Below are 72089 nucleotides of genomic sequence, written 5' to 3'. Positions count from 1 at the left end.
TATATTGGTATTATCCAGTCACAGTATGGTAGTTTTTCTCTGTCACAGTATGTTGGTATTATCTAGTCACACAATAGTATTTTTTTCCTGTCACAGTACGGTGGTATTATCCAGTCACAGTATGGTAGTATTTCCCTGTCACAGTATGTTGGTATTATCGGGGCACAGTATGGTGGTATTATCCAGTTACACTATGGTAGTTTTTCCCTGTCACAGTATGTTGGTATTATCCAGTCACAGTATGTTGGTATTATCCAGTTACACTATGGTAGTTTTTCCCTGTCACAGTATGTTGGTATTATCCAGTCACAGTATAGTAGTTTTTCCCTGTCACAGTATGTTGGTATTATCCAGTCACAGTATGGTGGTATTATCCAGTCACAGTATGGTGGTATTATCCAGTTACACTATGGTAGTTTTTCCCTGTCACAGTATGTTGGTATTATCCAGTCACAGTATGTTGGTATTATCCAGTTACACTATGGTAGTTTTTCCCTGTCACAGTATGTTGGTATTATCCAGTCACAGTATAGTAGTTTTTCCCTGTCACAGTATGTTGGTATTATCCAGTCACAGTATGGTGGTATTATCCAGTCACAGTATGGTGGTATTATCCAGTTACACTATGGTAGTTTTTCCCTGTCACAGTATGTTGGTATTATCCAGTCACAGTATGTTGGTATTATCCAGTTACACTATGGTAGTTTTTCCCTGTCACAGTATGTTGGTATTATCCAGTCACAGTATGTTGGTATTATCCAGTTACACTATGGTAGTTTTTCCCTGTCACAGTATGTTGGTATTATCCAGTCACAGTATGGTAGTTTTTCCCTGTCACAGTATATTGGTTTTATCCAGTCACAGTATGGTAGTTTTTCCCTGTCACAGTATGTTGGTATTATCCAGTCACACAATGGTAGTTTTTTTCCTGTCACAGTATGTTGGTATTATCCAGTCACAGTACGGTGGTATTATCCAGTTACACTATGGTAGCTTTTCCCTGTCACAGTATGTTGGTATTATCCAGTCACAGTATGGTAGTTTTTCCCTGTCACAGTATATTGGTATTATCCAGTCACAGTATGGTAGTTTTTCCCTGTCACAGTATGTTGGTATTATCCAGTCACACAATGGTAGTTTTTTTCCTGTCACAGTATGTTGGTATTATCCAGTCACAGTACGGTGGTATTATCCAGTTACAGTATGGTAGTATTTCCCTGTCACAGTATGTTGGTATTATCAGGGCACAGTATGGTGGTATTATCCAGTTACACTATGGTAGTTTTTCCCTGTCACAGTATGTTGGTATTATCCAGTCACAGTATGGTGGTATTATCCAGTCACAGTACGGTGGTATTATCCAGTTCCAGTATGGTAGTATTTCCCTGTCACAGTATGTTGGTATTATCGGGGCACAGTATGGTGGTATTATCCAGTTACACTATGGTAGTTTTTCCCTGTCACAGTATGTGGGTATTATCTAGTCACACAATGGTAGTTTTTTCCTGTCACAGTACGGTGGTATTATCCAGTCACAGTATGGTAGTATTTCCATGTGACAGTATGTTGGTATTATCGGGGAACAGTATGATGGTATTATCCAGTTACACTATGGTAGTTTTTCCCTGTCACGGTATGGTGGTATTATCCAGTCACAGTATGGTGGTATTATCCAGTTACACTATGGTAGTTTTTCCCTGTCACGGTATGTTGGTATTATCCAGTTGCCCTATGGTAGTTTTTCCCTGTCACAGTATGTTGGTATTATCCAGTCACAGTATGGTGGTATTATCCAGTCACAGTATGGTGGTATTATCCAGTTACAGTATGGTAGTATTTCCCTGTCACAGTATGTTGGTATTATCGGGGCACAGTATGGTGGTATTATCCAGTTACACTATGGTAGTTTTTCCCTGTCACAGTATGTTGGTATTATCCAGTCACAGTATGTTGGGATTATCCAGTCACAGTATGTTGGTATTATCCAGTCACAGTATGTTGGTATTATCCAGTTACACTATGGTAGTTTTTCCCTTTCACAGTATGTTGGTATTATCCAGTCACAGTATGTTGGTATTATCCAGTTACACTATGGTAGTTTTTCCATGTCACAGTATGTTGGTATTATCCAGTCACAGTATGGTAGTTTTTCCCTGTCACAGTATATTGGTTTTATCCAGTCACAGTATGGTAGTTTTTCCCTGTCACAGTATGTTGGTATTATCCAGTCACACAATGGTAGTTTTTTTCCTGTCACAGTATGTTGGTATTATCCAGTCACAGTACGGTGGTATTATCCAGTTACACTATGGTAGTTTTTCCCTGTCACAGTATGTTGCTATTATCCAGTCACACAATGGTAGTTTTTTCCTGTCACAGTACGGTGGTATTATCCAGTCACAGTATGGTAGTATTTCCCTGTGACAGTATGTTGGTATTATCGGAGCACAGCATGGTGGTATTATCCGGTTACACTATGGTAGTTTTTCCCTGTCACAGTATGTTGGTATTATCCAGTCACAGTATGGTGGTATTATCCAGTCACAGTACGGTAGTATTATCCAGTTACAGTATGGTAGTATTTCCCTGTCACAGTATGTTGGTATTATCGGGCACAGTATGGTGGTATTATCCAGTTACACTATGGTAGTTTTTCCCTGTCACAGTATGTTGGTATTATCCAGTCACAGTATGTTGGTATTATCCAGTTACACTATGGTAGTTTTTCCCTGTCACAGTATGTTGGTATTATCCAGTCACAGTATAGTAGTTTTTCCCTGTCACAGTATGTTGCTATTATCCAGTCACAGTATGGTGGTATTATCCAGTCACAGTATGGTGGTATTATCCAGTTACACTATGGTAGATTTTTCCTGTCACAGTATGTTGGTATTATCCAGTCACAGTATGGTGGTATTATCCAGTCACAGTATGGTGGTATTATCCAGTTACAGTATGGTAGTATTTCCCTGTCACAGTATGTTGGTATTATCGGGGCACAGTATGGTGGTGTTATCCAGTTACACTATGGTAGTTTTTCCCTGTCACAGTATGTTGGTATTATCCAGTCACAGTATGGTGGTATTATCCAGTTATACTATGGTAGTTTTTCCCTGTCACAGTATGTTGGTATTATCCAGTCACAGTATGTTGGTATTATCCAGTTACACTATGGTAGCTTTTCCCTGTCACAGTATGTTGGTATTATCCAGTCACAGTATGGTAGTTTTTCCCTGTCACAGTATATTGGTATTATCCAGTCAGAGTATGGTAGTGTTTCCCTGTCACAGTATGTTGGTATTATCCAGTCACACAATGGTAGTTTTTTTCCTGTCACAGTATGTTGGTATTATCCAGTCACAGTACGGTGGTATTATCCAGTTACACTATGGTAGTTTTTCCCTGTCACAGTATGTTGGTATTATCTAGTCACACAATGGTAGTTTTTTCCTGTCACAGTACGGTGGTATTATCCAGTCACAGTATGGTAGTATTTCCATGTGACAGTATGTTGGTATTATCGGGGAACAGTATGATGGTATTATCCAGTTACACTATGGTAGTTTTTCCCTGTCACGGTATGGTGGTATTATCCAGTCACAGTATGGTGGTATTATCCAGTTACACTATGGTAGTTTTTCCCTGTCACAGTATGTTGGTATTATCCAGTTGCCCTATGGTAGTTTTTCCCTGTCATAGTATGTTGGTATTATCCAGTCACAGTATGGTGGTATTATCCAGTCACAGTATGGTGGTATTATCCAGTTACAGTATGGTAGTATTTCCCTGTCACAGTATGTTGGTATTATTGGGGCACAGTATGGTGGTATTATCCAGTTACACTATGGTAGTTTTTCCCTGTCACAGTATGTTGGTATTATCCAGTCACAGTATGTTGGTATTATCCAGTCACAGTATGTTGGTATTATCCAGTCACAGTATGTTGGTATTATCCAGTTACACTATGGTAGTTTTTCCCTGTCACAGTATGTTGGTATTATCCAGTCACAGTATGTTGGTATTATCCAGTTACACTATGGTAGCTTTTCCCTGTCACAGTATGTTGGTATTATCCAGTCACAGTATGGTAGTTTTTCCCTGTCACAGTATATTGGTATTATCCAGTCACAGTATGGTAGTTTTTCCCTGTCACAGTATGTTGGTATTATCCAGTCACACAATGGTAGTTTTTTTCCTGTCACAGTATGTTGGTATTATCCAGTCACAGTACGGTGGTATTATCCAGTTACACTATGGTAGTTTTTCCCTGTCACAGTATGTTGGTATTATCTAGTCACACAATGGTAGTTTTTTCCTGTCACAGTACGGTGGTATTATCCAGTCACAGTATGGTAGTATTTCCATGTGACAGTATGTTGGTATTATCGGGGAACAGTATGATGGTACTATCCAGTTACACTATGGTAGTTTTTCCCTGTCACGGTATGGTGGTATTATCCAGTCACAGTATGGTGGTATTATCCAGTTACACTATGGTAGTTTTTCCCTGTCACAGTATGTTGGTATTATCCAGTTGCCCTATGGTAGTTTTTCCCTGTCACAGTATGTTGGTATTATCCAGTCACAGTATGGTGGTATTATCCAGTTACAGTATGGTAGTATTTCCCTGTCACAGTATGTTGGTATTATCGGGGCATAGTATGTTGGTATTATCCAGTTACACTATGGTAGTTTTTCCCTGTCACAGTATGTTGGTATTATCCAGTCACACAATGGTAGTTTTTTCCTGTCACAGTACGGTGGTATTATCCAGTCACAGTATGGTAGTATTTCCCTGTGACAGTATGTTGGTATTATTGGGGCACAGTATGGTGGTATTATCCGGTTACACTATGGTAGTTTTTCCCTGTCACAGTATGTTGGTATTATCCAGTCACAGTATGGTGGTATTATCCAGTCACAGTACGGTGGTATTATCCAGTTACAGTATGGTAGTATTTCCCTGTCACAGTATGTTGGTATTATCGGGGCACAGTATGGTGGTATTATCCAGTTACACTATGGTAGTTTTTCCCTGTCACAGTATGTTGGTATTATCCAGTCACAGTATGGTGGTATTATCCAGTTACACTATGGTAGTTTTTCCCTGTCACAGTATGTTGGTATTATCCAGTCACATTATAGTAGTTTTTCCCTGTCACAGTATGTTGGTATTATCCAGTCACAGTATGGTGGTATTATCCAGTCACAGTATGGTGGTATTATCCAGCTACACTATGGTAGTTTTTCCCTGTCACAGTATGTTGGTATTATCCAGTCACAGTATGTTGGTATTATCCAGTTACACTATGGTAGTTTTTCCCTGTCACAGTATCTTGGTATTATCCAGTCACAGTATGGTAGTTTTTCCCTGTCACAGTATATTGGTATTATCCAGTCACAGTATGGTAGTTTTTCTCTGTCACAGTATGTTGGTATTATCTAGTCACACAATAGTAGTTTTTTCCTGTCACAGTACGGTGGTATTATCCAGTCACAGTATGGTAGTATTTCCCTGTCACAGTATGTTGGTATTATCGGGGCACAGTATGGTGGTATTATCCAGTTACACTATGGTAGTTTTTCCCTGTCACAGTATGTTGGTATTATCCAGTCACAGTATGTTGGTATTATCCAGTTACACTATGGTAGTTTTTCCCTGTCACAGTATGTTGGTATTATCCAGTCACAGTATAGTAGTTTTTCCCTGTCACAGTATGTTGGTATTATCCAGTCACAGTATGGTGGTATTATCCAGTCACAGTATGGTGGTATTATCCAGTTACACTATGGTAGTTTTTCCCTGTCACAGTATGTTGGTATTATCCAGTCACAGTATGTTGGTATTATCCAGTTACACTATGGTAGTTTTTCCCTGTCACAGTATGTTGGTATTATCCAGTCACAGTATAGTAGTTTTTCCCTGTCACAGTATGTTGGTATTATCCAGTCACAGTATGGTGGTATTATCCAGTCACAGTATGGTGGTATTATCCAGTTACACTATGGTAGTTTTTCCCTGTCACAGTATGTTGGTATTATCCAGTCACAGTATGTTGGTATTATCCAGTTACACTATGGTAGTTTTTCCCTGTCACAGTATGTTGGTATTATCCAGTCACAGTATGTTGGTATTATCCAGTTACACTATGGTAGTTTTTCCCTGTCACAGTATGTTGGTATTATCCAGTCACAGTATGGTAGTTTTTCCCTGTCACAGTATATTGGTTTTATCCAGTCACAGTATGGTAGTTTTTCCCTGTCACAGTATGTTGGTATTATCCAGTCACACAATGGTAGTTTTTTTCCTGTCACAGTATGTTGGTATTATCCAGTCACAGTACGGTGGTATTATCCAGTTACACTATGGTAGTTTTTCCCTGTCACAGTATGTTGGTATTATCTAGTCACACAATGGTAGTTTTTTCCTGTCACAGTACGGTGGTATTATCCAGTCACAGTATGGTAGTATTTCCATGTGACAGTATGTTGGTATTATCGGGGAACAGTATGATGGTACTATCCAGTTACACTATGGTAGTTTTTCCCTGTCACGGTATGGTGGTATTATCCAGTCACAGTATGGTGGTATTATCCAGTTACACTATGGTAGTTTTTCCCTGTCACAGTATGTTGGTATTATCCAGTTGCCCTATGGTAGTTTTTCCCTGTCACAGTATGTTGGTATTATCCAGTCACAGTATGGTGGTATTATCCAGTTACAGTATGGTAGTATTTCCCTGTCACAGTATGTTGGTATTATCGGGGCACAGTATGTTGGTATTATCCAGTTACACTATGGTAGTTCTTCCCTGTCACAGTATCTTGGTATTATCCAGTCACAGTATGGTAGTTTTTCCCTGTCACAGTATATTGGTATTATCCAGTCACAGTATGGTAGTTTTTCTCTGTCACAGTATGTTGGTATTATCTAGTCACACAATAGTATTTTTTTCCTGTCACAGTACGGTGGTATTATCCAGTCACAGTATGGTAGTATTTCCCTGTGACAGTATGTTGGTATTATTGGGGCACAGTATGGTGGTATTATCCGGTTACACTATGGTAGTTTTTCCCTGTCACAGTATGTTGGTATTATCCAGTCACAGTATGGTGGTATTATCCAGTCACAGTACGGTGGTATTATCCAGTTACAGTATGGTAGTATTTCCCTGTCACAGTATGTTGGTATTATCGGGGCACAGTATGGTGGTATTATCCAGTTACACTATGGTAGTTTTTCCCTGTCACAGTATGTTGGTATTATCCAGTCACAGTATGGTGGTATTATCCAGTTACACTATGGTAGTTTTTCCCTGTCACAGTATGTTGGTATTATCCAGTCACAGTATAGTAGTTTTTCCCTGTCACAGTATGTTGGTATTATCCAGTCACAGTATGGTGGTATTATCCAGTCACAGTATGGTGGTATTATCCAGCTACTCTATGGTAGTTTTTCCCTGTCACAGTATGTTGGTATTATCCAGTCACAGTATGTTGGTATTATCCAGTTACACTATGGTAGTTTTTCCCTGTCACAGTATCTTGGTATTATCCAGTCACAGTATGGTAGTTTTTCCCTGTCACAGTATATTGGTATTATCCAGTCACAGTATGGTAGTTTTTCTCTGTCACAGTATGTTGGTATTATCTAGTCACACAATAGTAGTTTTTTCCTGTCACAGTACGGTGGTATTATCCAGTCACAGTATGGTAGTATTTCCCTGTCACAGTATGTTGGTATTATCGGGGCACAGTATGGTGGTATTATCCAGTTACACTATGGTAGTTTTTCCCTGTCACAGTATGTTGGTATTATCCAGTCACAGTATGTTGGTATTATCCAGTTACCCTATGGTAGTTTTTCCCTGTCACAGTATGTTGGTATTATCCAGTCACAGTATAGTAGTTTTTCCCTGTCACAGTATGTTGGTATTATCCAGTCACAGTATGGTGGTATTATCCAGTCACAGTATGGTGGTATTATCCAGTTACACTATGGTAGTTTTTCCCTGTCACAGTATGTTGGTATTATCCAGTCACAGTATGTTGGTATTATCCAGTTACACTATGGTAGTTTTTCCCTGTCACAGTATGTTGGTATTATCCAGTCACAGTATAGTAGTTTTTCCCTGTCACAGTATGTTGGTATTATCCAGTCACAGTATGGTGGTATTATCCAGTCACAGTATGGTGGTATTATCCAGTTACACTATGGTAGTTTTTCCCTGTCACAGTATGTTGGTATTATCCAGTCACAGTATGTTGGTATTATCCAGTTACACTATGGTAGTTTTTCCCTGTCACAGTATGTTGGTATTATCCAGTCACAGTATGGTAGTTTTTCCCTGTCACAGTATATTGGTTTTATCCAGTCACAGTATGGTAGTTTTTCCCTGTCACAGTATGTTGGTATTATCCAGTCACACAATGGTAGTTTTTTTCCTGTCACAGTATGTTGGTATTATCCAGTCACAGTACGGTGGTATTATCCAGTTACACTATGGTAGTTTTTCCCTGTCACAGTATGTTGGTATTATCCAGTCACACAATGGTAGTTTTTTCCTGTCACAGTACGGTGGTATTATCCAGTTACACTATGGTAGCTTTTCCCTGTCACAGTATGTTGGTATTATCCAGTCACAGTATGGTGGTATTATCCAGTCACAGTAAGGTGGTATTATCCAGTTACAGTATGGTAGTATTTCCCTGTCACAGTATGTTGGTATTATCGGGGCACAGTATGGTGGTATTATCCAGTTACACTATGGTAGTTTTTCCCTGTCACAGTATGTTGGTATTATCCAGTCACAGTATGGTGGTATTATCCAGTTACACTATGGTAGTTTTTCCCTGTCACAGTATGTTGGTATTATCCAGTCACAGTATAGTAGTTTTTCCCTGTCACAGTATGTTGGTATTATCCAGTCACAGTATAGTAGTTTTTCCCTGTCACAGTATGTTGGTATTATCCAGTCACAGTATGGTGGTATTATCCAGTCACAGTATGGTGGTATTATCCAGTTACACTATGGTAGTTTTTCCCTGTCACAGTATGTTGGTATTATCCAGTTACACTATGGTAGTTTTTCCCTGTCACAGTATGTTGGTATTATCCAGTCACAGTATAGTAGTTTTTCCCTGTCACAGTATGTTATTATCCAGTCACAGTATGGTGGTATTATCCAGCTACATTATGGTAGTTTTTCCCTGTCACAGTATGTTGGTATTATCCAGTCACAGTATGGTGGTATTATCCAGTTATACTATGGTAGTTTTTCCCTGTCACAGTATGTTGGTATTATCCAGTCACAGTATGTTGGTATTATCCAGTTACACTATGGTAGCTTTTCCCTGTCACAGTATGTTGGTATTATCCAGTCACAGTATGGTAGTTTTTCCCTGTCACAGTATATTGGTATTATCCAGTCACAGTATGGTAGTTTTTCCCTGTCACAGTATGTTGGTATTATCCAGTCACACAATGGTAGTTTTTTTCCTGTCACAGTATGTTGGTATTATCCAGTCACAGTACGGTGGTATTATCCAGTTACACTATGGTAGTTTTTCCCTGTCACAGTATGTTGGTATTATCTAGTCACACAATGGTAGTTTTTTCCTGTCACAGTACGGTGGTATTATCCAGTCACAGTATGGTAGTATTTCCATGTGACAGTATGTTGGTATTATCGGGGAACAGTATGATGGTACTATCCAGTTACACTATGGTAGTTTTTCCCTGTCACGGTATGGTGGTATTATCCAGTCACAGTATGGTGGTATTATCCAGTTACACTATGGTAGTTTTTCCCTGTCACAGTATGTTGGTATTATCCAGTTGCCCTATGGTAGTTTTTCCCTGTCACAGTATGTTGGTATTATCCAGTCACAGTATGGTGGTATTATCCAGTTACAGTATGGTAGTATTTCCCTGTCACAGTATGTTGGTATTATCGGGGCACAGTATGTTGGTATTATCCAGTTACACTATGGTAGTTTTTCCCTGTCACAGTATGTTGGTATTATTCAGTCACACAATGGTAGTTTTTTCCTGTCACAGTACGGTGGTATTATCCAGTCACAGTATGGTAGTATTTCCCTGTGACAGTATGTTGGTATTATTGGGGCACAGTATGGTGGTATTATCCGGTTACACTATGGTAGTTTTTCCCTGTCACAGTATGTTGGTATTATCCAGTCACAGTATGGTGGTATTATCCAGTCACAGTACGGTGGTATTATCCAGTTACAGTATGGTAGTATTTCCCTGTCACAGTATGTTGGTATTATCGGGGCACAGTATGGTGGTATTATCCAGTTACACTATGGTAGTTTTTCCCTGTCACAGTATGTTGGTATTATCCAGTCACAGTATGGTGGTATTATCCAGTTACACTATGGTAGTTTTTCCCTGTCACAGTATGTTGGTATTATCCAGTCACAGTATAGTAGTTTTTCCCTGTCACAGTATGTTGGTATTATCCAGTCACAGTATGGTGGTATTATCCAGTCACAGTATGGTGGTATTATCCAGCTACACTATGGTAGTTTTTCCCTGTCACAGTATGTTGGTATTATCCAGTCACAGTATGTTGGTATTATCCAGTTACACTATGGTAGTTTTTCCCTGTCACAGTATCTTGGTATTATCCAGTCACAGTATGGTAGTTTTTCCCTGTCACAGTATATTGGTATTATCCAGTCACAGTATGGTAGTTTTTCTCTGTCACAGTATGTTGGTATTATCTAGTCACACAATAGTAGTTTTTTCCTGTCACAGTACGGTGGTATTATCCAGTCACAGTATGGTAGTATTTCCCTGTCACAGTATGTTGGTATTATCGGGGCACAGTATGGTGGTATTATCCAGTTACACTATGGTAGTTTTTCCCTGTCACAGTATGTTGGTATTATCCAGTCACAGTATGTTGGTATTATCCAGTTACACTATGGTAGTTTTTCCCTGTCACAGTATGTTGGTATTATCCAGTCACAGTATAGTAGTTTTTCCCTGTCACAGTATGTTGGTATTATCGGGGCACAGTATGGTGGTATTATCCAGTTACACTATGGTAGTTTTTCCCTGTCACAGTATGTTGGTATTATCCAGTCACAGTATGTTGGTATTATCCAGTTACACTATGGTAGTTTTTCCCTGTCACAGTATGTTGGTATTATCCAGTCACAGTATAGTAGTTTTTCCCTGTCACAGTATGTTGGTATTATCCAGTCACAGTATGGTGGTATTATCCAGTCACAGTATGGTGGTATTATCCAGTTACACTATGGTAGTTTTTCCCTGTCACAGTATGTTGGTATTATCCAGTCACAGTATGTTGGTATTATCCAGTTACACTATGGTAGTTTTTCCCTGTCACAGTATGTTGGTATTATCCAGTCACAGTATAGTAGTTTTTCCCTGTCACAGTATGTTGGTATTATCCAGTCACAGTATGGTGGTATTATCCAGTCACAGTATGGTGGTATTATCCAGTTACACTATGGTAGTTTCTCCCTGTCACAGTATGTTGGTATTATCCAGTCACAGTATGTTGGTATTATCCAGTTACACTATGGTAGTTTTTCCCTGTCACAGTATGTTGGTATTATCCAGTTACACTATGGTAGTTTTTCCCTGTCACAGTATGTTGGTATTATCCAGTCACAGTATGGTAGTTTTTCCCTGTCACAGTAGATTGGTTTTATCCAGTCACAGTATGGTAGTTTTTCCCTGTCACAGTATGTTGGTATTATCCCGTCACACAATGGTAGTTTTTTTCCTGTCACAGTATGTTGGTATTATCCAGTCACAGTACGGTGGTATTATCCAGTTACACTATGGTAGTTTTTCCCTGTCACAGTATGTTGGTATTATCCAGTCACACAATGGTAGTTTTTTCTTGTCACAGTACGGTGGTATTATCCAGTCACAGTATGGTAGTATTTCCCTGTGACAGTATGTTGGTATTATCGAGGGCACAGTATGGTGGTATTATCCGGTTACACTATGGTAGCTTTTCCAATGTCACAGTATGTTGGTATTATCCAGTCACAGTACGGTGGTATTATCCAGTTACAGTATGGTAGTATTTCCCTGTCACAGTATGTTGGTATTATCGGGGCACAGTATGGTGGTATTATCCAGTTACACTATGGTAGTTTTTCCCTGTCACAGTATGTTGGTATTATCCAGTCACAGTATGGTGGTATTATCCAGTTACACTATGGTAGTTTTTCCCTGTCACAGTATGTTGGTATTATCCAGTCACAGTATAGTAGTTTTTCCCTGTCACAGTATGTTGGTATTATCCAGTCACAGTATGGTGGTATTATCCAGTCACAGTATGGTGGTATTATCCAGTTACACTATGGTAGTTTTTCCCTGTCACAGTATGTTGGTATTATCCAGTCACAGTATGTTGGTATTATCCAGTTACACTATGGTAGTTTTTCCCTGTCACAGTATGTTGGTATTATCCAGTCACAGTATAGTAGTTTTTCCCTGTCACAGTATGTTATTATCCAGTCACAGTATGGTGGTATTATCCAGCTACACTATGGTAGTTTTTCCCTGTCACAGTATGTTGGTATTATCCAGTCACAGTATGTTGGTATTATCCAGTTATACTATGGTAGTTTTTCCCTGTCACAGTATGTTGGTATTATCCAGTCACAGTATGTTGGTATTATCCAGTTACACTATGGTAGTTTTTCCCTGTCACAGTATGTTGGTATTATCCAGTCACAGTATGGTAGTTTTTCCCTGTCTCAGTATATTGGTATTATCCAGTCACAGTATGGTTGTATTATCCAGTCACACAATGGTAGTTTTTTCCTGTCACAGTATGTTGGTATTATCCAGTCACAGTATGGTGGTATTATCCAGTCAAGGTATGGTGGTATTATCCAGTTACAGTATGGTAGTATTTCCCTGTCACAGTATGTTGGTATTATCGGGGCACAGTATGGTGGTATTATCCAGTTACACTATGGTAGTTTTTCCCTGTCACAGTATGTTGGTATTATCCAGTCACAGTATGTTGGTATTATCAAGTCACAGTATGTTGGTATTATCCAGTCACAGTATGGTGGTATTATCCAGTTACACTATGGTAGTTTTTCCCTGTCACAGTATGTTGGTATTATCCAGTCACAGTATGTTGGTATTATCCAGTTACACTATGGTAGTTTTTCCCTGTCACAGTATCTTGGTATTATCCAGTCACAGTATGGTAGTTTTTCCCTGTCACAGTATATTGGTATTATCCAGTCACAGTATGGTAGTTTTTCTCTGTCACAGTATGTTGGTATTATCTAGTCACACAATAGTAGTTTTTTCCTGTCACAGTACGGTGGTATTATCCAGTCACAGTATGGTAGTATTTCCCTGTGACAGTATGTTGGTATTATCCAGTCACAGTATGGTGGTATTATCCAGTCACAGTATGGTGGTATTATCCAGTTACAGTATGGTAGTACTTCCCTGTCACAGTATGTTGGTATTATCGGGGCACAGTATGGTGGTATTATCCAGTTACACTATGGTAGTTTTTCCCTGTCACAGTATGTTGGTATTATCCAGTCACAGTATGTTGGTATTATCCAGTCACAGTATGTTGGTATTATCCAGTTACACTATGGTAGTTTTTCCCTGTCACAGTATGTTGGTATTATCCAGTCACAGTATGTTGGTATTATCCAGTTACACTATGGTAGTTTTTCCCTGTCACAGTATGTTGGTATTATCCAGTCACAGTATGGTAGTTTTTCCCTGTCACAGTATATTGGTATTATCCAGTCACAGTATGGTAGTTTTTCCCTGTCACATTATGTTGGTATTATCCAGTCACACAATGGTAGTTTTTTTCCTGTCACAGTATGTTGGTATTATCCAGTCACAGTACGGTGGTATTATCCAGTTACACTATGGTAGTTTTTCCCTGTCACAGTATGTTGGTATTATCTAGTCACACAATGGTAGTTTTTTCCTGTCACAGTACGGTGGTGTTATCCAGTCACAGTATGGTAGTATTTTCCTGTGACAGTATGTTGGTATTTTCGGGGCACAGTATGGTGGTATTATCCGGTTACACTATGTTAGTTTTTCCCTGTCACAGTATGGTGGTATTATCCAGTCACAGTATGGTAGTATTTCCCTGTCACAGTATGTTGGTATTATCGGGGCACAGTATGGTGGTATTATCCAGTTACACTATGGTAGTTTTTCCCTGTCACAGTATGTTGGTATTATCCAGTCACAGTATGGTGGTATTATCCAGTCACAGTACGGTGGTATTATCCAGTTACAGTATGGTAGTATTTCCCTGTCACAGTATGTTGGTATTATCGGGGCACAGTATGGTGGTATTATCCAGTTACACTATGGTAGTTTTTCCCTGTCACAGTATGTTGGTATTATCCAGTCACAGTATGGTGGTATTATCCAGTCACAGTACGGTGGTATTATCCAGTTACACTATGGTAGTATTTCCCTGTCACAGTATGTTGGTATTATCAGGGCACAGTATGGTGGTATTATCCAGTTACACTATGGTAGTTTTTCCCTGTCACAGTATGTTGGTATTATCCAGTCACAGTACGGTGGTATTATCCAGTTACACTATGGTAGTATTTCCCTGTCACAGTATGTTGGTATTATCAGGGCACAGTATGGTGGTATTATCCAGTTACACTATGGTAGTTTTTCCCTGTCACAGTATGTTGGTATTATCCAGTCACAGTATGGTGGTATTATCCAGTCACAGTACGGTGGTATTATCCAGTTACACTATGGTAGTATTTCCCTGTCACAGTATGTTGGTATTATCAGGGCACAGTATGGTGGTATTATCCAGTTACACTATGGTAGTTTTTCCCTGTCACAGTATGTTGGTATTATCCAGTCACAGTACGGTGGTATTATTCAGTTACACTATGGTAGTTTTTCTCTGTCACAGTATGGTGGTATTATCCAGTCACAGTATGTTGGTATTATCCAGTTACACTATGGTAGTTTTTCCCTGTCACAGTATGTTGGTATTATCCAGTCACAGTACGGTGGTATTATTCAGTTACACTATGGTAGTTTTTCCCTGTCACAGTATGGTGGTATTATCCAGTCACAGTATGTTGGTATTATTCAGTTACACTATGGTAGTTTTTCCCTGTCACAGTATGGTGGTATTATCTAGTCACAGTATGGTGGTATTATTTGGGCACAGTGAGTTGGTCTATTGTTGTTGATGCCGAAAAAAAAGAATCCAAGTAGACAGTGGTCAGTGTAAATTGTGTAAGATGTATTTTTTAACAGTCGACTGAAAAATATATATATATTTTTATACACTGTTAAACATAAAACCCCAAATTAAACAATAGGTTATGTTCTTATGTCAAATTCCCTTCTTGGGGTGTAGCGCAGGGTCAGGCAGGTCTGTAACCCAGAATTTGACACTTATTAACACCTTGTGGGCCTCGTACACAAGACCCTGCAGAGAGCAGCCTTCAGTCTGTCTGCTGTCAGCTCACTGGCGCCCCCTGGGTTAGGTCCGTCCCTCACTAGCTGTCAGTACGGGCCGCGGTTCATACTGTGCAGTTAGGGCGCCAGTCCCCGGTATTCGGGAAGTACTGAGCACATACCGGATCCATTACTGACTACCGGGGGGGCTGACCAGGCTCAGGCCTCGCCTCCCCCCCTGTCACTTCCTGTCCCGGGCCGGCCGGTGTTTACTGCTCCTCCCGGATTAGGCCTCTCGGGGCCCCGATGGATTTTACATAGTGTGAGCGGTGCTTGCAGAGATTTCTCGCTTGCAGACGCTGCGGACCGGTGTCCTGGGCATGTCCTCGACCGCGCCATGCCCGGCGCTCTGCTGCTGCCGCCGTCCTCTGCACCCCGGGCCTGTCCCGGAGCCTCCGCAGCAGTTCGTCCCGGGGCCTCCAGACCCTGCGTCCGCCTCCAGCTTCCAGCTCTATCGCCTGCACCACTTCCACCTGGGGCTGGAGCTGCGGCCGGACACCAGGGACCTGTCCGGCTGCCTGGTGCTGGAGGTCAGCCCGCTGGTGCCCGGAGGCCCGGCTCTGGTCCTGGACACGCACCCTGTGGTCAGAGTGAGCTCTGTGCGCTGCCGGAGGGGAGGCCGACAAGGCAAGAATGCCAGTCCTAGATATTCCCACAGTGCCAACCAGACCTGCGCTAAGACTGAGGAGCCCCGGACTGGTAACGCCCTGGGCGTGTGCCCACCTCGCCGGGGGGCGTCTGACTCCTCTGGCAGCTCTCAAACCACTGAACAGTTATGGTATGTGGCACAAGAGCCGGGCACACCGGACTGCTCGCCCATAGTGACCCCAGAGCCCCTTGACCTGTCCGTTTCTCGTAACCACACGTCCCCAGGTGCTGAGATGTCTTGTTCTCCCTCTGGACCAGGTGGCCCCATTGTGAATGGTCATCGGCCCCCAGCATCTCTACTTACATCTCTAAACCCCTTAGCTGCCCCATACTCTCCCACCGCTGACCTGTCCTTCCACTCCTCTTCCTCATGCTACACCTTGTCACCAGATCCTCTGGTCTCTCCCACCCTTGAGGGCACTTTTGCTCCATCAGTCACCCCTCCCCACTTTCCACCTATGGACATTCCTGGCATGGAGGAATTTCCTAGCACTTTTAGCCAGCCCTGTGGCATCCATAATGCCAGCGATTCTGGGCCTCCTCACTGCACCTGCTGCTTTCCCCTGGACTTTAGGGTCGATGAGTTGACAGATTACGGCTCAGCTCTCACCATCACTGTGCCTGAAACTTTACAGACCAACGAGACGTTCCAGGTCATCGTACACTACGTCACCGGAGAGGGTCCTGCGGTGAGTCTCGCATAGCTGAGAATATAAAATCTATGGAAGTTTTCTGAATTGTTGTCTATGGGGACTGCCCTCCTGGGTGTCGGGGGCTGCTGATTTGTCAGTATAATGGTGGTCTTGTGCAGTTTGCTGAGGCAGCTTAAACCACTTATACTCTCCTCCGTTCTATTTCCCTGTGATCAGGTATGGTGGCTGGATCCTGAACTCTCCTATGGAAGCTCAGAGTTGTTTGTCTTCACTCAAGGACACTCTGTTTGCAACCGCTCTTTCTTCCCCTGCTTTGATACGCCCGCTGTAAAGTGTACTTACTCCGCCTCTGTTAAGGTATGTTGTAGATCTTGGACTGAGAAATGGTAATTTTATGGCATAGTTTCATTTTAAAGCCTCAAAATTGTGCATTTAAAGCACAGATTGACTGTTCAAACCAAGTACAGATGCTTGGTGCACCATGACGTGGCCATACATTTAACCCCTTCACAGCCTATGACGTATAGATACGTGATAGGTGGTGTCCCTGCCTTTGATGCGGGTTCCGGCGCTGAGCCCGCATCTTTCCGGCACATAACAGCTGATTTGATCAGCTGTCATGTGCCCTTCACAGTCGCGGGTGAAATCGCGGTCCATTGGCAGCTGTTAACATGTCAATCTCTGATAGCGGCATTTAACTTGTGCAAACTGGATGTGTGTCACAAGAGATGCCCATTGGCGCCCCTGTCACGTGATCGCGGGATGCAGATGGATTGCCATGACAGCCAGGCATCTTCAGGAGACCACCGTGCTTGTTGTTGCAGATCTCCAATGAACGCCAGCCCGTGGCCAGCGTTCATAGGTGATGATTTCTGCTTCACATAGCAGGGCTATGTGTAGCACAGGCAATCGGAAGATGGCTGCTTTAAGTCTCCTAAGGGGACTATTGAAGCAGGTGAAATGGTGATTTTATTTTTTTTTTCACTACGTAAAAAATAAAACTATCCATGTTTGGTATATGCGTACTCGTACTGACCTAGAGAATCATAATGGCAGGTCAGTTTTAGCATTTAGTGAACATGGTAAATAAAAAAAACAATTGCACTTTTTCACTTTTTTTGCAATTTCACCACACTTGGAATTTTTTTTCCTGTTTTCCAGTACACTATATGGTAAAATCAATGGTGTCATTCAAAAGTACAACTTATCCCGCAAAAAAACAAGCCCTCATATGGTTATATTGATGGAAAATAAGTTATGGCTCTGGGAAGAAGGGAAGTAAAAAAAACAAAAGCGGAAAATTGCAAGGTCGTCAAGGGGTTAAGTGCACCTACTTGTTTTCCATCTATATCAGCCCTTCTCTGTCTATATGAAGACAGAGCTGTCAATCAAAGAGGGGGTTGGAGATTGAGGGGAAACAAGCAGGTGGGAAGATGCATTTAAATGTTTCACCACGTTGTTGTGCACCGAGCACCTCTACTTGGTGTGAGCAGTCATTCCGTGCTGACAGTACTTTTAAAGTGAGTCTGCCAGCACAATATGACTGTTCACACCAAGCACAGGCACTTAGTGCACACTTGGTGTGGCCGAGCATTTCAGTGCACTCTCCCACCTACTTGTTTTCCATTACAGGTGCTTCTTACTAAATTAGAATATCATCAAAAAGTTAATTTATTTCAGTTCTTCAATACAAAAAGTGAAACTCATATTATATAGTCATTACAGAGTGATCTATTTCAAGTGTTTATTTCTGTTAATGTTGATGAGTGGACTGCTGCTGGAGTCATTGCTTCAAGAGCCACCACACACAGACGTATCCAGGACCTGGGCTACAAGTGTCGAATTCCTTGTGTCAAGCCACTCATGACCAATAGACAACGCCAGAAGCGTCTTACCTGGGCCAAGGAGAAAAAGACCTGGACTGTTGCTCAGTGGTCCAAGGTGTTGTTTTCAGATTAAAGTAAATTTTGCATTTCATTTGGAAATTAAGGTCCCAGAGTTTGGAGGAAGAGTGGAGAGGCCCACAATCCAAGCTGCTTGTGGTCTAGTGTGAAATTTCCGCAATCAGTGATGGTTTGAGGAGCCATGTCATCTGCTGGTGAAGGTCCACTGTGTTTTCTCAAGACCAAAGTCAGTGCAGCCGTCTACCAGGAAATTTTAGAGCACTTCATGGTTCCCTCTGCTGACAAGCTTTTTGGAGATGGAAATTTCATTCTCAAGCAGGACTTGGCACCTGTCCACACTGCCAAAAGTACCAATACCTGGTTTAAAAACAACAGTATCACTGTGCTTGATTGGCCAGAAAACTCGCCTGACCTTAACCCCATAGAGAATAATAACACCTCAGCAGTGCCACAGGCTGATCGCCTCCATGCCACACCGCATTGATGCGGTAATTGATGCAAAAGGAGCCCCGACCAAGTATTGAGTGCATTTACTGAGCATACATTTCATTAGGCCAACATTTCGGAATTTAAAAACATTTTTCAAGCTGTTGTTATAAATTATTCTAATTTACTGAGATAACGACTTGTGTTTTCATTGGCTGTAAGCCATAATCATCATTAACAGAAGTAAACACTTGAAATAGATCACTCTGTTTGTAATGACTATATAATATACGAGTTTCACTTTTTCTATTGAAGAACTGAAATAAATTAACTTTTTGATGATATTCTAATTTTGTGAGAAGCACTTGTATATCCACCCTCCTCTTTCTTCATTGACTGCTCTAGATGACATCAGGCAGAGAAAAGTGGACATTGATGGAGGTGGGAATAAGATTGTTGGATAATACTCTGAACTTCCCTGCCACGCCAATGGTGCACATGGTGCCTGTGCTTGGTTTGAATAGTTCTTTTGTTATACTGACAAACTCCTTTTTAAATAGTTTTATCACAATGAAATTTCCACAAGGTAGATGCTAAGGTCTGATTGTTGAAGCACTCACCAATCACTAGAATGAGCCCCCTATTCCTTCGCACTGAACGACTGCATGGAGGAGATGTGAATTTAGTGGTGGCTGGCATGAGAACAGCTGCTACCTTTGATGGAGCAGATTTACGTAAAGTGTCTAAATCTTTAGAAAGTGTAAACTAGAAAATGTAAAAAATGCGCCAAATTTATCAGTAGTTTGTGCATCTTTAGTCTACATGACATATTAGTTGATTTACTTTGCGCCAACATTTTTGCGGCATTTTGGTGCAGTGTCTCATCTGTCACAACCTTTCTCTGGGAGCCAAGCCCCAATTATGGTAAGCCATTCACCCCAAATTAAGCTAGGCTGAAAAACTGTCTAACACGCATCATAAATGTCTGGACAACAACACCTTATTAGCTCCAGGCTGCTGCACAAAATGGTGAATTGACTCCATTCTTCCAGTCACAGCGCAGTGTCTTCCGGTGGTGTGACTGAGTAGAGAAGGCTGCAGCTGATCAAACTATCACTGGTTGGCTGCAGCAGTCATGTAACATAATAGTCAGATCAGATGGGGAAAAAAAGGACTCAAGAACCAGAAAAGATAAAAATAATCAAAACTTTATTGAATACAGAAAAGGATAAAAAATCCACAAACACACCGAGATTAAAAAGATAACAATGGGAAACCACAATAGGACAGCACAGACCTATAGTACAGAAAATGCATAAGGTAAATGCTACAATATAACCATAGCTAGGAACAAATGGTCACATAGAGATCTAATCTTTTAAATTAGTGACCTGCAAGACAACCTGCGCATAGTCAAGGCTAAGTAATAAAAATCATATACAGTACCTATCTGTGGGTGATAGTGCTGCCAGCCCCTAGGCACGTTTCGGCGTAAGCCTTCATCTGGGGGTTGCATCACACAAAAGGAAGTAGGTATTTAAATATTCAAATGATGAATCATAGCGGAGAACACATAGGAAGGCGTGGTGTTAGACCAATCAAATCGCTTAATACAATTATACGGTGTATTGATACCACCGGGACTACATATGTAGATGTGTACTTAATTGCCTAGTTTGGGGAGGATACTAGCTCAGATGTTTTGATGTTGGGAGTGTTTAAGCGTCGAACGGCCAATCAAATCATGGATGGGTGTATCCTAGTGTAAGGAATACGGGCCGAGTACAAAGTATAATCCCTCCCCTCGTACCCTCCCCATATGCATCTCAATGTGACCGACGCTGTCATACATGGATGTGCACGCCCCACTGCCGACACATCCCACAAGCTCGTCACAGCTGGAGGTGCGACCCCGAGGCCGCACCCACCCACTTGAGCGCAGACCTGGTCACATGATCGGACCGCCGGCCATGCTGATACTGAGGGATACCTCCGCCCACACGGCGGTGCGCAATAGACACCTCAGTCTGCGATAAAAAGATATTGTCGGTAAGCACCATAACCGTGAATCAAAGTTGAATGTCAAAGAACCAGGTCCAGTGCATGCTTTCCAAATGTATAAAGCAAAAAAATTAATATTTTGCTCATGTACAGTGGTATTGTGGAGCCTATGGCAATGCTAAATAATTACAAATAAGAAAAAGGAAAACCACAGCGTATAATGAGATGGCAGGTACCAATAGCCACACATATCACTGGTCATGTATTCAGATACCAATGGCCATATATACCACTGACCACATATACCAAACAATACAAATATACAAATGTTTGGATAATCTGTAAAAAACCTATGGTCCACATATAGCATATAGAATTTAACGGACATAGTAAAAAATACAGGGTGGTCCAAAAGTAGGTGGACAGAAAGTGTAATAAGGTTATGCTTAATGAAACTGAAGAAAATCCAGTAATTTTAGATAACATTATGTGGAGTGATGAAGCTTCTTTCAAATTATCCGGCCATATTACCAGACATAATTGTATTTATTGGTATAATGAGAACATGCATTTAACATTACAGCAACAACTAAATGAGCCTGGTGTTAATCTTTGGGGTGGTATTTCAAGTTTTTGTGTTTTAGGACCAATATTTTTTGATGGAACAGTCACAGGAGATAAGTATCTCAAAATTCTAATGAAACAAGTTGTTCCCTAGTTACAGCAACAGCCTAATTCAAATGACCTTTATTTCCAACAAGATGGGGCCCCTCCACATTATGCAAGAGCAGTCCCCGAGTATCTTGATGAAACATTTCCTAATAAATGGATTGGCCGAAGAGGCCCACTTGATTGGCCGGCACGTTCACCAGACTTGACCCCAATGGATTTTTTCTTTTGGGGAGTAGTCAAGGACAAAGTTTATAGTCGAAAACCAAAAAGCATCAGTGATTTGAAAAATTACATAAGAGATGCATTTCAAGAAATTAATACCCAAAGAGACTTGTGCAAAAAAGTTTGTCGAAGCGTAAGGCTGAGTTCACACGATGCGTTTTTCATGCGTTTCCGCGGCGTTTTTGCAGTTGCGGAAACGCATGAAAAACGCATGGTAGAAGGGCAGCAATGTTCCCCAATTGAAATCCGCATGTGCTGTGCCCATGATGCGGATTTTTCGGCAGCGTAAACGCTGCGGTAAAAAATCCGCAGCATGTCAATTTTGTGGAAACGCTGCTCTTTTACCGCCATTGACTTGCATTAGACCGCATGGAATCCGCATCACTGTATATGTTGATGCGCTTTTCATGCGGTCTAATGTGCGGATGGTACCCGGGTGTGGAGGAGAGGACTCTCATCCAGACCCAGGTACCATTAAAAAAAAAAGAATAAAATAAAAAATATATATATTCTCACCTTCTGACGGCCCGCGCGGCGCTCCTGCTTGATTCCCCGCACTTCGCGGTTGAATGAAGAAGGACCTTCGCTGACGTCAGAGTCATGTGACGGGTCACGTGACGCTGACGTCGGAAGGTCCTAAAGTCTTCACTGCCGGCAGCCGGGACCGAGCGAAGCAGGACACCGGGGGCCATCAGAGGGTAAAGTATATATTTATTTTTCATTTTTTGACATTCACACAGTATATAAATCCATGCCGGTTGCATGGATTTATATAGTGTGAAGTTGACAAGCACTTTCCAAGTGATGCTAAAATCGCTTGGGAAGCGCTTGTCAACCCGCATGCGGAAATGAAAGTGAAGACCGCTTCATTTCCCCATGTCCCTGGCAGGAAACCGCATGTACAATCCGCATGCGTTTTTTCCTGCCAGAGAGATGCAGAAACGCTCAGGAAAAAATCCTGAGCATTTCTGCATCGTGTGCACATACCCTAAGAGGCAGACTTCAAAGCTGTGCAAATTGTAATGGAAAACAGTTTGAGCACCTGGGTTGATAAAATTTAAGGGCTTTTGTATTATTGTTCAGAATAAAATGTCAATGTTATGCTTGTGTTAGTAAATATAATTTAAGATATAAATCATAATAAGTGTTATTATTTTCTGGCCACCTACTTTTGGACCACCCTGTATATATCTACAACATTCTCAACATACCCAATAAAGTGCAAACCTGCTCATAGTATACACCCTACATGAATGTAGTCATTGTGAATAGTCTCACCACGATATAAATGTATCCTATAGGAACATACAGCTACGGTATACAGAATAAAAAATAAAATGACAATAAACCACCAAGATTGATACAATGTAAGTCCGAAAGGGAGTATGTAGTTCTTCATATGTGGGGAAAAGACTTGTACAGTCCATAATATAGATTCCTAGGACATCAAATCCAGATGGATGGCCCCCACCAAAGCAAAACGTCTTCCAATGGCCCTGTATTAGTGCCTACTTGAAAAAATAAAAATAAAAATATAGAAGCTAAAATCAAACAAACACTTTTAAAAGGTGTGATAAAAATTAGAGCAGATAAATCAGAGAAATGGCACAAAACTAATAAACTCTTTTAAGCCGCGTAGTTATAAGGATTTCCGGGTCCAAATCCATTTGGTTTCCAATTGTGCTAGGGGACCGGAGACACTGCCTTCACGTACCCCCAGCACAAAACGGTCAATCTCCCTTACTTTCAGATCCTTGGGATTGCTTTGATGGTATGCCTTAAAGTGCCTTGGAAGAGTACGATGCTGATCTATATTCGTCTCTTCTTTGGCTGCAATTATATTCCGGACGTGTTCCCTCACTCTTGTTTTTAAAGCTCTAGTTGTCAATCCGATGTATATTTTGGAACTAGGGCAGGTTGCACAATATATAACAGCTTTTGTTGAGCACGTAATAGTTTGTGTGATTTTAAACTCTTGGCTACCATCCGAAGAGTGGAATGTGGTGGCCTGCTCGATGTTCGGGAATGCCACGCTCTTCCCACAAGGGGAGCATCCCCACTTGGATCTCTTAGGTTGAGAAAAGGGTAATATCCTCTGGTCACTTTTATCGTAATGACTCCGCAGAAGGGAGTCTCCCAGGTTCTTACTACGCCTGCTGTAATACTGGGTTTAGATGGTAGGTATAATTTCAAAGTCTGATCTGCTAAAAGGATGGGCCAATATTTCGCAATGCATTCCTTCATAAGATCCCATTGCGAGTGATATCTGGTGATTAATCTTACCTTTCTGTCAGAAACCCCCCGTACGTGTGGTATGGATAAGTTCTTATCGGTTATGTTTCCGTTCCCTGTTGTATGCTTGTTTAATTGATCTGTTGCTTTATCCACGTTCGCGAAATCTGTTCTTAAGTACCATTGCTTTTTCCTCGAAGTCTGTATCGGAAGAGCGAATACGACGTGTACGTAAAAATTGTCCAGTAGATAGAGATTTTATAACCTCTTTAGGGTGTGCTGATTTTGCGTGTAAAACGGAATATAGAGAGGTCTCCTTCCTAAAGAGGTCTGTTTGTAATAAACCATCCTGGTCCCATTTTACAGTTACATCGAGAAAATCAATACTCTCACGGTTAAACTTATACCTCAACCGTAAATTGAGGCGGTTGCAATTGAGATGTTGGAAGAGTATAGCAAGATCCTGTGGACTTTCCTGCCAGATCATAAACACATTGTCAATGTACCGCGCCCAAAAAAGGACGCGGTCCGTTCACGGGTGCCGACCTGACAGGAACAGGTCCCTCTCCCACAGCCCCAGGAACAGATTGGCGTAGGAGGGCGCGAAGGCCGCCCCCATGACTGTCCCCTGGAGCTGCAGGTAGAGGGACCTGCCAAAAAAGAAAAAATTATGTTGTAAAACAAATTCAAGAAGTTCCACAATGAACTTTAATTTCCATCAATGTCATTTTGGTCATGGACAGATAATATGATATTGCCCTTATGCCATCCTGTTGACGGATACTGGTGTACAACGCTTTCACGTCACAGGTCACCAAGATGGCATCATCATCTAGATACAAGGAATCAATTTTCTGTAGGAATATACGACGGCAGAGTTTCTACTAAAGGTTTCAATTGGACATCTATATATTTGCATACATTTTCCAGGAAGTTGCCCACACCAGATACAATTGGTCTACCCGGTGGTACTTTGCTATCCTTATGCACTTTGGGTAATAAATATATTGTTGGAATTTTAGCTTCTTTCACTATGAGAGCATCATGCAATTGTTTGGAGATAACATATTCTCAAATGCCAATGCAAGAATATACCTGAGTGATTCACTAAATGCCGATAATGGATTGTAGGTAAGTTTACGATAGCACTGCCTGTCCCTTAACTGTCGATGTGCCTCTGCCTCATACATGGGGCAAGTCCAGATCACGATGTTTCCACCCTTGTCCGCAGGCTTGTACATAACATCCCATAGTTTACTCAAATGGTTGAGACTATTCCTTTCTTCAGATGTAAGGTTGTCATTGAAGATCTTACCAGGGATGGTCCCGAATTCCTCCGAGACCAACTCTACATAATAGTGTGACCTGACTGCCTGGAGACACAGCAGGGGGATTGCAGGAACAGTGGTAGTTCAGGAGATAAGTGTGTATTGTTTTGAATTTGTACTGCAGACTGCAGCTATTAAAAGGTGGTTGTCCATTAATGGACATCTCCTTTAAGGCAGAAATCTAGCACAGAAGTGTCTATGCATTAGATTCATATACTATATGTTCAGTTTATTCTTTCTTCTCTTCTGTTAGCCAAACTGCACAATACTTTTTGTGCTATTTTGGCTAACTTGTCTCCATAGAACACTTACATAGGGTGTCATAGTCTGATAACGGCTATTATATGATTTAAAGGGAATCTGTCAGCAGGTTTTTTGTATTTAATCTAAGAGGAGCATAATGTAGGCACAGATACTCTTAGGCTATGTGCCCACGATGCAGAAATGAAGCAGAAAATATCTGCAGCATTTCTGCATCTCCCTGGCAGAAAAAACGCATGCAGATTGTGCATGCGTTTTTCCTGCGGAATACATGCGGATTCACATGCGTATCCACATGCGTTTCCGCATGCAGATTGACAAGCTCTTTCCAGGCGATAGCATCACTTGGAAAGTGCTTGACAACTAGGTCACACTATATAAATCCATGCAAACAGCATGGATTTATATAGTGTGACCGTAAAAATACAAAACATAATGCTATACTCACCCCCGATGTCCCGGTGTGTGCTGCAGCGCTGCTTCCTCGCTGGTTCCTGGCTGCCGGCATATCGCGAGACAGAGCGGTGAAGGGCCTGCGGTCACATGACTGTGACGTCACCGAAGGTCCTTCAGCGCTGCCGGCATTCAGAGAGAAGCCTTCGGAATGGTGAGTATAAACTTTATTTGTTATTTTATTCTTTTTTTACAGGTACAATGGTACCCAGGTCTGGATGAGAGTCTCCTCTCCTCCAGAACTGGGTACCATCCGCACATAGAGACGCATAGAAGCCGCTTGTACAAATGTACAGTTGCGGTTTCTATGCGTCTCAATGCAAGTCAGTGGCGGCGCTTCCGCAAAATTAATTGACATGCTGCGGATTTTTGTACGCAGCATAAGCGCTGCGGAAAAATCCGCAGCATGTGCATAGAACATGCGGAATCCCCTTGGGGACCATGGGGTGCGGATTACCTAGCGTTTCACAAGCGTTTACGCAGCGGAAATTCCGCAGCATAAACGCTTGAAAAACGCTACGTGGGCACGCAGCCTAATTCCAGGGATGTGTCACTTACTGGACTGTGTGCTGTAGTTTCAATATAATCAGTGTTTTATCTGCAGGAGATTATCACTGCAAGACTAGGTATCCTTTGCCAGGCAGTCTTATCTTTTTAACCCCGCCCCTGTAATGATTATTCAAAGTTTACTGTGTTGTTGGAGATTTGTGATGTAATATATGATCTGACCAGTAGAGTGCAGCGGAGAGGCCAGAGTTGCAACGCAGGGGTTTGGCAGTTGGTTACAGTTGCTAGGGGAGTTGAAGGACAGATTGAAGCTTCGCATCGTTGGAAGAACGTCTGAATAGAGTGGTGCGACCCTGGATCTGTTTTTGGTGACTCTGGGACGTATTGTTCGGCTTGACATGAACCAATTCGAGGAGGACAACCATCTTGGGGCTGTATCTCAAAGGACTTAGAGAAGCCCTGCGCTGGAGAGATCGGCATTCTCTAAGAGATTCAAGTCAGCGTTTCTGATTATTCTGGACTCAGCCCAGCAAGGACCATTGTACTTCAGTCTCAGGACATACCGGTACCCTCTTACATCTAAATATATATGCGCATATATAAATAGCTTTATAGGTCTAGTTAGGAGAAGAGGCCTCTTCTGTAAGAGACACTTAAAAAACTGCTCCGAGTAGGCGATTACTAAAGTGCTGGCACCACACTGTCGTTATATGGATTTATGCATAGAAAGGGTTAATCTCGTGCATTTTGCTTGCATTTAACGGTTAGTTCTGTTAAGTGTAACTGCATATACTCTTAGTCGGTATTATTTAGAGTAACTCTTGTCATTGTATTTGTTATTTCTACGCTGTTTTACCTACCATCCTTTCCTTTGTTTTATAAACTGATTAGTAAATATCTCCAATATATTATCTAATGTTTGTGTGCGTCAGCTGATTGCTGCTGTACCCCTCGTCCTGTGGCCGTCCCTCATCCACGTTTCAGTCCACACCACTGATTTTTAGCTTGCTGCCAATCAGTGGTGTGCGGGTTATACAGAGCTCAGCATTCTGACCACTGCTACATCTACAGCAGAGAAAACAGGGACTCTATCCTAACTACACCAAGCAGCCCAGTAAGTGCTATATCTCTGGAATCAGGCTCTCTGCCCCTATGATCTCTGATTACTTGGCAAAAACCTGCTGACAGATTTCCTTTAATACCCATAGTGGAGGGGTTTCCGTTGCTTGTATCTAGGGCATGTATCACGTCTGGTATTTGGACATATGTTCATCATACTTTATGCTTGTATACAAGTCAAAGTAAACACTGATGCCACATCTAGAAGTGTTACTGAACTGTAACAGCATGGCACTTGTCTTATACTATTGCAGACAGGACACCTGTGGCTGGTTTTCCACCCAGAAAAATCTATGGTGTATAATAGTAGCAGCGGTGTGGGTTGGAAATACATAGTATGTGAATTTATGCATATGTCACTGTGGAGTTCTCCTTTTGCATTGTAAGGGTATGTGCACACTAAGTTGTTTTTTTTTTTTTAGAAATAATTTTTGGAGCAGATACAGATCGTAAACTCTCTAAAATCCTCCTCAAAAACACCAAACTCCTCCAAAACCTTGAGTTGCTGCTCCAAAATGTCAGCAAAAGACTAAGGACCTGATTCTTCAAAGCTTTTAAGGCAGAATTCTTGCTTAAAAATCTTTGAGAAGTCGCAAAATTTTGGTGCAACGCAAAGCTGCGTTAACATTTTGGAATTTATTTGTTCTCACACCATTTTTACCCAGCTCTCACAAAGTGAGCAGAGCTGGGATGAGACAGGGTGTGTTAACCCCCCCCTTGTCAAATTCATGAGGAGCGATGGCCTTCTTTACATCATAAATCTTACTCTAGTCCCCGACTGGAGTAAGGATTGTGGCAAGGTGCACGCCACTTTTCAGATCTGCCTAATTCATGAATCTGGGCTGATTCCAGCATGCCCCTTATCAAGACAGGTGAGCAAGTCGGCAGTCTTGATGAATCAGAGCCTTTGGTTGCACATAGAATAAGAGAATATGTGAGATTACGCTTTGGTTTTTCTACTGTTTCATGTCTTTTCATTAGGAATTGTGCTGACCAATTATTTCAGTTAACCAGTAGATTAGTGACTTTTTGACCACCCTGGTAATGTACTTGGTCAGTCTGTATGAGAGCACTATTGACATGGCTGTTTCTGTATTTTATATACAGTACAGACCAAAAGTTTGGATACACCTTCTCATTTAAAGATTTTTCTGTATTTTCATGACTATGCAAATTGTACATTCACACTGAAGGCATCAAAACTATGAATTAACACATGTGGAATTATATACTTAACAAAAAAGTGTGAAACAACTGAAAATATGTCTTATATTCTAGGTTCTTCAAAGTAGCCACCTTTTGCTTTGATGACTGCTTTGCACACTCTTGGCATTCTCTTGATGAGCTTCAAGAGGTAGTCACCGGAAATGGTTTTCACTTCACAGGTGTGCCCTGTCAGGTTTAATAAGAGGGATTTCTTGCCTTATAAATGGGGTTGGAACCATCAGTTGTGTTGTGCAGAAGTCTGGTGGATACACAGCTGATAGTCCTACTGAATACACTGTTAGCTGCTTTTTTCTTGCCATAATACAAATTCTAAGTAAAGAAAAACGAGTGGCCATCATTACTATAAGAAATGAAGGTCAGTCAATGCGAAAAATTGGGCAAACTTTGAAAGTGTCCCCAAGTGCAGTTACAAAAACCATCAAGCGCTACAAAGAAACTGGCTCACATGAGGACCGCACCAGGAAAGGAAGATCAAGAGTCACCTCTGCTTCTGAGAATAAGTTTATCCGAGTCACCAGCCTCAGAAATCGCAGGTTAACAGCAGCTCAGATTAGAGACCAGGTCAATGCCACACAGAGTTCTAGCAGCAGACACATCTCTTCAACAACTGTTAAGAGGAGACTTTGTGCAGCAGGCCTTCATGGTAAAATAGGAAACCACTGCTAAGGACAGGCAACAAGCAGAAGAGACTTGTTTGAGCTAAAGAACACAAGGAATGGACATTAGACTAGTGGAAATCTGTGCTTTGGTCTGATGAGTCCAAATTTGAGATCTTTGGTTCCAACCACCGTGTCTTTGTGTGACGCAGAAAAGGTGAACGGATGGACTCTACATGCCTGGTTCCCACCGTGAAGCATGGAGGACGAGGTGTGATGGTGTGGGGGTGCTTTGCTGGTGACACTGTTGGGGATTTATTCAAAATTGAAGGCATACTGATCCAGCATGGCTACCACAGCATCTTGCAGCGGCATGCTATTCCATCCGGTTCGCGTATAGTTGGACCATCATTTATTTTTCAACAGGACAATGACCCCAAACACACCTCCAGGCTGTGTGAGGGCTATTTGACCAAGCTGGAGAGTGATGGGGTGCTACGCCAGATGACCTGGCCTCCACAGTCACCAGACCTGAACCCAATCGAGATGGTTTGGGGTGAGCTGGACCGCAGAGTGAAGGCAAAAGGGCCAACAAGTGCTAAGCATCTCTGGGAACACCTATTTTCATAGTCATGAAAATACAGAAAAATCTTTAAATGAGAAGGTGTGTCCAAACTTTTGGTTTGTACTGTATGATTCAATACTTTACTGCTGTTTTTCTGTTGTTTATTTTGTAATGTAATGATAGACCTCACATTTCGTGCTAGTTCAGTGCTTTCAACCCTGTCCTTTAACCGATATCTGATATTTTCCATGGCCCAAGTCCAGTTGGCCTCTTGGATATTATTTGAAAGGTCAGTAGCCTGTTTCCAGTGCCTTTTCTGCAGCTGTTGTATGTTGTCTGTGAAACATCTAGACATTTATTTAACTCTCATGTACAGCACCATTAAAGCACCACTGCAGCGTATTTTATTTTGACGCTGAAGTGGTGCCACTAATGTAAGTTCCCTGACCACAGTATTATACTCACCAGCCATCGTCTTCAGCTGTTCCCAGAGCTTCCCAAGTCCCATTCTGCCATCTTGTGAGCACAACTTCTTACCGACTGGACATCAGAGGTAACGGTCACAAGCTCTCAGTGTAAGTCTGAGATCTTCATTCTGGCCTTGTTCTGGCTCTCATAGACTTACAGTGAATAGTGACTTCTAGATCATACAGCAAACACTGGAGCGATCTGGCAGGTCACAACGTGCAGAAGACTAGGGGGGAGCGGTGCCGAGAACGGATGAAGATGGCGGCTGGTGAGTATAATACTAGGTACAGGTAACTTAGATTAGTGACACTATTCCAGTGGTAAACTAAAAAAAAAAATCCGCTGGAGTGGTGCTTTAATTTCACAGTGCTTTATGGACATCATCACTGTCCCCATTGGGGCTCACAATCTACATTCCCTATCAGGATGTCTTTGAAGTGTGGAAGGAAATCGGAGAACCCGGAGGAAACCCATACAAACTCCTTGCAGATGTTGTCCTTGGTGGGTTTTTCTGATAAGTAAGAACAGGAACTTTTTTTTCATCACTGTTTTGGATCCAGTTTTCATCGGTTTTTGGTCCTCCGTTTTTATCCACCAGTGTTTTTTTTTTTTTTTTTTTAAATTTGATTTTTCATGACACAAATACATAACATACATCTAATCTGGTACATAGAGAGGTAAGAGTGCCCGTACGCAGACTAGGCCTATAACAACTCTATTCACATATTTAATTGGTATAACATATAACAAACAACAAAATAAATCAGTCGACAGTATGTGTTATATCTCATTGAAGCTATCATGGATAATTAATGCATTTATATCTATGCTAGAAGTCCTGGTCCATTGATTGTTCTCCTCACCATTCTCTTCTTCATTTTAAGTTAACCGAAGTGGACCCAAGTTATTTTTGAGATCTTCTAGTATATAACGTGCTGTAGATGTAAAGGGTTCTACCATTTTCCTTTTGTCCTCTATTGAACAGCAATTTATAATAAACTGTTTCCATTTTAGAAGGAATTTGCCTGCTTGCTTCTCTTTATTACATAGGGCATCTTGTTGTTCTACCTCCATGTAATGCTTCATTTGTGCTATTAGTTCCGTAATGTGGGGGGATAATCCTCAGAGTTTTATCAGTGATTTTTCACTGATAGCAAAAAATAACTAAATAAATAAACTGCAAAGCTTTTCCTATACATTGCAGTGTTAACCACAGACAGCATACGAGTAATGTCGCTGATTTTCACGGACCCATAGTCTTGTATGGGTTATTTTGATCTGTGTCTCGGATCAATAATAAACATGTCTCTGATTGTAGGTGGGCCACTCAGTCCACATAAAAACCACGGACATGTGAACAACCAATAGATTATAATGGGTACGTGTTCTCTTTGTGAAAACCACTGATAGAACACGTACATTATTCACAGACTTGTGAATGAGACATCACTCTGGGGTAAAGCCTGCTGTAGAAGATTGTACTGATAAGGCTACGGCCCCACTATCAGTATTTGGTCAGTATTCAATCAGTATTTTGTCTCAGGAGTGGATGATAAATACAGAATTGGTGACTTGTTTCTATTATACCTTTTCTCTGATTGTTCCTCACCTGGTTTTGGCTCCCACTCCTGAGAAAAAATACTGACCGAATGCTGATAGTGGGGCCGTGGCTTTAGCCGAATGCTCAGAGGAGGAGACAGATGCTGATCCTTTCACTGCCATCACCTGTACTCTAAATGAGTACATTCTTATATCAATGCTACCTGAAGGCAGGCAAATAGACTTGGGAAAAGTTGTTGTTTGGAAGCCACTTAAAAGTGAAAACAAGTCCCTAATAAAGTTAATTGTAAAGTTTTATAACTTTCCATGCTGGTCAAGTTTATTAAAAAAGAAAAAATGAAAGTTTAGTTACTCTTTAAGAACTTAATCGACAATGCAATGAGTGTGAATACAGTTTCTATTTGTCAAATCCTATTTAAAATATTTCTTTTGTGTGGAGTTTCTGAAAGAAGTTAATGTTGAAAACGTCCTGTCTAACAGTATCAGTATCTAGTGGTAATGTTCTATAAACTATTACTAGAATTGATTAAAAAGATTTCCGCTGCCCTGGTCCGGCGCCCAGTCCGATCCTCAGACCTGGGTTATCTTCACTTAAGCAACTGGCATCTTGGGCGCCACTGGCGATAACTAGGCCCTGTGTGGCGCATGTTATGATGTTGCTAGGATTCTGGCCTCAAAAGTGAAGACTGTCCTGGTTCAGTTGCCAACGAGTACTGAACTGGGTACCGGACCAGGGCATAGTTTTTAAATGTGTAATATGACCATTCATTTTAATATCTTTTCCTAGGCGCCTGCTGGAATTCGGGTCCTCATGAGCTGCACACACAGTTACTACATCGAAGAGATGGGCATCTTTCAATTCTATATGGAACATCCCGTTCCTGCTTATCTAGTGGCCCTGACTGCCGGTCATCTCCTTCCAGCTGATATAGGTCCCAGGTAAGAGTCATTCTTTCTACATTACAGCATAATTATAGCAGTAACATTTGCTGTATTTTTGGACTATAAGACACCTACCCAAGTTGAAACAACAGAAATTAGGAGAAAATATGGCCTATTAATTATGACTTCTCTGTTATTTAAATATTGTATTGGCTTCCAGACCCCACAACAAGAATATTCAGCTGCACTGTTCTCTAATCCGCAGCCCCCATTTTTCTAGTAGAGCCACCTAGGTGCAATAGCTCCTCACAGTGTGACGGTGTAGGCACTTTTATTAGATTTTGGATGCATTCCTATAGGGGACTGAAGGCTGTTGTCTAATACTATACACTGAGGCCTGTGTTAAAGAGCATCTGTCACCACTTTTGAGCTATGCAACCTATTAATATGGGCATACAGGTTATAGACTCCTGAGGACAGTGTTCCCTGTATGTGTCATGTCAGATGCATTGTTGCTGGTAAATCATCATCTTTTATCACTTTATATAAATGACTTCTTCCAGGCTATGGGGAGGACCCTGCCCAGCAGATGGCTCTGCCTCCGCACTTCATTATCATGTGAATCTCCTCCCACAGTGATGTCTGGTTTTCTTCCTGTAATCTCGCGCCTGTGCAGTCCCAGTGCCGCCATTCCTCTTCAGTGTTCGCCCTACTCTGGGCATTGGCTGTGATCCCATCCTATCCTATCTATATACTCTTTTGCTTCCTCCCCTGCCCAGGAGATGTGGTATGATCAGACCATGGCCCTGCACAGTCAGACACAGCCATTACACAGTGCACAGCAGGGGCACATTTATAAGATTATCTCAGCACAGGAACATTTTCTTTAAACACATCCAATTGTGGAACTTATTGAAAGATCTATTGATTTAAAATGTTGATTAATATTAACTTTGGTTGTGGGACAACCCCTTTAAGTGTCTGGAATGGTGAAAGACTAAGCTGTTGTCTTCTAGAATTTTAGCAAATCAGTAGATAATAAAGTAGACCAGTACAGAAATGACATTCATGCAGTGACACTCGACAATACTTATTTGTAGGTCCTTGCAGACAGTAATCCAAAGTGGAGAAGGTAAGAAGGCCACTGCTTGACTTAGGCCATTCTCTTGAGGATTGGGGGAGATGGCAGAGAAGGTGGCGGAACAGTTCCTGTGCTGGAGGATCTGTATAGTGCGATAGGCATTTTAGAATCAGCCAGGGCAGAAGTAGAGGCAGTCACTAAGGCTTCCGTCTCATGACAATGGCATCTTCAGTTCAGGATCATGTCACTTGGGGCACTGAACGGCGGCTTCAAAAACTGCAAGAAGAAACTTCACACCGCTCCATGGAGTCTCATACACCAAAGGCATCCGGCTGCTTCAGAGGACAGATTCTGCCCTCCTGTCAGCAGTTACTTTTTCTGACAAGTAGAAAAAGAGAAAATCCAGCTTCTGGCAAGAAGAATATAAAAATCAAAGCATTTATTGAAGCATGCTTCAATAAATGCTTTGACTTTTATATTCTTCTTGCCAGAAGCTAGATTTTCTCTTTTTCTACTTGTACTCCACGTTTGGTCAGAACGTTTTTCGTGCCTCTGGACTACTGGAATGGTGAGCTGGTCAAACCTTTCACTTTTTCTACTTTTTCTGACAGGCTTCCAAATGATCAGCAGAGCACTTTGCTTGCTCTGCCGATCATCAAGGAGGTGGTCAGGGGAGTCTGGTGCTGTCAGGCCCCTCTCTCTTCGGACTATAAAACAAGGATAATTTTAGTAAGATTTTTTCTTGCTGATAACTGCACCTTTTTATATAGTGTGAAAAATATTGTGCTTGTCTTAATCGTTATTTAATTTTCTATTTATCATAGAAGTCGAGTATGGGCTGAACCTTGTGTGCTGTCTATGGCTGTGGGTAAACTGGCAGGCCGGGTAGAACAGTGGCTTCAAGCTGCAGAAACATTGTACGGTCCCTACATCTGGGGAAGGTGAGACAGTACTGTTTATAACGTACAACTTGAACTTATTGTCAGTATACAATGTGATGTGGTTTGTGAATATTGTATATCATAAAATCAATCTGAACAAATTTTTAGAAGAAATTTTCATTGCCATTCTGAGCTCTGCACAATAGGAACACCTGAATAACTTAAAAAAAAAAAATCATCATTAGATGTCATATAGCTTATTTTTGGTGACAATCGTCGTGAAGGAATTCACCTGATTTCCTTCCTCTTGGTGGAAACATAATCTAGATTTACCTCTATGAATACAGCACGATCTAGCCCTGCAACATCGAGTAGCTACCGTTGCTTAGACCTTATTTTAGGCACAAACCCTTGCTATACAATACAATGCTGTAGCTCTGCTAAATGTCCACATTAATAACTTCATAAATTAGAGGTCTCATAAGCATTAGACTATCACATAATACTAAAGCCTATCTTATAGCCTAAAGTCAGCATTATGCCAATTAGTGCAATGTTGTGATAGGGCTGGACAAGTCCATCAGTGGCAAACATGAGGCACCGCTTGCTGAGACACGTGTACTATAGAGAATCTACAGTATATCTTCATTTATTGCATTTGCTTGTATAAGTTGCTATTCACATAAACATCTTCGTTTCCAACTTGGGGTTCATAAACTGTGGCTTTACACCATAAAACAGCATACTGAGCTTCCCTTTGTCCTTGTTGGTTTTATGACACTAACACTTGAATGTGGGACTAGATATGTGCATATATGCTATGCAATTTGTCATTCTGTATGGAAGAAAAATGGAAGAATCTGGTGGTATTCATTTGGGCACTCACTTGCAGTATTGTAAAGGGTTTCTGATCCCTTACTCACTATTGTTAGTGTTTTATAGCATCAGTTTAACATGAACAGATGTGGAAAATCTTCAGATCTAATGGGCACAGTGGGGCCATGTCCCTAAGGGTCTCCTGCTATTTTTGTGCTACATGCTCTCTCTCTGTGTATGTATAAATAGTGTGTGTATATGAATAATATATTATTACACACATACAAATTTTTCCACATCTGTACATAATAAATATATATTTATTGTTTACGGATGTGGTAATAATTGTTGGTACCCTCCTGTTAAAATAAAAGAAAGAAAACACAATGGTACCTGAAATAACTTGAAGCTGACAAAAGTAATTTTCAATATCCAGTAATGAAAATCAGACTTTGCTATTGATAGGTGGTTCAACAGCAGAAAAAAAAAATTAAAATGGCCTGGACAAAAATGATGGTACAATTGGGAAAAAATGAAAATAATTTGACCATAGGGGACATGTTAAACTAAAATGTGTCCTGTAATTAGCATCAGTCAGTCTGCCTATTTATAGTGTGATAAGTAGTCACTGTGATGTTTGGTATCATAGTGTGTGTCACACTGAATATGAAAGAGAAGATTAGAAAGAAAATTATAGACAAACATGTTAAAGGTAATGGCTATAAGACCATAGCCAAACAGCTTGATGTTCATGTTACTACAGTTGCACATATTAAGAAGTTTAAAATCTATGGGACTGTATCTAAACTCTCTACGTGGCCGCTAGAGTAAAATTGATGACAAATTGAAAAGACAGATAACTGTCATCCCAGAACACCTTCAAAAAGTTTAGAGGTGAACTCCACGGTCAAGGTACATCAGTGTCAGAACGCACCATCCGTCGCAGTTTTGGCCACAGTGGACTTTATAAAAGACAACTGACAAGGAAGCCACTGTTGAAAGCATATCATAAAAAAGTGGGACAGGTATTTGCGAAAATGCATATTAACAAGCCACATTATTCTGATAAAATGACCTTTGGACAGGTGTGACTTGCCATAAAGCTCCAGTTTTGTCTCATCAGTTCTCTGTTCACAGAGGCTAAAATGAAGCATACAAAGAAAAGAACATTGTACCTACTGTGAAACATGGAGGAGGCACAGTTATGTTTTGGGGCTGCTTTGCCTTGGAATCGTTACAGGGTACAATTAAATTCCAAGACTATCAAGGCATTCTGGAGTGAAATGTGCTGCTCAGTGTCGTAAAGCTTGGTCTGTGTCTCGGGTTATGGGTCCTCCAACAGGATAATGATCCAAAACACTCTGCTAAAAATATCTAAGAATGGCTAAGAACACCGCATTGGACTATTCTGAAGTGGCCTTCTATGAGCCCTGACCTAAATCCTATTGAACATCTGTGGAAGGGGCTGAAATCTGCAGTATGCAGAAAGCACCATTCGCACCTGAGACTGCTGGAGCAGCTTAATAAATAGAATAAAAGGATACATTAACTATGTGCTCACCCAAAATAAATATTCAAACTTTTATTTACAAGCAAGACAATTTAGACATGATTAAAACCTAACATAAAATCAATACCATGATTGCAGATATGGAATACAATAATATACACAAGAACAGGAATGTATCAAAAATAGGATAATAGATAAATAAGGTACACCAGGGGAAAATATTATTATTGTACCAAGCCCAGATTATGCATGTAATTTCATTGCACATAGAAACTACTAAATTTCAAAACCCAATGTATACATGGTATGTGAGCATACACAGCATCAGTACTTTAATAACAGTATTCCATCAATATAATGTACATGGTGTAATAAGCCTGAATAGATTACATCAATATTGCTATCTCATACAAGAATCAGTAAATAAATAACCGCTCTATATGCAATACATGCAGCTCCCTGCATATATAATGAACGAAATATAAACTGGCTGGAAATGAACCTCCCAATTCTATAGTAACTTATGTACAATAATAACTATCATAATCAAGAGGAACAAAATCATCATGTGCAATATGCAAAATCCCCAGAGCTCACACCCTGGAGCAGCTTGCACATGAGAAGTGGGCCAAAATACCAGTTGACAGGTGCAGAAGTCGCATTGAGAGTTGCAGAAACCGATTGATTGCAGTGATTGCTTCAAAGGTTGTGCAATAAAATATTAAGTTAGGGTACCATCATTTTTGTACTGGCCATTTTCATTAGTTTTATTTTTCTTCTTCTGTTGAACCTCAATTCAAAACCAGTGTCTGATTTTCATTATTTGATATAAATTTAAGTTGAAAATTAATTTTGTCAGTTTCAAGTTTTCAGTGACTACTGTGGGTTTTTATTTAATAGAAGGGTACCAACAATTTTGTCCACATCTGCCTATATATTTGTTTCCAAAAATATTTCCTGTAGAACTATTAGTTGAGCAAAATGATTTGCAGGACACTAGTCCGTTGTGCACATCAGAACTTTGTGGCAGCTGGACCAAACTTCCTTGGTCGGCTCTCTAAAGTTCGCATTGCTTTGGTACAATTCCCACAGAGTACAAACGTGGACACCGGACAAGTGTCCTGCAAATGTTTTTGCTCAGCTCCAAGAACTGTTGTACATTGTTTACCTCAATGCATCCCCTTTAAGAGTCTCTCAACAATCGTCCTCCCTTCCTTCATTCTAGGTACGATATAGTCTTCCTGCCCCCATCCTTCCCCATAGTTGCCATGGAAAATCCCTGTCTGACATTCGTCATTTGCTCCATCCTGGACAGTGAGGATTTCCTTCTAATTGATGTTATTCATGAAATTGCACATGGCTGGTTCGGGAATGCAGTGACAAATGCCAGCTGGGAGGAAATGTGGCTGAGTGAAGGCTTGGCAACCTATGCCCAGCGCCGCATCACCACTTTGGTATATGGTGAGTAAACTTTACGATGACTCTACTTTTTATGAGAAGTGACTTTTGTGCACTGCATTTTTCTCATACAGATTGCTTTTATTATATATATGTTTTACACATTGTCTACATTACCTTTACTTGTTTGTCCCTCATTCTATTGGTCAGGTGCTTCATTCACATGCCTAGAAACCACTTTCCGTCTAGAAGCGTTGCACCGACAAATTCGAATACTGGGTCAGGATACACCTTTCAGTCGATTGCAGGCTAAACTGGATCCAGGTAAAAGTTAGCTCTATAGGACATTTTAAACTTTCATGGGGTAAGGCTATGTGCCCACATTGCATTTATGAAGCAGAAAATTTCTGCTGCATAAATGCAAGTCCTCTCCCGGAAAAACGCATGCGGAATTCCGCACGCGTTTATCGCGCATTTTTCGCGCGTTTATCACGCGTTTTCCACATGCGGAATTGCCTTGCGTTTTTTGTGCATTGGACAAAGGCAATTCCGCTTGCGGAAACGCAAAATTAAATGACATGCTGCGGATTTTTGAACGCGGCATAAACGCTGCGGAAAAATCCGCAGCATGTGCATAGAACTTGCGGAATCCCATTGGGGACCATGGGGTGCGGATACACATGCGTTTTTCAAGCGTTTACGCTGCGGAAATTCCGCAGCATATACGCTTGAAAAATGCTACGTGGGCACACAGCCTAAGTGATTTTTTTTTTCAGCCGTGAATTGCTACAATTTCATTGCAGTTTGGTAGCAAAAACCGCATGTGGCTTGTGCTTAGGATTCTCTGTGGTTTTCTCTTATACATTGAAGGAATTGAAAGAATGACAATCTGCAGCATTGTTATTTTCAGTGTAGAATTTTTTTCTTTTCATGAAGATTTATATCCCTAAATCCTACAATCATAAAATAGTTAAGATGTGCCAAAAGCCTAAAGGGGGTCTGAAGTGTAAATTTGGGATTACAATTTTATCGTAACATGCAAATGAAGGTGCTCAGTGCAGGGGTGGCTAAATGCCTTGGTGCACAATTCCATCGACCTACAGTGTTCCTCCAAAAAGAAGGCCTATCCTGAAAATAAGCTGTAGCATAATTTTACAGGATTTTTGGAGTATGCTTGCTATATAAGCCCTAATCAAAAAAAGAAAAAGCCCTAGTTTCAGTCAGGGTTGGGAGGTGGATAACTGGGCAATTGCCCAAGGGCCCCCGGCTTTTCTATTCCGAAGTTAACATTGCTTAAGGACTTTTGGTGACATCATGGTCATGTGACCAGGATGTCACCAATGGTCCTTTAACTGTGAGAGTCTAGAAGAACTGAAGAGGAGACAGGCTGTTATGTATATGTTTGTGTGGTGTGTGTGTTGATATGATTATATTTGAATAAATGTTGATTTTCTGTTCAAGAATAAATGTGGACTGTTGCTCATGGAAAAAAATAAAACATCCCCTAAAAATAAGTCCTAACCCATCTTTTGGAGCAAAAATTAATATAAGACCCTGTCTTATTTTCTGGAAGCATGATAATTGGATAATCGCCACTCCTTTTACGTTGATTGATGGAGCTGACTTGCCCACAGCCAGCTCAGTCTGATCATTGTCCTTGTGTAGGAGAGGGCACAAAAATCACTCTCTCCTTGCTGATGGAATTGCTCAGATATAGCTGTGTAGCAAAGTCAATTGCAGGGAAAGACTGATTTTTGTGAGTACTTTTCTGCAATGAAGTGAAAACAGAGGATAATAATCTTTAATAATAATTTTTTTTTTATATAGCGCTAATATATTCGGCAGTGCTTTACAGACATTATCATTGTCATTGCTGTCCCAATTGGGGCTCACAATCGATATTCCCTATCATTATGACTTTGGAATGTGCGAGGAAACCGGAGAACCCGGAGGAAACCCACGGAAACACGGGGAGAACATACAAACTCCTTGCAGATGTTGTCCTTGGTGGTATTTGAACCCAGGACCCCAGCGCTGCAAGGCTGCAGTGCTAACTAATGAGCCACCGTGCTGCGAGCAATGTCAGGAGCGAGGAGAGAGTGATTTGGGTGCACTTCTGTACAAGGACAGAGATCATGTAACAGCTTTATGTTCAGACAGTGCTGTCTCTAGGCTATCAGCTGTCAATCAACATAAGAGTAGCAGTATGCTAAATAAGTGTGTGGGACGGTGCATTTGTTGATTACAATAAAGCTATTTTTTGGCGCAACGGAGAATAGATTTAAAGCCAGAACTATTGTTACTGTTGCTCCATTAGCTACAAGGCTAGGTGGTTAGTTTGAAGTGTAAATTTAGGGTGACAGACTCTCTCTTTAATACAAATCATAAAGCGTCAGATTGAGTTTTTGATGTTGAATCGAATCTACGTCTCAGAAAAGTAACCCTGTTTAAGACTGGCGCATTGTATTCTCAAAAGGTGAATTATGCCATACTTCAGATAGATTATCCTTAATAGATATTGCTGTAGATTAGGGTGTGAAGGGGGGTTAGACTATTTAGGGTATATTCATATGTTGCGTATTTGTCGCATTTTTCTCTCTGCATGTTTTTGCATCAAAAAAATGCAGCATTTTACCGTCCCCATCAAAGTGAATATCTCTAAAATCTCATGCACATGCTGCTTTTATTTTTCTTTGCAGATTTGAAGCAATTGCAGATCTGCAGCATGTAAATTCTTTCAGCGTTTTTGCAGTGTTTCATCCACTCACTTTGCAGTGTTTCATCCACAGTGTTTTTCCTGCAAAGAGACACATTTTTGATGCAGAAATGTCTGCAGTAAATACTTAACCTATGCACATACCCTAAGGATATGTTAACACATGTGCATATACATAGAAGATTTATTTATTTTTTTAAGACATTCAGCCACACACTGCTGGAAAAAAAAAAAAATGAGGTCAGTAGTCGCCATGCGTTGTGGCTTTAAAATCTGCAGCATGTCATTTTTTTGCAAATGTTTCGCCATGTGGAACAGGGTCACAAGGACTCCCTGATCTTTCCCAAGAAGAAAATATTAATGTTTCTTCATGTCACAATTGTACTTGAAGCTGTTAAAGTTGACCAGCGTCACTAAGATTGCTGCTTTTGTATCTGATGTGTAAGTTATCACTTTGCAATCCTCTGTGTTTCTCCACAGGTGTGAACCCTAGTAACCTCATGAATTTGTTCACATATGAGAAGGGCTTCTGCTTTGTGCACTATCTGTCCCAGTTGTGCGGGGACCAAGACAACTTTGATGCCTTCCTCAGGGTATTCTAATTTAACATACTTTATTCCTTTAATGGTGGCTATTGTCACACAGTAATCCTCATATCCTTCTCATACAGGATTATATTGAGAAATTCAAGTTTCGCAGTGTTGTAGCTCAAGATCTGCTGGAGTCTTATCTCAGCTTCTTCCCTCATCTGAAGGGGGAGAGTCCAAAATACAGTGAGGGTGAGTCACAGACTATGGTAGCATGCATGACTTAAATTATAATTGCCAAAATCCTTATGATCTGTTTTCCCCACCAGACCTGCAGTTTGAGCGCTGGCTGAATGCCCCAGGGCCTCCGATGACCCAACCAGATCTTTCTCAGGGATCCATATTCACTTCCACCGTGGAAGCTTTGAGTGAACTGTGGATGGCTGAACCTTTAGACATTGAAGCTGCTGCCAATTTTGCCAATATTTCGGACTGGCAAACTTTTCAGACTGTGCTGTTTTTGGACAAGCTTTTAGATCAGTCTCCATTACGGCCAGGTGAATTCATCTGATATTTTTATGTTATTTCAATAATTGTGATGATTTCATATTATTAGTACACAGACGTCTTTCCTTACAGTTATTCACATTTAACCTTATCTGCCAATTGGATTTCTAAACAGTCAATTTGTCCAAGCCCTCTGGTAACTTATGATCATCCTCCATAGACTACATTATACTACATAGATTGGTATCATCTGCAAAAATAGAAACAACACTATATTAATCACATGTTCTATATCATTAATAAATAAGCTGAAAAATAGCACTGAATCTTGGGGTACACCGCTTACAATGGGAAACAACTCAAGAGTAGCAGTCATTCGTAGTATGGGCGAAACCGAACTGTAAAGTTTGAGGTCTGTACCAGACACCTTATGTTTGTGCACAGACCCTGAACAAGGACTTCTCACGGAAGTTTGTTACTGTTTGGGTTCGGCATCCCGAACAAAGCTTGTTGAAAGGCTGCAGCACAGCCAATCAACAACCTTTTCTGCTGTGGGCACTTCTGGCTCCATCACACCTATGCCAAGTATTGGCATGGCTGTGATTGGCCGGCGCAATATGTAAAATTATGTTTGATAACAAGCGCAGGTAAAACAGACAGCTGCGGGCTGCAGCCCTCAGCTGTCTGGTTTATCTTGGCTGGTTATCAAAAATAGAGGGCTCCCACGCCGTTTTTTTTAAATTATTTATATAAATAATAAAAAAAAAAATGGCCGTGGGGTTTCTCCTATTTTTGATAACCAGCCAAGGTAAAGCAGACAGATGGGGGCTGGTATTCTCAGGCTGAGAAGGTCCATGTATATTTGGCCCTCCCCAGCCTAAAAATAGCAGTTCTTTGCTTGGCTCTTCCTGCTTGCCCTGGTGCGTTGACAAGCGGAATACTATTTTGGGGTTGATGTCAGCTGTGTAATGTCTGCTGACAGGAGTTAGTAACAGAGAGGCGTCTATAAGACACTCCCATTTCTAACCCCGTAGTCAAAAGTAATAAACACACACACGTAGAAAAGATCTTTAATTGTACATACTACTCCCCGACCCTCCTTTACCCATTTAGTATCTTTAAAAAATAAAAGAATCCAAAGAGGTCCGCCGTAAATCCATCCCATGACATCAGTAAGGTGTGAAGACTCAAGGTCTTCCGTGGGCGTAATCATACTCGGACAACACAGGGTGAGGGTTAAACTGCGTAGCAATACTTTATTGAACCACAAAGCGGACAATAAACACACAGAACAGTCCCATCAAATACCCAAGATGGTACAACATTACACAGTCTCACCCTTCCTTCTCTGCCCGCCTGGGTTAGAACAGCTGCGACTTTGGAGACTTCCAGAGCCGACTACCTCAACCAGTGGTCCCCCGCTTCTGGCGGGCCCCCACAGAGAGGAGCTAGCGTCAAGCTTAGGGAGGTAGCAGTCCATTAAGGTACAAGCCCAGGAGACCCGAGGGTCCCACCCTGGCCTCTCCTAGAGTTTCCATGGGGTCAAATGACCGGTGGGTCCCAATCTGATTTCTCTGAATGTCTCCGTGGGTTGCAGGTGACCGGTGGGCCCCTTCTGGCAACCCCAAACAACATATCCATGGGGCCAGGTGACTTCTTTGTCCCCTTCTGGTCTCCCCAAAATGTATTTTTGGTCTCTCTAATGGTCAAATGGAACAGATCCGTTTCTTTCCAGTCAGGGCTGATACTATTAGACTAGAATCATATAGAATACAAATCTGCGTCTCTTTGGGTGCCATGCTATCCATCTACTTTCCAGAAGGATGTCTCTCATTCTCCTTGTAAAGTCTTTCTGATGCTCCTTGATTCTCTGTCCCAAGTCTGTCTGCTACAAAAACACTTGTCCCTTCTGCTTCTCTGGACTCAGCTACCTGAATGGTAGAACTGCTCTCACTTTCCTCCCCCAAAGCGAAGTGTGCATTAGTGGAGGTATCTTTCTCAGGTGACCTCATCACCTGGGTCTACATGTGAGAGTCCATGTGGTGAAGGCTCCGCAAGATCTTCTTTCAACACTTACACAATGGGCCTAGACGATTTTTGAACAATGATTAGAGGCTCCTGAAATACTAATGAGATTAGTGGAATGCTGGACACTTTACAAGTTAAATTAGTGTACATAAACTGACGAGCAAACTGAACATTAATAAAACACAGCCAGCAATCTGTAATAAAACACAATAAGGTAGTTCTCTTGGATTAACAAATCTAATCGTCTGGCTAATTAAGATTTTAAGTTGTATCGTCACATAAGGTTATCGCAGCTCATAGCCAATGAACCTTACTGATATGAGGCGCTGTCAGTCAGTGCTGAGGGCACCGTTACAGACGCCACTCTCTATACACAGATTGGTGACTGAATCCGCACCGGCGCTGCCTCCGTGACTGAAACCTAAACGCTGCCGGGAGGAACACAATTCATTTCCTCACTGCTCTAATTGCAGTTGCCGGGCGGGTTGAGAACGCTATGAACCTGCAGATTTACTCCATATCTGCAGGTTAATAGAGTTTATTCACTTGACAGGTTCCCTTTAAATTCTAACATAGACCTTAGTTTACATAATAAGAGGCATTTGATAAATGAATTGGCCTCGATTAATTAAGATTAATTAAGATCAGTATTTTTCTCGCCGTTCTTGATGAGAGGGGATATTTGAATCAGAGGCGCCTGATTCATTAAGAGGCTCAGATTCTTATTGAATTAGTAAAGTCTTAGAAGTGGTGTGCACCTCCATGCACCTTGCCACAAATCTTACTCAAGTCGTGGACTGTAGTAATATTCATGCATAGGGTACGCCACAAATCATCATGAATTAGATGAGCTGGCATCGCCACGCCCTGTCCATTTTGGTGAGGATGGCCGAAACTGAAAACGCCAAAAGTCGATCATTTTTTGCGTAACCTTGTGACTTTTCAAAGTGTTGTATGCCAGATTTCTGGTCTAAACAGTTTGATGAATCAGGGTCATAGTGTTACTGATCTTGCACTGATCACGAATTATGATCTGTGTTATAATACAGAACAGTGTTTGCAGGACTAGTCCGAAAAAAAAGTATACTGTGGTCCATTTTGCAGACAGAATTTGCCCTTTCAAGTGAAATGTCCATTGAAAAAAAACAAACATCACATGGATGGCATAAGTCTGGTGACTGAGTCCCTTTACCCAGGACACAAACAATTTTTATTGTTGTGTTTTCATTTTTCCTCCTCTTCTTCCAAGAGACATAACTTTTTTTTATTGTTCCATCAATTTAGCTGCATGAGGGCTTGTTTTTTTAGGGACGAGTTCTAGATTTTGAATGACACCTTTCACTTTACCATATAACGTGCTGGAGATCAGGAACAAAATTCTCACTGATGTTAAATGGTTAAAACAAAAAGAAAAGCAATTCCAACACCATTTTCTCCAATAACCCCTCACGACAGCACCACAGGAGGATGTCACCTCCACCCTAATAGGAACAGGAAACACTAAGAGGTCAAATAGCCACTCCCACATTCTCTCTCCAGTGTTTTTTCCTGTCCCTATGGGGATGAAGAAGTCATTCTGTGGTGCTCTGTGCCGGCGGCAGACACTGGGGTAAGATTGACTGTAGCCGGGCAGTGGAGATCGACTGGGCATACCTATCCTCTCCAACGCTGCTCCTGTCTCCTAAAGGACTCAGGAGTCCCCTTGCAGTCTGCACCTTTGGATAAAGTTTGAGGGGTTCTTCAGGCTGGAGGCCTCTCTGAGGTCTCCAGTCTATCCCCCCACCCTCACGATCCTTGCCAGAACAGGACAGCGTGACGCCGGGCTCCTCTGCTCATACTTCCGGCTTATTCTGCGCTGAAGCGCATGTGACGCAGACCCGGTCGCTGGAAGTTACGTTAGATGCTGGGTGTCTTTGTATGACGTCACTTCCGGTTTTGTGTTCAACGCTGAAACGCAGCGGTGCTAATACACCGGATAGGAGAAATTGCGGTAGAGATGACCGCTGATGATTGCATGGGTCATCCCCTTGCTCTCACAGCTGGACATTCTGGGGGAGGAGTACCTCTAATGAAGAGGAAGGCGCTGGGTCCAGTCGCCTATACAAGAGCCCCAGACAGAAGACACCCTAAGGTGGGACCAATCCTTTTGTGATTTGCAGTACAGACCAAAAGTTTGGACACGCCTTCTGATTTAAAGATTTTTCTATATTTTCATGACTTTGAAAATTGTACATTCACACTGAAGGCATCAAAACTATGAATTAACACGTGGAATTATATACTTAACAAAAAAGTGTGAAACAACTGAAAATATGTCTTATATTCTAGGTTCTTCAAAGTAGCCACCTTTTGCTTTGATGACTGCTTTGCACACTCTTGGCATTCTCTTGATGAGCTTCAAGAGGTAGTCACCGGAAATGGTCTTCCAACAATCTTGAAGGAGTTCCCAGAGATGCTTAGCACTTGTTAGCCCTTTTGCCTTCACTCTGCGGTCCAGCTCACCCCAAACCATCTCGATTGGGTTCAGGTCTGGTGACTGTGGAGGCCAGGTCATCTGGCGTAGCACCCCATCACTCTCGCTCTTGGTCAAATTGCCCTTACACAGCCTGGAGGTGTGTTTGGGGTCATTGTCCTATTGAAAAATAAATGATGGTCCAACTAAACGCAAACCGGATGGAATAGCATGCCGCTGCAAGATGCTGTGGTAGCCATGCTGGATCAGTATGCCTTCAATTTTGAATAAATCCCCAACAGTGTCACCAGCAAAGCACCCCCACACCATCACACCTCCTCCTCCATGCTTCACGGTGGGAACCAGGCATGTAGAGTCCATCCTTTCACCTTTTCTGTGTCGCACAAAGACATGGTGGTTGGAACCAAAGATCTGAAATTTGGACTCATCAGACCAAAGCACAGATTTCCACTGGTCTAATGTCCATTCCTTGTGTTTTTTAGCCCAAACAAGTCTTTTCTGCTTGTTGCCTGTCCTTAGCAGTGGTTTCCTAGCAGCTATTTTACCATGAAGGCCTGCTGCTCAAAGTCGCCTCTTAACAGTTGTTGTAGAGATGTGTCTGCTGCTAGAACTCTGTGTGGCATTGACCTGGTCTATAATCTGAGCTGCTGTTAACCTGCGATTTCTGAGGCTGGTGACTCGGATAAACTTATCCTCAGAAGCAGAGGTGACTCTTGGTCTTCCTTTCCTGGGGCGGTCCTCATGTGAGCCAGTTTCTTTGTAGTGCTTGATGGTTTTTGCAACTGAACTTGGGGACACATTCAAAGTTTGCCCAATTTTTCGGACTGACTGACCTTCATTTCTTAAAGTAATGATGGCCACTCGTTTTTCTTTACTTAGCGGCTCTTTTCTTGCCGTAATACAAATTCTAACAGTCTATTCAGTAGGACTATCAGCTATGTATCCACCTGACTTCTGGACAACACAACTGATGGTCCCAACCCCATTTATAAGGCAAGAAATCCCACTTATTAAACCTGACAGGGCACACCTGTGAAGTGAAAACCATTTCCTGTGACTACTTCTTGAAGCTCATCAAGAGAATGCCAAGAGTGTGCAAAGCAGTCATCAAAGCAAAAGCAGGCTACTTTGAAGAACCTAGAATATAAGACATTTTCAGTTGTTTCACACTTTTTTGTTAAGTATATAATTCCACATGTGTTAATTCATAGTTTTGATGCCTTCAGTGTGAATGTACAATTTTCATATTCTTGAAAATACAGTCATGGCCAAAAGTATTGAGAATGAGACAAATAGTAATTTTTCCAAAGTTTACTGCTTCATTTTTTGTAATGGCAATTTGCATATACTCCTGAATGTCAGAGTGATCAGCTTAACAGCAATTAATGTACTTGCAAAGTCAATATTTGCCCAGAAAATGAACTTTAACCCCCAAAACACATTTCAACATCATTGCAGTCCTGCCTTAAAAGGAGCAGCTAACATCGTTTTAGTGATTGATCCATTAACACAGGTGTGGCTGTTGATGAGGACAGGGCTGGCGATCAATCAGTCATGATTAAGTAAGAATGACATCACTGGACACTTTAAAAGGAGGCTGGTTCTTGGTATCATTGTTTCTCTTCAGTTAACTATGGTTATCTCTAAAGAAACACGTGCAGCCATCATTGCACTGCACAAAAATGGCCTAACAGGGAAGAGTATCGCAGCTACAAAGATTGCACCTCAGTCAACAATCTATCGCATCATCAAGAACTTCAAGGAGAGAGCTTCCATTGTTGTCAAAAAGGCTCCAGGGCGCCCAAGAAAGACCAGCAAGCGCCAGGACTGTATCTTAAAACTGTTTCAGCTGCGGGATCGGACTACCAGCAGTGCCGAGCTTGCTCAGGAATGGCAGCAGGCTGGTGTGAGTGCTTCTGCATGCACTGTGAGGCGGAGACTCTTTGAGCAAGGGCTGGTTTCAAGGAGGGCAGCAAAGAAGCCACTTCTCTCCAGAAAAAACATCAGGGACCGACTAATATTCTGCAAAAGGTACAGGGAGTGGACTGCTGAGGACTGGGGCAAAGTCATTTTCTCTGATGAATCCCATTTTTGATTGTTTGGGACATCTGGAAAACAGCTTATTCGGAGAAGAAGAGGTGAGCGCTACCACCAGTCTTGTCTCATGCCAACTGTAAAGCATCCTGAAACCATTCATGTGTGGGGTTGCTTCTCAGCCAAGGGAATCGGCTCACTCACAGTCTTGCCTAAAAACACAGCCATGAATAAAGAATGGTACCAGAATGTCCTCCAAGAGCAACTTCTCCCAACCGTCCAAGAGCAGTTTGGCGCCCAACAATGTCTTTTCCAGCATGATGGAGCACCTTGCCATAAAGCCAAGGTGATAACTAAATGGCTCATGGAACAAAACATAGAGATTTTGGGTCCATGGCCTGGAAACTCCCCAGATCTTAATCCCATTGAGAACTTGTGGTCAATCATCAAGAGACGGGTGGACAAACAAAAAACAACAAATTCTGGCAAAATGCAAGCATTGATTATGCAAGAATGGACTGCTATCAGTCAGGATTTGGTCCAAAAGTTGATTGAGAGCATGCCAGGGAGAATTACAGAGGTCTTGAAGAAGAAGGGGCAACACTGCAAATATTGACTTGCTCAATTAACTCATTCTAACTGTCAATATAACCTATTGGTACTCATAATATGATTGCAATTATATTTCTGTATGTGATATAAACTTCAGACAAACACTAATAAAAACCAGAGGCCAGCAGATCATGTGAAAATATAATTTTGGTGTCATTCTCAAAACTTTTGGCCATGACTGTACAGAAAAATCTTTAAATGAGAAGGTGTGTCCAAACTTTTGGTCTGTACTGTACATGGAGGGTTTAGGTTGTTCCCGCTCCGCGTCAGCAGACCCCAGCACTCTTCCAGTAAGTTGTCTGGCATTGGTGGTCCTTCTCCATGGTGCAGGTTACTGTATATGATATTATTTCTCTTATCGCTTCATTGGGGGACACCGAAAACCATGGCAGGAAATCCAATCTTCCCTGGCCTCTTTTCCCAATCCACTCGCACTCCCATTATCCCTCCTGCTCCTAAGAAAAGAAAGATTAGCCAGGAAGAAGAAAGGGACTCGGACTCTCAGGAAGACATGTCCATACCAGAAGAACTTCTAGAGGAAGGCCAACTAAGCCCAGCCTCAGAATCTGTTCAGGATAGAAAATATTATTTTTCTTCCGATCATATGGAGGAACTACTTATGGCAGTGAGGAATACCATGGAGGTGGAAGAAGTGGAAACTACCCATATGGTTCAAGAAGAGATGTTTGGCAACCTCCGGTCAAAGAAGATTTTGTTGTTTCCCATACACAAGAACATCCAGGACCTAAGTGTGCATGAATACGGATTCCCCAGAGTAGAGGCTGAATATTCCTGCTGAGCTAAGAGACAGGTTTCCAGTGGATGAGGAAACTGCAAAATCTGGTCTGAAGTACTAAAAATACACATTCAGGTTTCAAGAGTGACCAAAAATACAACCTTGCCATTTGAAGATTCCTCCCAGCTGAAGGGTCCTCAAGAACACAGTATGGACTGCCTTTAAGAAGATTCTGGGAGAATTCAGCAGCCCTTAACACGTCGTCTCCACGTGCATCAATGTCCCGTTGGCTTGTTCAGCTAGAAGAACATCTTTCTATAGGTACTCCCAGAGAAGATATTCTAGCATCCTTACCTCTCCTCCAGAAAGTCACAGGTTTTTTGGCAGACGCATCAGCAGAATCTGTAAGGGTCGCGGCAAGATTGTCAGTTCTGTCGAATTCTGTGAAACGTGCGCTCTGGTTAAGATCATGGAGTGGTGATGTAACTTCGAAGATGAAGCTTTATTCTATTGCCTTCAAGGGAAAGTACATGTTTGGACTAGCCCTCGACGACCTAATAGAGAAGGTCTCCGACAAGAAAAAATCTCTGCCTGAGCCAACACGCTCCAGGAAGAGATCCTGTCGACCTTCTCAGGAACAATCACCTCAGTACAGAGGTAAAGGAAAGTCAGGCATGTGGAGCTATCCAAAAGGAGGACATGTCATAAATGTATTTCTCTCCCAAGGTCAACGTAAAAACAAACCCATGACGCCAAAAAAGTAGGGGGTCGCATTTCAAAATTTCTCCCTCAATGGCGCAAGATTTGCACAAACTCATAGACTCTAAAATCAGTCCAGGGATTGGTAAAAGTAGAATTCTCCTATCCTCCAGATAACCCAACTCTCCTCTCCAAAGCTTCAAAACGCCTTGATGTCCAGGCTAAAAAGTATGCTATCCTCAGGGGTAATCTCCCTAGCTCCGGAAGCAGAGAAAAGCAGGGAACACTACTCCCGACTTTTTCGTATAAAAGCGGGTGGATTATAATAAACTTGAAACCCCTGAACCAGTACATCGTATACAGGAGGTTCAAGATGGAGTCCATCAGATCGACAGACCCCGATAGGACAAGACTTAGCCATGGCAACAATCAATTTACAGGATTCGTATTATCATGTCCCCTGTAAAAGGGCCATCGGACATGTCCTTGAGGGGAGATATGTGTCGCTGAGGTTGGCTGCTTCAGTGATGTGAAACCGGGAAAGCAGGCTCCAGCACACATAGTGCTGAGAGGGTTAATAGGGCGTATCAGGGCCTTTTTTTCGAGCAGTCATAAGAGATGGGGGGGATTGGCTGCTCACATATCCCCAGCCCAGGGATTGTGTATAAAATGGAGACCAAGTGTCTCATTCTGTGGCTGGAGGTGTGGAGACCTCTAGAGTGTTTTGAGGGTAAAAAGACACTTACCGTGACCGTGTGAACCCGCCATATTGGATGGACTGTTTACTTTCTGTTTTGTTACACTGTGCCGGACAAGGCTTTCTTTTGTTTACTTTTGGAAGTGCGGTTTATGCAGCATAATAAACCTGCCTTGGACATTTTTAAAGAGACAGTGTCCCGTGCCTACCTCTAATGCGGCTAAGTGAGTACCGATCCCTACACCCCATTCACCCAACCCTATCGGAAATTCATGAGGTTTGCTGTTGCCCAGGTAAAAAGCCTCTCTATCCTGGTGGCGCAGTCCAAGAAACCTAAAGAGAGGAGTCCCCTGGATCCAGGACCCTCTAGTAACTATAAAAGTAGATGCCAGCAAAAGAGGATGAAGAGCTATGGTCTCCCAAATATCCTTCCAGGGACTCTGGTCAAGAGAGATCAGCTATCAATCCTCCAATTTCAGGGAGCTGAAGGCAGTAGAAGAAGTACTCAAATCAGCAACATCATTGATTCGGGACACCCGCGTAAAAGTCTACTCTAACAACGTGACTACGGTCGTTCACCTCTGCCATCAGGGATGCACGAGACACAAAGACCTGAAAACGCTCTCGGCGCAAAATATTCTCCTGAGCAGAACAACACCTTCTCTCCCTATTGGCTCTCCACATAAGAGGCTCAGTCAGCATTCAGGCTGATTTCCTGAGCAGGAGAGATATTCATCTGGGAGAATGGGGTCTAAATTCAAAAGTCTTCCAGATGCTAACAAGAAGATGAGGTTGCCCAGAGGTAGATCTTTTTGCAGGGCACCAGAACGCAAAAGTAAATCGGTACTTCTCCTTGAGCCCAAACGATAGCTGTCTAGGCGTCGACGTTTTTGCCCACCAGTGGAGATTCAAACTGGGATACACTTTCCCTCCGGTTCCGATCCTACCAAGGACGCTACAGAAAATAAGGACTAAAAGGGCCAAGGTTTATCCTGATGGCACCTCTGTGGCTGAAAAGAAGCTGGTTTTGGCACCCTTAGCAACCTAAGTATAGATGGTCCCCTGATCCTTCCACCAATTCGAGACCTCCTTCACCAGGGGCCAATCTATCATCCAGACCCTGGAGGTCTATGTCTGGCTGCCTGGCTTCTGAATTCACAATTTTAAAAACCAAGGGCCTCTGTCAGTCGAACTCTCCAGAAGAGTAGAAAGCTGGTGAGAAATGAAATATATCATAAAATATGGAAAACGTTCATGTGATGGTGTGCGCCTGATCCTCCAGACCCCCGCCAACCGAACATAGCTCAGATCCTAGATTTCCTGCAAGAAGGCCTGGAAAAGGGTCTCAAACCTAGCACCCTCAAGATTCAGGTGGCAGCATTAAGTTCATATTTTGATCAGAACTTGGCCGACCATCTTTGGGTGAAGAGATTCATAACTGTGGCTTGCCATCTTCGTCCTAGAGTGATCAACCTAGTTCCCTCCTGGGACTTTAACATTGTCCTTATAGGGCTGACTCTTTCACCATTCTAAGCCTTCTTGTCAATAAAGCTGGACAAACTGTCCTGGAAGACAGCCTTCCTGGTAGCGATCAATACAGCCAGAAGAGTGGGTGAACCTCAGGCCCTCTCAATCAATGAACCATACTTGAGAATCCTAGAAGAAAGACTTATTCTTCGTCTTGACCCATTGTTCCTGTCCAAAGTGGTCTCCGTTCCACATGTCACAGGAGATAATTCTCCCCACATTCTGCCAGAATCCAGCGAATAAGAGGGAGGAAGAATTCCATTCTCTAGGTGTACGAAGAGTAGTCCTTCATTACCTCCAGGAGACGCAGCTGTGGAGAAAAGATCAGAATCCGTTTATCCAGCTTTACGGCCAGAATAGAGGAAAGAAAACATCCAAAAGCATTATTGCCAACTGGATCAAAAGAGCGATTTATCGAAGCACATCAGATCCAGGACCTCTCGCCTCCAGAGAGCCTTACGGCTTGCTCCACTAGAGCAGTATCGATCTCTTGGGCTGAGAAAGCCAGCGTTTCCATCGAGCAGACGGTTACCTGGTCCTCAGTCCTTACCTTCTCCAAACATTACAGGCTAGACTTAATGTCTGTTAAAGATTTGGCCTTTGGGAGAAAAGTTCTCCTGGCTATTGTACCTCCCTAAACGTTAGTCTTTGGTATTTCTCCTGTGGTGCTGTTGTGGGGGGTTAGAGAAAATAGAATTAGATTTACCGGTAATTCGCTTTCTAATAACCCACCACGACAGCACGGGTAATTCCATACCCTTGCTCAATTATTTCTTGCATTACTTTGAATCGGGTGATAATAAATATAATGTGAAGTATCCATACTCTTGTGGTCCTTTATAATAACACTGGAGAGAGGATGTGGGAGGGGCTATTTGACCTCTTTGTGTTTCCTGTCCCTATTAGGGTGGGGTGACACCTCCTGTGGTGCTGTTGTGGTGGGTTATTAGAAACCGTATTATTGGTAAGTCTAATTCAATTTTTTGGGGAAGGCGTTCGTTTTTACGACATTAATTTTTATATTGTAGTGGTAAAATTCTGAACTTTCAAAGAAGCAAACCAGATATTTGATTTGTCACCATTTTCCAAGACTTATAACTTTTTGTTATTTTCACATTTATGAACCTGTGTAACAATTTATTTTTGTCATAAGCCGTAGTTTTATTTGTTGCATTTTTGGTTTCATACAACTTTTGATTACTTTTTATCCCAATTTTTGGGAGATGTGCGGCAACTGAAAAAATGTAAATTCTGACGTTTAGATTTTTCTTAATGGTATTTACCTTATGGCTGTGTGCCCACTATGCGTTTTTCATGCGTTTTTGCGGCGGAATTTCCGCAGCGTAAACGCTTGCAAAACGCTTGGTAATCTGTGCCCCATGATCCCCAATGAAAATCTGCATGTTCTGTGCCCATGCTGCGGAATTTTCCGCAGTGGAAAAATCCGCAGCATGTCCATTATTTGTGCGTTTCTGCATGCGGATTTGAGGTCCCAATGCATTTGAAAAAACGCAAGTCAAATCCGCATGTAAAAAACGCGTGTAAAAGCCGCAAGCGTTTTTACTGCCAAGAACATGCAGAAACGCTGCTGAAATTTTCTGCTTCAATTCTACATCGTGGCACATACCCTATCACTTTAATAATTTTAGAATTTGATTATCACAATTTTATGGATGCGAAGATTAAAATGAATTTTTTTTTCACTGTTATTTCTTAGTCTTTCAAGATGAAAGATTCTGCAATCAATTGCATTTATGTACTGCAATACTTTAACCCCTTTAAGAGGCTGTATTTTTGTTTTGTTTTTTTCCATATTTTCTTCCCAGAGCCATAACATTTTTATTTTTCTGTATACATAGACATGAGGGCTTGGACATCAGGGAGGAGTTGTACTTTTGGATAAAATAAATGGTGTTATCACATAGTGTACTGGAAAAAAAATCTAAGTAGGTAGAAATTGTAAAAAAACGCAATTCTGACATTGTCCTGATTTTTTTTCACCAGTAAAATAAAAAAAACCTGAAGTTTAGAAAAAAAAAAAAAAAAAATTTTGGGGGGGGGTTCTGTTGCCATTTTCCGAGACGTGTAACATTTTCAGTTGACGGAGCTGTGTGATGGCTTAGTTTTTGCAGGGCGAGGCAACATGCTTTTTATTTTTTTACAACATTTTGGGATAGATGCGAAATTTTGTTCACTTGTTACAGCATTTTTTGTGGTATTGCAGCGACTAATAAAATATCTTAATTTTGTCTGTGTTTACTGATCATGTTAATTATTTTGATACATCTGACTTTTCATTTTTTAAATCAAATAATTTTATTGAAAAACTCCAAATACAGATTTTCCATCTTTCAAAAAACATAAGTGACATAACAATTCCATGGTATAAAACATAGACAAAGTATCTCAACTTCAATTCCCTAACCCACCATAAACCCAAATCCCAACATTCCAAAGAGAACCATTTCCAGAGCTGTTCTAGAATAACCGAGTATAAAATTCGTCGAAGGGGGGAGAAGGAGGAAAAAAAAAGGACTAACAAGGGATAGCATTGTAAATATTCTATCTCCAATTATAAGATTTGTGGATAGCCCTGGAGTATCTAACAAAGGACTCCCATATTTTTCAAATTTGCGAATCGAGTTATTTTAATGATAAGCCTCCCCTTTCTAACCAGATCATATTATTTATCTTCCATTGTAGCTGTCCCATAGATGGAGGTTGTGTGTCTAACCAGTGAAATGCAAGAAGTTTATGTGCTTGAAATATTACGAGGGATACCTATAAATAGGGGCAAGACGGGATCCACTCCATCTTCAAATAATCCCAATATACATATACGGGGTTCTGTTAACAATTGTCACTCCATACACTCTTTCTATCAAGGAGATAGGCTCATTTTGGAATTAGGTCATCTGTCTACACTCCCACATCATATGCATCAGATGTTCCTCATCAATCCCACACCTAGGACATTTTGCATCATGGCGATATCCTATCGTGTGTAAAAAGCTTGGAGTTCTGTATACTCTGTGAATTAAATATAGTTGAGAGTGCCTTTTGGGCCTCACACGGAGATAATTTGGGAAGTTTCTAGAATCTCTCTCAATTGCTCCATCGATATAGGGCCTACATCCCCCTCCCATTTAGCTTCAACTGTCAGAGGGTGATTATCCAGTTGGGATGACAATAGGCACTTGTATATTGTAGAAATTAAACCCTTTGTATGACCTGTAGAATCAAAAGTATCTATTAGGATGATGTACATCTGACTTTTCTGAATTCAGCAATGCCACATGCGTGTTTTCAAAATTTTTTATTATCTTAATTTTTAATGAAGGAAAAAGGGGGGTGATTTGAACTTTTTATGCTTTTTTTACATTTTTTTTTATAGATTTTTTTTTTTTTAAGTGTGTTTTTTTACTTTTCACTGTACCTGTTAGTCCCCTTAGGGGACTATAACCTGCGATCGTCTGATGACTTGTGCTTTATACAGCAATACCACAGTATTGCTGCATGTAGTACAAATCACTGTTCCCTTTGAAGCCCAGCTGCTCTGTAATGATGAGCATGGTGGCCTGTAACAGACCCCGGCTGTCGATGCAACCCATCGGTAACCAGTGATCATGTCACGGGCACATAGAATGACACGCTCCCCTGTCTGTGTTTTGTTAATGCTTCTTTGCACCACCTGCGATTGCTAGAGGCCGTTCCTTGCTGTAAAACTATTACCTGCCGAGTATAGCCTGCTCCATAGAACAGCTTCCGACTTGTGCAGTACATGTACAGCCGATGTTGTGAAGGGGTTAATACTACAGTATATAGCAGAAGTCCTGTTTTTTTATGATTCTGCGGCTTTACTGGAGTACCACCAAGGCGGTGACTGGGCCAAGAGCAGTATAACACATCCAGCACCTGCCGTGTTTGGAGCAGCCACCAGTTACTGAGCCCGCTCTATATTCACCCTCACCCACTCCTTGTCAAATGTATGTATTGGAGGGGGAAGGGGTTAATTCGGATTTGACTTTCTAGCAACTAATCACAATGCAGCTTTCTTTCTGCAGACCAGTTTGAAAATGGAAGTTGAGTTGTTATTGGTTACTATAGGCAACAAGTTAAATTTTTTTTTAGATTTGTTCAGTAAATCTGCCTTTAAAGTGTTAAGTATCGTATAAATGAGTCCAGCCTAAAGGCGTTATTTGCAACCTTCACCAGTTTGCTCACTTTAAGTATCACTTCAAAGTTATTTCCACAAAATCCTTCCTCTGTGAGTTTTTATGTTTTTTTTTGTGACCCTTTGGTTTCTTGCTTAAGAATGTGTTTTGTTGAATTCTTTCTCCAGAAGTTATGCTTCAGCTGTCACTTTGCTATTCTGCTGATATAGCTACTATGAACACAGAAATACGCATCCGCTGGCTGCAAATTGTGGTGCGGAACAACTTCCAACCAGACTTGCCTAGAGTGCGCCACTTCCTTCTATGCCAAGTTAGTAACCTCTTCTTCTTTGATAAAGTAAAAAACTGAAACCACTTTGTTTTTTCTTGCCACCATTAACACTTTCAGTGCAAAGGATTTTAGATGCCTGAATCTCCACTGCTAGATTTTAACTTTTTTCTTTTTGTGCACAACACAGATGGTTCCAGATTTTTTACAATGCAAACTGTATGCACTAGTAACCAGATATCTTATTAGACCTGACGAGGCTAGTATACTTACTCTGAAAATCCATGTCAGAATGGCTGTGTAATCATTTTTGAAAGATTTGAATTTTGAGATCACGTAGATTCTGGAGATCTCCACCAATCTATTCTTGAGCTAAACTCATTCTCGGCCCTCCTTAACTGATTGACCTTGCTGCTGTAACCGCACTGCTTAGTATGAGCTACATCATGTCAATCAGGCTGGGAGGGTGGAGAAAGAGTTCAGCATATGAATACACTGAATTTATGAGCGTTCTTACTCTTTAGCTGGACACACAATATATAAAACTCAACATCAATATAACAGAATTCCAGCATTATGGTAACTGGTGCACCTCAGTAAATAGCTAGTAAGTTTACAACTACTAATACGGTTGAATCATAACATATAAGTGGCTAGGATATATCTTGATGCAGCATAGCTTTATTAATAACATTTCACTTTTAATAAATATACACTAAAATTTCACCTCCGCTCCTATATGGTGCACTCAAATCTTGTAGTGTAGTCTTCATAAATAGCAGTGCAGTCAATATTACCTATGTCGCCATAAGGTTATCATACAGAAGGGTGGCTTACAACTTAATAGTAAGTCATGTTTTTGTTCCTGAGCGAACATATTCTGTGCTGTATGAAGATGTATATCTATCTACTGTGTGTGTAGATAGTGAAGAAAATAACTATTTGATCCCTTGCTGTTTTTGTAAGTGTGCCCACTGACAAAGACACGAAGTCTATAATTTTAAGAGTAGGTTAATTTTAACATTGAGAGATAAAATATCCCCAAAAAAATCTAGAAAATCACGTTGTATAAATTAGATACATTTATTTGCATTTTGCAGTGAGAAATAAGTATTTCCTCGACCAAGTACTGAGTGCATTTACTGAACATACATTTCAGTAGGCCAACATTTCAGATTTTTAAAACATTTTGCAAGCTGTTATAAAGTATTCTAATTTACTGAGATAATGAATTTTGTGTTTTCGTTGGCTGTAAGCCATAATCATCAACATTAACAGAAATAAACACTTGAAATAGATCACTCTGTAATGACTCTATATAATATAAGAGTTTCACTTTTTGTATTGAAGAACTCAAATAAATTAACTTTTTGATGATCTTCTAATTTAGTGAGGTGTACCAGTAGGTGCTGAAATGCCTTGCTGATCAATGGAAATCCAGATTCTGATGACCCACCAATTGCTTAAACTCTTTTAGATGTTCACTGCCCAGCGGTCAGAAGTGCTCTTCTCTTGCGTCAGTGTGCGCACAGAGCTGTGCACAGGCTCGTCGATTTTTCAGCCCAAATACCACTCTGCTTGTGCTCATGCAGGAGCTTGTGGATTCTGCGGTTTGAGCGTGAATGTTTAACAAGCAACTGGTGGAGTCTCTGGACCTTGATCACCATTGATCTATTGGAAGAAGTTTCAGTGCCTACCACATATTAAAAAACATCTTAAAGTGTAGGTTGTTTAACCTCTTAACATCCTTGGGTTTTCAGTTTTTGCGTTTTAATTTTTTTGCTCCCCTTCTTCCCAGAGCCATAGCCTTTTTATTTTTCGGTCAATATGGCCATGTGAGGGCTTATTTTTTGTGGGACGAGTCGTACTTTTAAACGTTTTACCATATTGTGTACTGGAAAACGTGAAAAAAATTCCAAGTGCTGTGAAATTGCACAAAAAAAATGAAATTCCACGGCGCTGTTAAATGCCGCTGTCAGAGATTGACAGCGGCATTTAACTGGTTAACAGCCGCAGGTGGATCGCGATTCCACCCGCGGCTGTTGGAGGCACGTGTCAGCTGTAAGAAACAGCTGACATGTGCCCAGTTCAGCGCTGGAGCCCTCACTGAACCGGGAGTGATAGCCTAGGGCATACTAATACGCCCTAGGCTATTAAGGGGTTAATTACATGGCATCTGTGTCCTCCTGTACAAAAACTATAGTGTGGGTCTACTGCTTGTCTAAATCATAGCCTTTCTAGTCCATTCAATGGGCTGTCTCATTTCGACCAGGCTCCTACTCTGAATTGACTGGCAAAATGTTTAGCTAGCCAGAATGAATATAGATACATAGAGGCATATATAATCTTACTGGATAAGTACATATATAATTAGCGGCATTCATGATGCTGACTTTCATAGAATGGATATTCTGGTCCATAATCCAGGCACCTCTTGCGTTGAAAAGGATAGCTTGGTAGTAGCCTTCCTTGTGCTGTGAGATTAATTTTAGATATTTTGTAGCTTGTGAGTGCTATCATTAATTACAGTTTAGTGTTTTTTTTTTGTCTTGGGTCATATCCAGTCATATTCATGTAATTGTTCTATTAACCTTATTTGCTCTGTTAAGTGTCTATTGATATGTTTTTCTCTTCTTTTAGACATCTAGGATGTATACCATCCCTCTTTATGAAGATCTCACTGCTGGACCACTAAAATCCTGTGCCCTAGAGATCTTCTATCAGACACATGGACATTTACATCCGAATCTCCGCAAAACGATCCAACAGATCTTGGCTCAGGGAGGTTCTGTGGTGCAGTCAGACACTGCCTTACCTGTCCTGTCTACTGAGCTCTGTACACAAGGCTCCTCTTCTCTCAGGGATGTGAATGTGACAGCCTGACAGTTCTCACTTTGCAACAATGTATTCATTTAGCAGCTTCTCATTGGTTCCTTCTGGCAGTGCCTTGCCCAGACCCAACAGGGGAGGAGGAAGCGCTGATATTCTTTGCACTGGGGTGGTTGAAGCAAAATGCTGTACCACCCAAGAATGCTCAGGTGGGGAAACCACTCAGCCCAATGACAGAATGTTCTACAGTAAGCCTTCAGAGGGCAAAGAGGTGCCAAGTTGTAGATATGCAGTATTATGCAAAAGTTTTAGGAAGGTGTAAAAAAAAAAAAATGCTGTAAAGTAAGAATGCTTTCAAAAATAGAAGTGTTAATAATTTTTTTAGCAATTAACAAAATGCAAAGTGAATAAGCAAAAGAGAAATCTAAATCAAATCAGTATTTTATGTAACTACCCTTTTATGCTGAATCATTATTTGATTTATGCCTCTTGTTGAGTTTTTAATGTTTTGCCCCACCCCACCCCCTTTTTATTATTATGTTTGTGCTACATTTATCTTTCCATTTGCCCCCTTTTCAGTAGTCTATTTCATATGTTTGCTTCAGTTTTTTGTTTGGTTTTTGTTTGCCACTGTGGGCGAAGTTTAGTTTCCACATGTTTTCGCAAAATTTGTTGCAAATGTATTCCAGTCTCCCTTTTGTAGTGATTTTATATACGTCAAGTTTTTTTACTCCGTTTTTGTGCCATTTTGCTAGAAAGGAAAGAATGCAAATGATCATTCCGGGGCCTTTGTCTTCAAAGCCGCATCAATTCTTCTAGGTTCACTTACACATAGTTTTGAAGGAACTTGCCACGGTGGTCAAACATCTTGGAGAACTAACCATAGATGTTGTGTGGATGCTTGTTTAAAGCTTTCTGTCTCATTATGTAATCCCAGATAGACTTGATGGTGTTAATATCCGGTCTCTGAGAGGGCCATATAATAACTTCCAGGACTCCTTGTTCTTTTTTTATGATGAATATAGTTATTAATGACATTGGCTTTATGTTTAAAATCGTTGTCCAGCTGCAACATAAATTTGCAAAAAAAAAAAAAGATTCCTCCCTCATGGTATTGCATGATGGATACGTATCTGCTTGTATTTCGTCTCAACATGTTTTCGTGCATAGTTGAGTTACTTTGCCTTGTTTCCACGCCTATGGTATGGCATTTTGGCTACAATTCTTCCATGAACACCACTACTCCAAAAAGTAGATTGGTGTTGCTGTATCTCATCTGCTGCTTTAGTCTAACCACTGAGTCTATGGTCCTTAACGTTGCCCATTTTTTGTTGCTTCTTCAAAAGCGCTTGAGCAGCACATCTTGAAACCTCAGTCCACTTTGAGATCTTTGCCTGGGAGAGACCTTGTTGATGCAGTATAACTACCTTATGTCTTGTTGCTCTGATCAATCTTGCCATTGTGTTTTATCTGTGAACTGTAAGTCTTCCACAACCTCACCTTTGTTGGAGAGTCTTGCTGTTCCTTATCCAATTTTAAGCCTACTACTCCTAATGACTGTGTTTCGACCAAAATATAAATATGATCATTATCACCTGGTGTAATTGGTTACTCACACACCTGACTGTAATCCTATAAAATCCCTGGTTTGGTACAAGTGCACCTACAAGAATTGATACGGTTTTGAAGGTAAAGGGTGGTCACACGAAATATTGATTTGATTTAGATTCTGTTTTGGTCATTCACTTTTTTTTGCTAAGTGCTAGAAATAAACTATTAACACTTCTAGTTTTTAAGGCATTTGTATTCTGCAGCATATTTCCCACAGCTGCTTAAAACTTTTGTACAGTACTGTAAATATTTTTTCTTTCGGTTGAGCCTGCGGTTGGTTGCTTGGAGTTTTATTCACTTGACATCTATGCATTTTACTTATGAGACTAGGACTTCACTGCAGACTTTCCTGGATATAACCCAAGTGACAGTAACACTCAGAAAATATAGCAAAGGGGTTGTCCTGCACATAAGCCTCAAATTTATCCAATGACCTGAGTCATTTTTTGACCATGTAGCCTACAGACTTTGGGTAACAGTTTTTTCTGAATGTGACCTTCATTTCGAGCTTTTTTTCATATCTTACTTTTGAAGATGATTGATCATGACCTGAAGTGCTTTCCCTCCCATTTTTTCCTTTTAACACTTTTTTTAATATATTCAGTATGCTTTTGGGTCTTCTAATACAATCTGTAGTCAGTCAACAACGGTTAATTTTATTATTTTTTTTTTTTACTATGACTTGTTAGGTTGATGGAAAATGCAGCAAGATTTTTTTTTCTACTTTCTAATCCTGGTCTGATTTTTAAGTTGTCCTATTTTTATCAAATTTTAATTTTGGTAAATATTCTTGGTGCATGATTACCATTTTACATTTGTTTTTAAGTGTGGTATTGGTATACTTTTACTCCCTTAAGGCTACGTTCCCATGATGAGCTTTTGGTGCTTTTTTGACGCTGTGTATTTTTGCTGCATCAAAAATGCAGCATATTACAGTTCCAGCAAAGTGGACTGGATTTATAGCAATCTCATGCCCACTGTGCTTTTCTTTTACTCAGCGTAAACGGACCTGCGGTGCGTGTTTCATATCCGCAACATGTCAATTTTTCTTGCGGGTATGCTGAGTTTTCTGTGCGGATTTTCTCCATTGACTTGTATTAGATATGGAAAATCCACAGGTAAAAAAAAACACATGTTTTTAGTGCATCAAAAATGCATGTAATCCGCACCTAAGTATAGCAATAAAGTTTTGTCAAAGCCAAATATCAAGAAGTATCAAAAACAAAGCAGCTTTATTTTAAAGCATGACACACCAAAAAGAGACAAAAAAATGCAACGTCAATAACACAATAGAAAAGCATGTTAAAAAAAACACAAATAGGTGCCGAAATTCTACAGCGTCAAAAATTCACCAAAAGCTCATTGTAGGAACGTAGCCCAACACCATGATTGTGCAGTACCGGTGTAAAAACTGACATGTTCATCACTTTAAGACTTAGTGCCCACGATGCAGAAATGAAGCAGAAATTTTCCTGAGCATTTCTGCATCTCCTTGTCAGAAAAACGCATGCAGTTTTTACATGCGTTTTTGATGCTTATTTGCTGCATTGTATAGGCAAATACGCATGCAGAAACGCACGTTTGTATTTTTTCTGCGAGTAAAATCTGTGCAGAAAAAATACGGACCATGTGCACAGAACTTGCAGAATGTCATAGGAAGTCATGGGATAAGGTATGCAATGCGTTTCTGGAGCGTTTACGCGCTGCAAATACGCACCAAAATACGCACCAAAAACGCATCGTGGGCACACAGCCTAAGGGTTCGCTCACACTAGCGTATAAATCGGACGAGTGCAATTCTATGAAAAAAAATCAGATTGCACTTGGACCAATGTTCAATGGGGCTGCGCAGATCTGCTTATTTTTTTTTCTCCGCTGTATTTGCCATGAGAAAAAAATTGCACAATACTGCTATTTCACTGCAATATCGGTCAGTGCAAGAAAAAAATCACATGCCATACGGTCAGTCAGTATGGCATCCGATTTTCCTGATACATTACAATATCTTAGGCAACTGTAAATGGTCCTGTAAAAGATTAATAGCTGCTTAGTGAAAAATGTATACGGACAGCACACGGATGACAAGTGAGAGAAAACCATACCACTATCCTGGATGAGAATAAGACCGATTACTTATACGCAAGTGTGAGCGAGCCCTAATGGCCAAGCATATGTCGAAAGGATGTCCTTATAGGCATTTGTTGGTTAGGATACCAAGCCCAAGGATGTCTGATATACTAAATTTGTGGTTTTGGAGTTACCAATGTTGAGATTTTTGGCTGTATATGATCTACATAACCGCTTGCAAAAGGCCAGTCTTTAGTCTTTATCAGTCTATGTTCACCCAGTATAATAAGGTGCAAGTTATTTTCCTTTTTCCCAATTAGGCGAAGGTGGGAATAGATTTTGAGTTTGGCAAAAAAGCATCAAAAACTGGACCAGAGATTTACTGTGTAAACAAGCACTCATTGATATGTAGACATCAAAGCTAGAAAAATGACTCCAACCACCCACATTTACCAGCAAATCAATGTCTCTTGTTTTACTAATCAGCCATATCATGCTTTTTTGTATTGCTGTAAGCAAATTTTCCTATGGTGAAAAACAAAATAAAAAAGAATAAAACCTGCTCTTTTACTGATGTTTCTAAATGTCCTTATGGCTTTATTCACATGTCTGTATTCTGCATCAAAACTTTGGCTTAGAAACACTAATTCAAAATACTGATGTATAAAAGTGGCTTTGGAGGGATGAACATTTTAAGACACATCATATACTTTATTGCTGTTTAAAATGGAAAAGTGCTTTAAGACGTTTTAAAGTGGTATTCTGGTTTCAGCAAATGTTGACTATCTTGAAAATTGTATTACTTTTTTAATTGAATAATCTCTTCTATATGAATTCCTCAATTCTGCAATTTTGAAGATCTCTGCTTGCTGTTGAATGGCACACGACTAAGGCAATTTTTTTTTTCTATTGAACCCCTTAACGACTTATGATGTACTATGTCCGTCATAAGTTTCTTCCCTGCCTTTTGATGCTATCACACAATGAGCCCGCAGCTTTCCGAGCAGATGAGTGTTATTCAGCCTTCATCTGCATCTAACCGGTTAACATGTTAAATGTTGCTGTCACTCTTCAAACAGAGGCTGGACAGATATCTGTCTGAGATGATTTAGTGAATCCTGCTTTGAGCAGGGGGTTGGACCAGATGACCCAGGAGGTCCCCTCCAACTCTACCATTCTATGTAACGCGCGTCGGCAGGGGGGCATGCCATTGTGTCCCCTCATCGGCACTCCCGCAATCGCGGAATGCCAATGCGTTGCCTAGACAGCCAGGGGTCTGCTGTGTCTGTCATGACTGTATTGTGAAAACCAGCCCATAGCTGGTATTCATAGGGGACCGTGATTTTTGCTATATACAGCAATGCATTTAAAATTGCTGTACATGGCACAAGACATCAGGTTCAAGTTCCCTAAGGGAACTTAGAAATACAGTGAAAATAAAATGTTTTAAAATATATGAAAAAAATATAAAAGTTCAAATCACCCTATTAAAAATTAATTAATAAAAACCCACATATTTGGCATCACTGCTTTCCTAAAAGTCCGATCTATCAAAATATAAAATAAATATCCGATCGTTAAACGGCGTAATGAGAGAGAAAATCAAAACGCCAGAATTGCAGTTTTTCGTCCGCTGCAACAGAAAAAATTGGAATGGGTTATCAAAACATTGTAAATCCCCCAAAATGATATAAGTAAAAACCTTGACTCTGGGCACAAAAACTAGCCCTCACATAGTCCCTTATCCCAAAAATGTAAGACATTACGGGTCTCGAAAAATGGTGACAAGCAAAACATGTTTTTTTCACCACTTAAAACAAAAAGTATGCATGTTTGATATCTAAGAAATGTACCACAGAGTTGTCCGCATTAAATCATACAACAATAATATTCGGACATAAGGATAGAAATAAGCTGGGCATCGCAGGTAAGACATGAAAGGTATGGAGGTAAAAACAAACTACATCAAAGCCCCAAATATGAAAAGACTAATTTTATTAAATATACATATACAAAAAAACTGTACAAATTACATAGAGCTTTTGGGGAACCAAGCGCCACATATGCAGGTTAAAAAACAAGACACCACAAAACCCCCCCAAAAAATATTGCTAATAGTAAAAGGTCCAATATAGGACCACCAGGGCCACATATGAGAATACATATATATTAAAGGGAATCTGGCATTCGGGAATTGTTACCTTTAATATATACAGTGCCTACAAGTAGTATTCAACCCCCTGCAGATTTAGCTGGTTGACACAACTTGGCATTGTGACATTTGTACTGTAGATCAGCCTGGAAGTGGGAAATGCACTGCAGCAAATTTTTTTTTTTAAAACGTGAAAAGTTAATTCAGAGTGTCATTTATTATTCAACCCCTCAAAACCACAAGAATTCTGTTTGGTCCCCCTAAAGTATTAAGAAGTAGTTCAGGCACCAAGAATAATGAGCTTCACATGTGTGGATTAAAGATCTCTTTTGCCAGCCTTTTCTGACTATTTAAGACCCTCCCCAAACTTGTGAACAGCACTCAGACATGGTCAACATGGGAAAGACAAAGGAGCATTCCAAGGCCATCAGAGACAAGATCGTGGAGGGTCACAAGGCTGGCAAGGGGTACAAAACCCTTTCCAAGGAGTTGGGCCTACCTGTCTCCACTGTTGGGAGCATCATCCGTAAGTGGAAGGCTTATGGAACTACTGTTAGCCTTCCACGGCCAGGACAGCCTTTGAAAGTGTCCTCCCATGCCGAGGCCAGGCTTGTCCGAAGAATCAAGGCTAACCCAAGGACAACAAGGAAGGAGCTCCGGGAAGATCTCATGGCAGTGGGGACATTGGTTTCAGTCAATACCATAAGTAACGTACTCCACCGCAATGGTCTCCGTTCCAGACGAGCCCGTAAGGTACCTTTACTTTCAAAGCGTCATGTCAAGGCTCGTCTACAGTTTGCTCATGATCACTTGGAGGACTCTGAGACAGACTGGTTCAAGGTTCTATGGTCTGATGAGACCAAGATCGAGATCTTTGGTGCCAACCACACACGTGACGTTTCGAGACTGGATGGCACTGCATACGACCCCAAGAATACCATCCCTACAGTCAAGCATGGTGGTGGCAGCATCATGCTGTGGGGCTGTTTCTCAGCCAAGGGGCCTGGCCATCTGGTCCGCATCCATGGGAAGATGGATAGCACGGCCTACCTGGAGATTTTGGCCAAGAACCTCCGCTCCTCCATCAAGGATCTTAAGATGGGTCGTAATTTCATCTTCCAACAAGACAACGACCCAAAGCACACAGCCAAGAAAACCAAGGCCTGGTTCAAGAGGGAAAAAGTCAAGGTGTTGGAGTGGCCTAGTCAGTCTCCTGACCTTAACCCAATTGAAAACTTGTGGAAGGAGCTCAAGAATAAAGTCCACATGAGACACCCAAAGAACCTAGATAACTTGGAGAAGATCTGCATGGAGGAGTGGGCCAAGATAACTCCACAGACCTGTGCCGGCCTGATCAGGTCTTATAAAAGACGATTATTAGCTGTAATTGCAAACAAGGGTTATTCCACAAAATATTAAACCTAGGGGTTGTATAATAATTGACCCACACTTTTATGTTTAAAATGTAATAAAATTCAACTGAGCAACATAACTTTTTGGTTTGTAAGATTTATGCTTCTGTTCATAAAACCTACTCTCGTTTGCAGTTTGAAGGCTCTAACTTATTTGCATCTTATCAAACCAGCTAAATCTGCAGGGGGTTGAATACTACTTGTAGGCACTGTATGTATTTTCATATGTGGCCCTGGTGGTCCTATATTGGACCTTTTACTATTAGCAATATTTTTTGGGGGGGTTTTGTGGTGTCTTGTTTTTTAACCTGCACATGTGGCACTTGGTGCCCGGAAGCTCTATGTAATTTGTACAGTTTTTTTTGTATATGTATATTTAATAAAATTAGTCTTTTCATATTTGGGGCTTTGATGTCGTTTGTTTTTTCCTCCATACCTTTCATGTTTGATATCTGCGTATTCCTTCTGACCTGGAGAAGAATACTGCCAGGGCAGTTTTATTGTAAAATCAACGCTGTAAATAAATAAGAAACCCATAGAACAATTTTGCATAATTGCATTTTTTTTTTTTTGCTATTTCGCCACACTTTGAATTTTTTTTCCCCGTTTTCCAGTACATCACATGATAAAATGGATGGTGTCATTCAAAAGTACGACTCGCAAAAAAATGTCCGCACACTGCTAAATTGGCGGGAAAATAAAAAAAGTTATGGCTCTTTGTAATAAGTGGTGGAAAAAAAAAACGAAAGGGTAAAAATGGCAGCAAGCAGATATTCGTGTGGAATTTATCCAGAAATTATGAAGAAAAATTGCATAGCTTTTCACGAACCACTTTTTAGCGACATTGCACACAAGGTGGTTTAGCAGCCGGCATTTTATTTGTTAGGCTTTTCCAAATTTGCTGTGTCTATGGCTGTTTTCAGCAGCAGAAGGGAAGGAAGGGAGACACAGATCCATTACTTAGTGGGTAGGCGGAGCACCGTAGGATAGTTCACCTCAGATTAGAAAAAAGTGACGACCGGCCCCTCCAGTATAAAGGCTCCTCCTACTCCCATGTTCTCCAGTCTTTTTATCTGAGGTCTCAGAGGATAGTCGCTGCCTCGGCAGCTCCTCAGAAGAGTTTATTTTATATCCAGCGAGACCTGGACCCCCCCGTGGTCTAGAGGTCTCGGGGGGTCTCGGCACTGCTGAGACCCCTGACCCTCCCCTGGCAGCTCTGTGTACCCCTTAAGGAGGTCCCCACTGAAGTCTGCCGGCCCCAGGGGATACAGGGCGCTCCCTGGCGGAGACGCACACCACATCTGGGGGTCCCTGCGCGCTCCGCCGTAGTGGGGAGCGAAGGGCCACGGCGCCACACATCCCTGGGGATCTCTGTGGCGTTTAGCCGGGTAAGTGCTCTTTTGTATAGAGTGCTTTAGCGGCTGCGGTGGCAGCCGCTGTTACTATGAGTGTGACTGCCTGTGTGTTTTTGTCTATTGCAGACGCTGCTTTCACTGGGCAAGGGAGCAGAGACGGAGGGGCGCAGCTCCGGTAACTCGAAGCGTGGCCCCGCGTTGCTTAGCTGCCTGCCTTAGTATCAGGCAGGAAGTTCTCTCTGTCCAGCGCGTTTTTCCTTTAAATAGCGTGGGCTCTGTCGGGGGCGTGGCTTAGCGGGGCGTGGCTTAGCGTCTCCTGGCTTCCTGCCGTCTTTTCTCAGGCAGGAAGCTCTTAGTTTCAGCGCGCGCAGCGGTCTGTTCCTGCTTCTCTCCGGCGGCCGTGGCCATCAGGCACCTCCTGCTCTCTGCTCCCCATTCACCGCCACACACTCGGGAGGAGCGGTCACCGCGGCATTGGTGAGTCCCCTCTGCCTTTGGCAGAGGTTCCCTGACAGCACTTTTACTTTGGCTGACCTGCTAGGGAGGCAAAGTGAGCGCTACCGCTTCTGACACTCTTTACTTCGCTGACCTCTTTAGGCAGTGTAGTATTTGGTTGCAGTAACATTAACCCCTTCTGAACTGGGTAGTTCTTTAGGGTTGTTTTTTTTTTTTTTTTTTTTCTTTCTTTTCTGGGGAACACCTTTTAAATTGAGGGTGCTTCTCCCAGTTGATTTAAAGTTGAAATTTTTTTTTTTTTGCTCTGCAGTTCTGGGGTAGCTCTCTTTAAAGGTGAGCTTTAACCCTTCAGGGCTTGTGAGATACGGAAAAAAAAAAAAAAAGAAAACAGGCTGTGGAACTCACTCTTATTTGCCATCCTTATTGTAACATGCTGGCATCTGGTGTGGGGGGCATGTCGGATCAGGGGCCTGGGAGTGCGGACCGCTCTCCTGATCCGTTCCAGGTTCGGTCGCACGCTTCTGATACACCCAGGCCTTCAACAACGTCAAGTTCAACCCTCAGTGATGTTAAGGTAGAAGCGCTCACTCGCTCCATTGATAGTCTTTCTAGTCTCCTGGGTCAGTGGGTGTCAGCTAGATCGCATCCGACGCCACGAGGTAAAAAGCGCCGCAGGACTGTGGTGGCATTGTCTCCCCCGCATAGCGCATCAGAGGCTTCGGATTCACCAACGAGTTCGGTTGACGAAATCTCTGATTCCGAGGAAGAGGATCGACAGGGTCGTTCTGTTTCACTTTCAGGCCGCATAGATGTGCTTATTAAGGACATGCGGGAAGTGTTACAGCTGTCTGAAGAGCCGACAAAACCGTCTAGGTCGGCCCGGCTGTATCCGGAAACGCACCGTGCTCGTTCTACATTACCTGCGCATGAGGAACTTAACGAAGCAGTGGAGAAGGAGCGCCGGTGTCCGGATAAACGCTTCCAGGGGATGTGGTTTTTTTGATGCTCTGTATCCCTGCGCCAAGGAAATGGTCACTAATTGGGTTCCCTCTCCTGAGGTGGATATATCTCTGTCTCAGCTGACCAAGTCTTCCCTGCTACCTGTTAAAGGGAGAGCCAATCTTCAGGATCCTCAGGACAGGAGATCGGAGTCAGCGGCGAAATCCATCTATGAAGCCGCGGGTCATGGTTTCCGAGCGGCCTTGGGGGCCATGTGGGCCGGTGAGGCTTCTCAGCGGTGGTTGGATCAGCTGCGGGCGGCATGGCAGGAGGGGACTTCGCGTTCAGAAGTAAAAAGGCTTTTTCAGCTGATGGAAGAAGCTATGTGTTATGGCAGGGATGCAGTACTGGACACTACTTCAATTCTATCCAGAGCTCAAGCTTCGGCCGTCACAATTAGAAGAGCACTGTGGCTTAAACAGTGGACTGGAGATGCTGTATCCAAACAGGGGTTGCTTAGTCTGGCATATAAGGGCGGTCAGCTTTTTGGTTCGGACCTTTCGGAACTGATTGCCAAAGCCAAAGCTAAGGATGTTACCCTGCCTCTGAAAAAGGCAGTGGCATCCACATCTAGCAGGTCAGGGCCCGGTAGAGGTCTTCGGTCCTTTCGGACCAGGGGACGATTCGGTCAGCCTTCTTGGAGATCGGGTCGTCCCTCGTCCTCCGGCAGATCCTCCCAGAAATCTCGTACTCCTTGGAAGCAACAGTCCCATCAGGACAGACGGGAGGTTGATAAAAAGTCCGCTAAGGCTGACTGACGCCAGGGATCCCCCCGAGGGCTCTCGGGTGGGAGGTCGTCTGCTACAATTCGGGTCAATTTGGGCATCCCACATAGCAGACGCCTGGGTGACGCGGGTTATGTCGGCAGGCTATTTAATAGAGTTTCATTCTCTACCTCCAGACAGGTTTCGTCAGACGTGCATTCCATCCGTGCCAAGGCTGGCTGCTGCACTGTTACAGGAGGTCGACTCTCTCCTACAGCAGGGTGTGGTGGTTCAGGTTCCTCCGGAAGACCAGGGAAGGGGTTTTTACTCCAACCTTTTTGTGGTCCCCAAAAAGGAGGACAAGTTTCGCCCGGTGCTGGATCTCAGAGATTTGAATATTTACGTCCGGACACGGAAGTTCCGCATGGAGTCTCTCCGTTCGGTAGTAGCGACCCTGTCGCAGTACGATTTCTTGGTGTCGATCGACATCCGCGACGCCTATTTGCATATCCCTATCGGCAGGGCTCACCAGCGTTTTTTGCGTTTCGCTATAGGTCAAGCCCATTACCAGTTTGTGGCCC

The 72089-nt window shown here is 41.7% G+C and overlaps 1 protein-coding gene across 1 annotated transcript; it reads left to right on the top strand.

Moving 5' to 3' along the window:
- Window positions 1-15526: 15526 nt before the first annotated feature.
- RNPEPL1 (arginyl aminopeptidase like 1) lies at window positions 15527-65000 on the top strand. The gene is made up of 11 exons (XM_073675306.1): window positions 15527-16851; window positions 17032-17172; window positions 33144-33295; window positions 35144-35260; window positions 38752-38987; window positions 39135-39248; window positions 42121-42233; window positions 42311-42419; window positions 42497-42724; window positions 57823-57965; window positions 60564-65000. The coding sequence occupies exons 1-11, from the start codon at window positions 15835-15837 to the stop codon at window positions 60804-60806; spliced, it is 2613 nt and encodes an 870-aa protein (XP_073531407.1). The 5' UTR covers window positions 15527-15834; the 3' UTR covers window positions 60807-65000.
- Window positions 65001-72089: the final 7089 nt, after the last annotated feature.

Source organism: Phyllobates terribilis, unplaced genomic scaffold, assembly GCF_046119375.1.
Source record: "Phyllobates terribilis strain yellow unplaced genomic scaffold, ASM4611937v1 Scaffold_3__8_contigs__length_932513732, whole genome shotgun sequence".
NCBI lineage: Eukaryota > Metazoa > Chordata > Amphibia > Anura > Dendrobatidae > Phyllobates > Phyllobates terribilis.
Note: the sequence above shows the minus strand (reverse complement) of the source record. Positions and strands in the feature narration are given on the sequence as shown.

Bases quoted from the DNA above. Each gene is read 5' to 3' on its own strand.
- RNPEPL1 (XM_073675306.1), top strand. From the start codon at position 15,835: ATGTCCTCGACCGCGCCATGCCCGGCGCTCTGCTGCTGCCGCCGTCCT. The intron at 35,261-38,751 runs GTGAGACAGTAC...CCTTCATTCTAG, and splicing joins GGTCCCTACATCTGGGGAAG to GTACGATATAGTCTTCCTGC. The intron at 42,420-42,496 runs GTGAGTCACAGA...TTTCCCCACCAG, and splicing joins GAGTCCAAAATACAGTGAGG to ACCTGCAGTTTGAGCGCTGG.